This window comes from Cyrtonyx montezumae, unplaced genomic scaffold, assembly GCF_038088225.1.
Source record: "Cyrtonyx montezumae isolate F1298 unplaced genomic scaffold, pur_monq_1.0 scaffold_10, whole genome shotgun sequence".
Classification (NCBI taxonomy): Eukaryota; Metazoa; Chordata; class Aves; order Galliformes; family Odontophoridae; genus Cyrtonyx; species Cyrtonyx montezumae.
Window position 1 is genome coordinate 1,960,761 of NW_027071826.1, and position 61,458 is coordinate 2,022,218.

General features: G+C 45.3%; 1 protein-coding gene across 1 annotated transcript; it reads right to left on the bottom strand.

Moving 5' to 3' along the window:
• Positions 1–31,054: 31,054 nt before the first annotated feature.
• TMEM260 (transmembrane protein 260) lies at positions 31,055–58,497 on the bottom strand. The gene is made up of 16 exons (XM_065747887.1): positions 58,377–58,497; positions 55,337–55,368; positions 54,434–54,585; positions 44,136–44,313; positions 41,964–42,077; positions 39,275–39,454; positions 37,691–37,731; positions 37,426–37,509; positions 36,981–37,098; positions 36,437–36,609; positions 35,464–35,635; positions 34,751–34,899; positions 33,559–33,735; positions 32,939–32,992; positions 32,501–32,591; positions 31,055–31,458 (listed from the first exon to the last, which is right to left on the bottom strand). The coding sequence occupies exons 1-16, from the start codon at positions 58,495–58,497 to the stop codon at positions 31,186–31,188; spliced, it is 2,109 nt and encodes a 702-aa protein (XP_065603959.1). The 3' UTR covers positions 31,055–31,185.
• Between the last annotated feature and the right edge of the window lie 2,961 nt (positions 58,498–61,458).

The following is a 61,458-nucleotide window of genomic DNA, read 5'->3' on the forward strand; positions in this document are numbered from 1 at the left end:
AGTTTTCTCAAAATCTGCTCTGAAGCATTGCACAGTATTGAGGTACGGCCAGGAGATTCTTAAATCACTTTTCAACAGCTGCCCCGTCCATTAGTACAGGTGCTGTGCTTACTACTTCCCAGACAAATGCTCAGGGCAGAGCACACAGGTTTGAATGGTTTATTGAGAATTTTTGCAATGAGAATGGTGATTTCCTGCATCACGTCTCTCATCTGGGTCTTCTCTGACCCTGACAGACTTGAACACATAAAGTATCTGAGTCTGCGTTGCATGGGACTCTGTTCAGTTCTATTCACCCAGTCCCACTAGCAATCTTCAGCATTAAGGAAAGCTGAGACTGCCCCTTCAATGTCTGGATGACACATACTGCTTACTGTAATGTAGACCCGTTCATTCCTTCTCTTTCCTTTTTCATGACTAGTGAGCCTTTTATTGTCTCTTTTCTTTACAAGATCCTCTCAGTTTCACACCCAACTTTAGACTTCCATATTCTATCCTTCAAGACAGAGCTTCTTTACCAGAGCTATCTTTTCTCTCATTCTCTGTATACTCCATGGTATTTCAGGTATACACTTTTCAAGGCTGTTATTTATCTGAGGTCTAAACTCTTCCTGACAGTAATTTTTTCTCAGTGGTGTGCACACAGATTCTAGAAGGATTCTATGCCTTGTTTTAAAGAAATCCTCATCGTTTTATGTCTTCAAATCCTTGTGTTGTCCTGCCCTATTAATTTACCTCCTTCGAACACCAACAGGAGTTACTGCTGGCCATGATGTTATACAGTCTGGGGACTCCACTGTTCTTACAGAAGGGCTGAAATCAGGATTGCTGCCTAATAATAGCACTGCCAACACTAATAAATAGTGTCACCACCTCCATCCTTCATAGCTACTCAGTTGCAGGCAAGATGAACCTTGGGTGGTGGCACATGCAAGCTGTCTTCTCAACTCTGGATAGCTTTGTATTAAGAGGGAACATGCAATGCTTTGCCTGTCTGGGTCTGCTATAGATTTGCTTTTTTACATTCCCTTCTTGGTGCCTAGGCAACACCTCAGCATCAGCTCAAACCTGGGTTAGCAGGTAACAACATTTCTGCACTGTGATAATCCCACAGATCAAATTCTGTGCCGGCGTGGTTGAAGCTACGCATCTCCCTTCAAGTTTGCACTAGCATGACTGAACCGTTATCGGTGTTACACAGAAATAAGTTGCCTTCTGATGGGATTCTCGAGCAGAGCATTGCGTAAACCCTGCAGTTTTAATTTGCTGGAAGGAAGAATACCACTTTGATATTCATCCCCACTTCTGTCAAACAAGATACGTGCTCTGATTTGCCATGACCGCAATTTCATAACTCCAGAAATACACAGTCACACAGCAGTGAGGATGTTTTTGCTAAAGTCAACAAACCTAACACGAGGGTGTTTAAGGCTTCCTGTTACATTTTTCACCTTGTAGTTATAAGGCGGTTTGGTCCTATCCTAATAAACGCATTTACTCACGTTACTCAGATTTGAGATTCGATAATCTCGTAAAGAAGCATGTAAGGCTCAAGTGTGGTGGGATCCACAACAAAAATAATAAAGAAACGATGAAATTTCATCAAGGTAAGAATGGGCAGAGCTGGAATTGCCTCCTGTTCTCTCTGAAATACCTGGGGGGTAAAAAATACCAACAACGTGTGAGGTGGAAAGAGAGAGAAACCTCCAGAATTCAGCTTCTCCTCACCATTAATTATGGCAATTAGGAGAATCAAGCACTTTGGACAGATTTTGCCCGGATTCAGGAAAGCGCTTTAACATGGGTTTAAGTTTACCCTCTGTTTGGAAAGTACTTAAGTATAGGCTTAACTTTGAGCAGACGTTTAAGTCCCCTTGACTTTAACATGTGTTCAAGTGCTACCTACAAAGGAGGCATTTTCTCAAAGCAGGAGACCATCTTGGCTTAGGCACTGGATTAGTGGCCAAGAGACAGGGATTTGTGCCTGGTTCTACCCCTGGCCATCGAACCTGGGCAACGAACACTCCTCTGTTCTTCATTTTTCCACCTGTAAAATGGAGCTAACTGCACTGCTGTTTGCCAAATGCTCTTGACTCACAAAAAGCATTGTAGATCACTCTGAAAGTAATGCCTCCTATTCATTTCCATGGAAGCTACGAACAGATACAAAGAGCACAACACCGCTATTTGATGGAGCAAAATCTCAGCTACAGAACACTATTTTTCGACGTAGTCACCACCATTAGCCACGCAAGCCTCATCTTTAAAAAGTACATATTCATATCATATCATTGTGTCCAATTCCTTCCTTTGAAGCAACAGTGATGCCTACTACGGGACAATGGGGGATCTCAGCTGTAGGTCCTTCCCTGTTAATTCAGTAAGAATTGACTGTACTGGCTGATCTCTGTTTTTCATGTATCTCTTAGGTGCCTACCTCTTTTTCTTTCATTTTCTTTTTTTTTTCTATTTTAACATTAAAAAAATCAATTTAAATTAATGGGTTATTAAGTTGTTGGATGCATCTTACACCTTCTACGTGAAGTGAGTTTGGATTTTCATTAGGTAGAGCTAACACCAATTTTCAATAAAATATTAACCAAACACACGAAGAAACAGTTCATGTGGATCTATCCACTACTTCAATAAAATTAATAGACTTAGATATTTACTCTTGCCCCAGCAGTAATATTTTCCCACATTACATTTCAAACAATGAAATGACACTAAATTCATTTAAAACAAATTTATACTATTGTTATTTTAAACAATACTTAATTCAATTTCATTGTTTGGAATGCAACATTTGAAAATATCAGTGTTATAGTTTAATGCAAAAATAATAATAATAATGCAGCTGCAAATTGTTAGCATACATAAGCTTCCCAAACGGTTTCCAGGGCTGATATTTACATTAAACCAAAAATGAGCAAAACCAGCCAGATGTAACTGTGCCATCCAGGGAATGCAGCTGTAGAGAAACACGTATACACGTACACTTACATATGCACGCATATGTTCTACATTTAAATGTTTATACATGTGCATGTATGCAAGTACATCTATGTTTATATGTCTGTGTTTATGCATGTGTATGAGGGGGGAGGTGCCTGGAGGGAAGAATTGTTATTACGTAATAATAGTGTTATGAACAGTATGTGCTATATCCTATTACGTAATAACCTACACTGTTACACATCCAATATATTATTATAAAACTTAATTAGCATCACGAGGAAATTATACGCCAGTATAAAGCAGGGCAGAGCCCAGTGGATGAACACTTCAGGGAAGCAGCTTTCCTCAGCTGTTTCCTTAAAAAATGTTGGATATCATGTGCTACCTTGGCTTTTCCAAAATCTTGGATGAGATCATTCGGTTGTGGAGGGTCCTGTAATCATGTTACAGCATGTACAAAGGCCCACGAGAGATAAGGAGGAGATCCAAGACAGCCAGCACTGCTTTATCATGGTTAGATTGCCCCTGGTCTATCTGCCCTTCTATGATGAAGTGACGACATCGGAGAGAAAATGCAATAGATGTAACCCACCTGGACTTGTGCAAGGCCTTTGATATGGTTCCACACCATATCCTTATCTCAAAATTGGAAAGATGTGGATTTGAAGGGTGGACTATTTGATGGATAAGGAATTGGTTGGGAGGTCACAGTCAGAGGGTTGTGGTCCATGGCTCTGTGTTCAGGTACGGGCTGATAATGAGCAGTGTCCCTCAGCAGTCCTGGGGAAGAAATTCTTTACTCAGAGGGCACTGCTGCCTACAGCTGTGGGTACCCCATCCCTTGAAGTGCCCAAAGCCATGGATGGGGCCATGGGCAGCCTGAGCTGGGGTGGGGGGTACCAGGGTAAGACCTAGATGATCTTTTAGGTCTCTTTCAACTCAAGCCATTTTATAATTTTATGATTCTATAAGTAAGAAGACGATTGTTAGTGGAGAGAAAACTTGAGAAAACCTCTGGGGAAACCATGAAGTATTAAACATGTGACCAGTACAGTTTTTTATTCTCCTCCTAAGGCATATTTGGAACAACCATGAGGCCACATCTACTCTGACCTCAGTTCCCAGCTTTGTGCTATAGTCTGCAGCCTCAGTATTTAGATTTGATCTCCACCTGCTGACATGGTCTTTTGAAGCCCTTCTAACAAAGAAGAGCTTGCCATTTAAGGATACTTCCTCAATGTTCAGCACCCAGGGGAGCTCTGATTCAGAATAAAACAAGCAGCTAGTAGAGTGTGTGGGTATTTAGCTAATTACACGTTTGGTAAATTTGTGTTTTAAAACAATGCTGCTTGTCTCCTCCCTTTGAAGAGTGCCAGCTTACTGGAGTGTTTCCCATGGACTGGCAATTAGATGTAATTAGGCCTTGTGATTTCTGCATTTGTCTTCATGTAACAAAGTTTACTACTAAAAATGCTCATTTTGTTGGTGGGCGTTCTCTAATTGCTTACAGCCTGCAGCAGTAATAGAAACTGTTGGCAGCCACAGTACCTGAGTTTTCTCTTGGGTCAAGACATCACTCCTAGCTCAACTTTACAGGAGGATTTTGTAGATGTCTGTTTCCACAGAGGACAGAACGAGGTGCAATAGGTTTAAGATGCAAAGGAAAATCTGAGTTGGGCATTAGGAAGATCTTTGCAGAGCAAAAATCCAAAGCAGGAAATTAGGAAATTAGGCTAGTTCTGGCATGGATTCTTCCAAAGTGGATATCTTTACGAATAGGTTAGGGAAATAGCCAGCAGGAGTTATTTAGTTGTTGTTCCAACAAAAGCTGGGACAGGGAGATGGACTGAAGAGCTTCCTAAGAGTCCTATGAGTCTTATTCGTTGACTTTATGAGAAGAACGAGTCTTTCTCTGCCCACCACTGTATTGTCTCACTGTGTGTGCATTTGTCACGTAAGTCATATGGGCACCGATCCCCTCTCCTGGCTAGATCTTCTAAGCTCTTAAATGCATCCCCCTGAAGAGTGCATAGCAGAAGGGCGCATTTGACAAGCACAATTGGAGATAAGCAGCCCTGAGGAGTTTTAGGACACTGAAGAAAGAAAATAATCTTCTGGTTTCTTCCTTGCACAAAAAAGATTTAAAATAACTCCATCCCCTCTGGACTGCAGAAAGAGACACTCTAAACCAGATAATCTCCAGCTCGTAGACAGAACAATTTCTCTGCTGATCTCAGAGATCTTTGCTAAAGAGGTCAGCAGTGGGATCTTGTTTTGCTGAGGACCACAGGTGTGCAGAGCTGCTCTGTGGCCACACCACCAGGTCAGCAGAGGTGGGGGATGCTCATGCTGCACCCACCCCTTCTTGCAGATGGAGAACGCAGTGCATCTGTGTGGGCAGACCAGCTGGAGCCCAGCAGAGCTAAGCTAGCCACGTCTAAGTCCATCGACAGACACCATAAGACCAGCTCTTTCTTAGCACCCTGCAGACGCTTTGTGCCTCACCGACTGCTTGGCACCACGGACAGAGGCGTGCGTGGGTCACAAAATATAGTGATTACACTCATTCCTCATCCTCACCACGCTGCGCAGACATACTACTGGCAACTGGCTTATGTTCGCCCCACAGGTCATAGGATGGAGGAGAAGCAGAGCAAAAATCCCCTTCCAGTTGTCCTGATGCTTTCAAGGCGTGTGCCTTTGCCTGGAGCAAGCACACTTAGGGATGACGCATGTGGTTATGCACATTCCACCCGCAGAGACTGCTGCTCTTTGTCTAGCAAATGCTGCTGTGACAAAGCTGTTCCCCATCACTCCCTTTGACTAAATATTTGCTACAGAGCAAGCTCAGTGCTTTTCTCAAACTCCACAGTCTTGGATTTAGGATTGATAATAGCGACGAAGCACAGACATATACAGGGATAACACCTAAAAATTCAAGGCTGGTGGCCCTGACATCACGTAAGACATTTATTTGTTTCTTCAGTCAAGCTTTTGGGAAAAAATACCCTCAAACTATCTGGTTTATTTTTGTCTGGAGCTGCAGGGCAGATGAGTTTTCCAGAAAGGATAGAAGACTGCCATCGATTTTATTATTGAGTCAGTTTTAATGAGTCACAGTATTTTTGGAAGGCTTTTAAGATTACTGTAAAGTGCTTAGTTACAGTGGCTACAGGTGCCAAGGCAGGAAAGGAAATAACAAAGAAATGCACAGCAGCTGTATCGCTACGCTTCCCCTCAGAACTGGGATCAGCAGAACAACACACACAGAAAATGCAAAAGAAAATAGGAAGAGATGTAAGAGATGACAGAAGTCAGCATGGTCAGCTGCTATGCTACAGCAAAGTGCATTCTGTTTAAGGGACTGCCTAATGCTCCTTGGAAGGGGCTGCTGAAAGACTCTGGATTTCCAGACTTCCAGTGAATTGCATGTTTGCCTTTCAAACTGTCCTTTGGTTGTAAGTCATTTGCTCCCATGGCTGCCAAGCTCTACCACTGTCAGCCTGTGTTGGATGAGCCTGGAAACATCTCATTTAGCAGATGAGAGAAGGGAAGGCAGTACGGGGTGAAAAGATGGTATCAAAGGAAAGAATCCTTTTTTCTTCAACTGTAATTTGCCCTTTTTTTTTTTTTTTTTTTTGCCTGTATCATTCTGAAAGACATAGGGTGTAACTTGCAGAGAGCTCACAGTGATGCTCTGTGCTGTATGGCAAATAACATATACTAATTTCTGTTTAAAAGTATGTTCTAATACTCAAAAATACAGGACAAGACCAAAAGCTCCCAGTTATAGCGTGGTGGCCTGATTTCAGGTCCTTCCCACGACAATTGGACACAGAGTTTGGTGCAGGCAGCATCCATGATTGCAGTGCACGAGCTCTGAGCAGGATCCATTAAATGTGCACATGCCCGTGTTTGCTTCAGCATAGTAAGTGCCTGAACGCACAGCTGGATGCTTGCATATGCAAATACTGGTTTGTACGTGCAGATAGCTGCACGCAGGCTGAGGAATCAGTTCTGGCTTGGGGGCCCATCTCCTCCTGCCATCCCCACCCCCTTCACCAAGCAGGGTCACTATTGGCTTCATAGCATCTTCCAGCATCTTCAGCGTGGCATTGCTGCCCCTGGAAATGCCATATAGCACCCCAGGCACACAAACACACACCAGCAAGGCAGGGAGAAACGGAGGAAACTACTCATTGTCTCCAGCTCCAGCCTTGTGTCTGCTCTTCATGCGTGACTGGCATGAGTCCCACCGCTAAGTCCTTGGCTGCCGGCCATGCACAGAGTGGCAGGCACCTGTCCCTGCTGGGAGACCTGGCGACCTCAGCGTGCCCTAACGGTTAGTTCTTTTCTAACATCACGTCTACTCGAATTTACCTCAGGATTTCCCCCCTCTGGGTGCCAGGGAGCGTGGCTGCTGCCAACTGCTTCACCATGGATAAGGCAAGGAGCGTTCCCAAGCTGCACCCAGGCACCCTCGAAGCATTCAGCTGTACTCTCCTTGCTGGAACAGATGGGGCCCATCAAGGTGTTAGCGTCCTCCAGCACATCAGCAAAACACCCCAGCAATGGGACAAAGTCAGGAGAGAAAAACAAACTGCTGCTGGGTTCCCTCTCAACCATCCTTGAATCGCAGAGATGTGTGCTAAGGAGCAGGACTGGCTGCGTGCTCCCACTCTGGGGTACCAGTGGGGCAAATGAGTGCTCCCACCACCCTTCCTGCAAGGACACTATCTCTTTGTCCAGGGAATCACTGCTCCCAGAGCTCTGCACTGTGTTTTTTTTTTTTGTTTCCTTTCCTTGGGAAGCCCATCCAAGCATTTCCCTTTCTGTTTGTGAACCAGGCACGCAGCAGCACCGTGCATGCACAGACTTTCACGAGCTGTCTCCAAGTGGCTCTGCTGGAGTGGGGACAAGGAATTTCATTTCACTGGAAAAAGACCAGCCTTTAAGGGTTCCTTTTTTTTTCAGGTAGTTTAGAGCAACGACAGGACTAAGATGGAGAAGTCCTTATTCTGCAACCTGTTTCTTACATAGCATTCTCCTTTCTTCAGCGTTACAAATGCGAGTATAAGTCTTTCCAAAGCGTGGAGAATTTTTGAGTGATCTTCCATTATTTCAGCTTCATTTATGGTCTCTTGCACATTTCACTTATCCGTCTGAAGAAAAGGAACAGAAGCTTTTGCTTTCTGACAACTGATCTGCAATGGAAATTGGCAGGTCCTGGGCATCTCGTCCTCATTTTAATGACATGAAGTTCATCAGGTAGAAAGAATGACAAATGGGGTTGGAGAGGCCTTAATTTGCACCTTGCAATAATTCTGTGCAAATAAAGCAGGAAAAAAAAAAGAAGAAGAAGATGAAAAAAAACAAAGCAAAAACTGCCTGCTCTGTGATGAGGAAGTAGAGATGGCTGAAGGCAGAACATCCCAGATCTCACGCCTGACACCCGGTGGCTCTGCAGCCACTTTTCCCCTTGAGCAACCAACCACAGTCCGATGAGTTTCTTCCATCCATCCTATCTGTCTCCCCTGAGCACCAATCTTCACGGCCCAACCTCTCCTATGCTAGGGCCGTACAGTACCCACAGGCTGGAAGCTCTATCTAGGCAGGCTCCACTGCAAAAGAGATAACACAAGAAAAGCTAAGCATCCAAATCCCCTCTCATTTTGTATTTAAGTTCAAAGAGGTACAAGAGCCAGTACAACCAGGGCCAAGCAACTGCAAGGACTATGCAAAAAGTGCTTTGTGCTGAAAAGGAGGGCCAAGATTGAAGTCAGTCTCAGGTCTGTTCATCTGCAAAAAGAGAGAAAATAAAGGGCTAAAAACAGCTGAGCAGCAGTGAGATGAAGAAAAAGCCATCATTTAGGGCACTGGCAACTCGTTAACCCAAATGACCTGCATCTCTGGTGAGCACTGACCCAAGGACTTGCGAATTTACCTCCGCTGCCCAATAAACTGTCGCTGTCCAGCTTCTCTAATTAAAATAGTCCTGGATTTGCAGGACCTACCCAGAGAATAAACTGGAATTGATCAGATTAGCTAAGCCAGATCATATGTAGAGCATACAGGCTGGCCAACAGCCTACTTTGGACCAGATTAACCAGCTAAAATAATTGGGGATTTTTGCAAAGTCTGCCCCTAAAGACTCGCATTAAAGAAATGTACCAAAGACTGAGCATGTACCGCAGCCCATTTCTTTTTACCTTATTTAGTTCCTAGTTTGATGTTCTTCAGCAAATGCTGGGAAATAGCTTTTTATCTTTTGCTAACCAGTGAAGAATGGGTTTCTCTGCAGCAACTTCAGGTGGGCTGCACTAGTGGCGACTGTTGGGTCCTCGAAAGGGTAGGAAGGCTGTATTTAATGTATTACCATGGAATCTTAGCATTTCCACGTACAATGAGGAACGATTTGCTGGGATTTTGTGGGCCGATGCTTAAGCGAGAGCAAAGTTGTGTTGAATCTTTGCTGGAAAAGGACTAGGAAGTAGAAAGTCCTGCAGCCCAAAGAGGAATGAACCCAGCTGAATGCAAAATGCCCTGGGGGCGACACAGAGAAAGGCCCATGGAGATGCGGTGCACTCCTCCACCTGCTCTCACCCTGCCCTGTGCCTGGCAGCCGGCAGCCACATCCTGGCTGATGTTCCTTCTGAGCAATACGGCCACTCGGGTAAAACAGGTTTTGCTACCAGAGCCAAGACTGCAGCCACGGGGAGGAGCAGAAGGAGGAGCAGAGCCAGGAGACACCTGAGAGCTGCAGTTCCTGCTCCTGTTCTCACCGCCCTCTGCCCAAGCCAAACAGACAGCAGGGCTGCCAACATCTTGTTCTCCTCTGCGGGGGCAGCCACCCACTTGGCTTGTGCCTGCAGCAAGCCTTGGGCTTTCCCTGCATTGCTACAAACCTAAAGCCATGTCATAGAGGAATCAACCTAACGTCTGTTGATTCATCCTTGGATGAACTCCTTTGACATTGAGTTTTTACTACACAAAAGCCATATATACTGAAACATTTACAACGCCCTACGAACAGCTGCACTGTGTAGCTGGCACTGTCACAGGTTGCTCAGAGAGGTGGTGGATGCCCTGGAGACAACCAAAGTCAGGCTGCACAGGGCTGTTCATTGCAGGGGGGTTGGACCAGGAGGCCTTTAGGGGCCCCTTCCAACTCAAACGATTATACAATTCAGTGATTTGGTTGACCTCCCCTGTGGGATGTAACACAATTCACTCAGCTCCAAACTCTTTATGAAGGATCTGTCCTAGCACAGCCAACAGTGGAGACAAAAATACAGCAGGTGATGAGCAAGGAAATAAGTAGCTGCTGTTCTTAGACACTGATGGCCTGGAGTCCATGCTCCTGAGCAGCGAGGGGATAGGGAGAAGCATATGTAATTAAAGTCTTCTCCCTTTTCTCTTCTCCCTAGTTTTGGTTTTGTCAAGAATACCAGGAGCTTTCTGTTAACAAAAATCATAGAATGGCTTAGGTTGGAAGGGGTCTTACAGCCCATCCAGCTCCACTCCCTGCCGTGGGTTGGTAGCCCCCCAGTAGAGCAGGTTGCTCAGGGCCCCATCTGGCGTGGCTTCGAGTGCCTCCAGGGATGGGGCATCCAGCTTCCCCAGGTAAGAATATGAACTGAAAAGAGGAAAAGCCCCAACAACTGTTTTCTTCATACAAGATAGCCACTGCAGAACTGTGACTGGTTCAATCAGCAGCTCGCATTGCCATATCTTTGCCATATCCACACGAGCCACCCACAACCATTCTGCACTTCCAGCCTCCAGTAAGGGAATCTGCTGCTTGCTGCTGGTCTGAGAGTAGGACTGCAGAGCTGCCACGAGGTGAGCACACTGAATGCTAACCAGCCTGCAAATGAATCCTTACATACCACAAGCCAGGGAGTGCATCTGCTTTTTGAGCAGAGGGACAGCTGCCACAGCGGGAGAGAACGGCTCAGTCCCAGCACTGCCTTGGCTGCCATGACCTGTCTCCTCAGTTGCCACGTGTGAAATTGCTCCTAAGACGAATGAAGCGGCCCCATGTACAGAACGATTCCATAATCAGAGCTGTAAGGTGTTCATCCTCACTCTATCTGGGCTCTTGATGAGGTGTCCTTGGGGGTTGCTGCAGGATCCATAGCTGAACTCCACATTTTCCATCCAGGTGGGGTTGGCAACCCTACCCAGGGCAGTGAGGTTGGCACTGGATGATCTTTAAGGTCCCCTCCACCCTCAGTTTTCATCATTCATTTGATCTATGGTGATGATTTCACCTTCTTTTCTAGAACGATGTCCAGAAGCTGACCTAAGACACCCGCACGGGGGGTATTATATAACAATGGAGATTGTATGCGTAGTTTATGTAAAAACACTTAATCTCACAGCTGCTTCCCTCCCCTACATCCTCGGCAAAATTCTCCTTTCATCTCCCATTTAAATACCTGGTATTTAATCATTTCACAGGGTTGGCAAAACAAGCACAATGGAGGCAATGTTTACCCAGGCCTATTTTTGTGTGGACGTGCGCGTGTGAATTTTTGGCAGAACCGGTGTTTGCAAGGAGCAGATAAAACTTTTCTGTTCAAGAACCACTGACAGCCAAGAATTGCTGCCTGCCAGCAAATCTCTTCTTACCGGAGGAGATCGTGTCATTGTTAGCCAGGTAGAGGGGCCGGGGATGGAAATCTAGAGAGCTTCCTTGTTAGGCTGTCAATGGAAGGGTTGTTTAGCAATTACTCTAAGACAGTAAATCTCTGTGTGTGGACCCACTTCAAGATAAAATCCAGACTCAGTTTGCCCTGCTTATGCAGCACGGATGCATATGCATCCTGAAAGCGACATAACCCGGTAATATTTTATTCACATCACACTCCAAGGAGCTCACTGACTGGAATTCAATAGAAACTGTTCTCTGTGTGAAAGTAATTTCAGAAAGTAATCTAGTTTATGGAAATGAAAGGCATCAAAACACAAAAAACACTGTTTCTGTACAAGTGCTTTGCTTCAAATATTTGACATGGAAATTTATATAATCCCTCTGGGGCACATGGGTTTCACGAGTGTTAACATCTTTTGAAATGAATTTCACAAATGTTTATTTGGAATAGCAGGCATACAAATAATTTAGAATATCAAGGCATCTTGTTGAATCAGTCTTAATGATACAGATCTCAGATGGCTGCGGAGGTTAAAAGGTATGAATTTTAATTGAGTGTATGGGAGATGTCATTTCCAATCATTGCACTGCACTGCCACAGCTATCACTTTCCAATTCTAAGCTCCCTGCTACCTCCTCCTCAACTCTCTGTTACTTAAAGACCAAAATGAAACATTTTTCACATTTTATTTGAGTGCTGGGCATGTATTAAATTCAGAGTTTTGCTGCCTATCTGGGTTCATACAGGACCACATCACTGTCATATTGCAACACTTCTCAAGCAAGAAGGTGGTTGTCTTTTACCAGACAGAGTAGCACACTGTTATTCCAGCCTTAGAAAAAAGTTCAGTGATAAAAAGCAAACAGTGTCGAGGCCATCTACAGCACAAACCATCGCTAAGACCCCGGTCCAAATCAGACTTTCTTCCCAGCTCCCATGGTGGCTCCTATTTGCAGTACAGCATAGAGCCCAAGTGAAATTCTTGTGCTGTTTAAAAGCTAGATTTTAATTAGTAGATCTGTATTTATTTGTGGCTTGGGGCAATGCGATGGATAAGCATGAAAAGGAAAACTAACTGGGTACCTGTTCGGAGATCTTCGTCCATCCTGTGTGGCAAAGGACCAGGATCCTCTGGGGAAAGATATCGTGTGATTGGGTAATTAAAAATTATCATAAGCCATAGGCAGTAGGAAGGCAAATTAAGCCTGCAAAGGCAGCATGCATTCTGAGAGCTCCTCAGATATTGAGTGCTCAATATTACAACTTCAACACTCGTTTAAAGTTCATTCGTAACCTAGATTTGTAACCAGCAGGAATTTATCCAAGTTCTTATTTGCCTGCGTGTGACACACACACACACACATAAATTGGGGAAGGAAAACCAAAGAACAGTTTGCTCACATGGAACAAAATGGTTAGGCCCTTTGGTAGCTTGCTCCCTGTCTAACCTTAGGTGTGCTTTGCCAATACAAGGGAGACAAGAAGGGCACGTACCAGGGGAAAACGTTCCTCTTCCATGTAGGAGCCTTAGGCCAGAGCAGGTGCCATGCAGACCATGCCTTCAGAGAAACGCAGCTGCCAAAATTCAGCAAACCTCTAAAGAGCATGCACGAGACTGATAACTTGGCCAAACATGCATGGATTTCAACAAGGGCGTGAAGAACATTTTGTTCGCAGGCAGCATACGGCCAATTTCCTTTCTTCTCCCAAGTGTGATGATAAAAGCTCAGCAAATGGTTGCGAGTTCCTTTCTTTCTTTTTGCAAGCAAAAATTTATTCCAAGAAATGCTCATTGTTTTCTTTAAAATGTCTATTGTCAGCAGTAAGAGTAAAATGGGTTTGAGGCAACCATCCAAGCCACATGTGTTTGAACCTCTAGCAGAAAAACCTTGGTGTTTTAGTAGGACACACTCAAGATGCCTTGCTATGAACTGAATCGTCATCTACAGTGACTCTGATTTCAGGTATATTTTTGTTTGCCAGGATTTATGATCTTAACCAGTCGATAATAATCATTCTGGATCAGAAAACAGTCATGTCACTGACTTTGGCAGCTACTCAGAACAAGGAGAGAGTAAGTACATAATTGTGCTTCCCTAGAGTAACCTTCAAGCCTGTGGCAATCTGTTGGGATTTATGAGGATAGTGACTCTAAGCAAGTAGGATTGAAGGGAACTGATCCCCTGCAAGGCACAAATGTTCCTAGAACATCTCTGGGAGCTGCTCACAGCACCTCTGAGGAGTGGGGAATCCAAGATTATAGAATCATGGAATCATTTGAGTTGGAAGGGAACTTATGGGTCATCTAGCCCAGTTCCATTGCAACAAACAGGGACATCTGATCCCTCGGGACCACTTCAGGGTTTCAGCAGCTTCACAGACAGAAGGTATTTCCTGGCATCCTCTCTTAAGACCCTTCCATCTTAGAGGAAACATGCCATAACATTTGCCCTTGCCCTCAGATCTGCAGCAATGCCGTGCTGCTGCAGCATCCCCTCTATGGTGTATGAGCACACCCTGCCCATTATCAGTCCTGAAACTCCCCTCTTGTTAGGTCAGGCTGGGAGGAACACAAAGCTCTCTGTTCTGCTTGAGTCTCTCCTGTGAATAGGCAGAACAAATGATAAGCACAGAAAGCAAGAGTTGTTCAAACAGGGGACTGACTTCCCTCAGGGAAGGGCTTTTCCCTCCCCTCCATCCCATTTGGATGGAGAGAGCATTCTGCTGAGCAGCGTGGGCACCAGTTGCATTCCTCCACTCCTGACAGCCTGCCTCCCCCCTCCTATCATACTTGTATTGCTGAGATATCTTTCCTGTCCTACAAACCACCCTTTCCAAACTGCAGCTACCTGGGAATCTGCTGGTTTTACAGGAACACTGAGTTCTGTTCAAACCAAATCCACGTCTACAGAGGAGTTCTTGAGTCCTCTTCTTCAGCAAACCTATTTACAACCAAGCCGGGTCTGGACAATGAATGCTTACACTGCACTGGCTGATCCAAAAGGTCTGCTCGGGTATTCTAGAATCATTAAGCCTGGAGAAGACCACTAAGATCAGCAAAACCAACTGTCAACCCATCCCCACCATGCCCACAAAACCATGTCTGCCATATTACAATAGTGCATGCTTCTAAGTGCCCAGCACTTTGATGCTTTATTTCTTCTATTGACACCTCTGAGTGAAACAGACTGATATCTAAAAAGCCAGGAGACTAGTTGAAAAACAACAAAAAAAGTCTGTCAAATCCAGACTCCTCTTTGCAGTCAGGTTGTGCTCTCCCTTACTCATACCAAGTGCCAAGGTGCCAGTTTGTCTTAGCTGAAGTGGAATGGGCAGCTACTGGACCTATTACTTCAAGTGCAAATATAAAATGATAAAAATTATCTTTTGCAATATATGTCAAGTTACATTAGAGGTCACCGTTCAAGGAAGAGGATTCAAATGGGTGGTTCCCAGTAGTGTCAAGGGCAGAAAGGCAATGCAGAACATTCAATTGCACAACAAACAGATCCCTTGCAAGGATGGCAAACTCCCCGTGTGTAAACCTCATCCAGGGCACAAAGGCTTCATCCTTATTTGCCTGAGTTTGCAGAAAGCCTAAAACTGCCAGCATCCTCAGTGCATGATGGCAGCTCCAGGATTTTCTAGGAAGCACCACCCACAATGAAGAGGAAACTAAAACATCCTAAAACACATCTGAGGACAAGAAGAGCCCCCTTTAATCACCAAGTCCTCCCGTCACTTTCCACAGCAACCAAGGCACACAAATCCCATTTCACAGGCTGAACAAGCATCAACTTCAAATGAACTGGAGCGTCTGCCCCAAGGCCATTCCCAAATCTCAGTTGTCTGAGAGTCTCAAACTCCCTTCTGATATCCAGCTTGAATATATTTCTCCTCACTTCATGTCTCTCCGTATTTGCAGCAGTGCAGTCCATCAAAGCTAAACAGTCTCACTCCTCTCACAACAGGCAGCTGTATCCTCTTCATCCAGCATCACACCAAGTTAAATCCTCCTGGCTCTGCCCATCTCTACATTCCTGCCTTAAATTCCAAGTAGTCTCTGCTCCTGAAGTCCCCAGCTCATGCAAAGATCCAGGTCAAAATGCAGAGAGAGGTGCAAAAAGGATACTGCGTCCTTCCATTGCAGAGATGAAGCCAGGGGCAGGACAGTTAGTCTCATTAGGTGGATGCTAATCCACTATCAGTCTTTCCTACCCCTGAAATGAAATCCTTCCTTAGGTGAGTTCTCATGGTGGGATAAGAATTTTCAATAGAATATAGAAATCTATATCCAACACCCAGATGGCCACCATTAACACCTTCCACAATGGTCACCATAACCACTTTTACATCATGGCTGATCGAACGGTGGCCAATTTGCCAAATCACCCAATGGGAAGGAGCTGGTCCTTGGGACAGTTCACTCAGGAGAACGACAGGATCCCAAGAAATCATAGAATTGTTTGAGTTGGAAGAGACCTGTAAAGGTCCTCTGGTCCAACCCTCCTGCAATGAGCAGGGACACCCACAGCTCCATCAGGTGCTCTGAGCCCCACCCAGCCTGAGCTTGGGTGTCTCCATGGATGGGTCGCCCACCACCTCTCAGGGCAACCTGCGCTGGTGCCTCACCACTCTTTTTGTAAAAAAACTTTTTTCTTACATCCAGTCTAAATCTCACCTCTTAGTGTGAAACCATTTCCCCTTGTCCTATCACAACAGGCCCTGCTGCAGAGTCTAAATGCTGGCCTTCCAATGAAGAAGGTGACCAAGCATCACTGAATTTACTCCAGGTCACTGCCTTTATTTCAGTGCTGCTTAAGTATTTCTTTGGAGGGACTTCAAATCCATTTCTCCATTCCTGTTGGTTTGATCCCACTCATTGCCATTGGTATTTATTCTGATTTGGACAAGTATTGCTGTGCAGATCGGTAAGGAAAGATCACATCTACAGCACATCATCTTGCTTGCAGAAAAATAAGTTTAAAAAACCCACAATCAGCATCAACATCAAGTGGATTGCTTGGAAAATAATTTCTTTTCCAAAATGTAATCATCTATATTGGATGCCACGTTTATTTCTTAAAAAGAGAATAAAAATGGAATTTGGGAGCTCTCATGTCTATAAAAAGACTACTTTTCCTGGCATTTATAAATATTAATATGGAACGCTAGTGAAGAACAATACATAACAATAATGAGAATCACCAAATCCCATCATTTTTGACATCGTCATATCAACAGCTTAAGGATTAGCAGGTGAACTTTAAACATATTGCTTCCAAATAATAATAATAACAGCGACGATAATAACATCAGAATGAAAAAAACCTCTCACCGCATTATATATTCTTGATGGCTTTCTTCTTCTAATAGCGTTTACGGGATCATTGCTTTGAACATTTGGATGACATGCTTAAAAAATTAACCTGAAGAAGGGGGAGGTCTTCTTATCTCCTTCCATTCTTGCGAAGCTTTGCTTAGCCCTGTCTTTGTTTCCCACTAACCCCTGACATTGACAGAGTCAAAGGCCTATCAACTAATACCCTAATTTCAGCAGGATTTTATATATACGTCTATCTATGCACGCCTGCAAATGTTGTGAGTGTATCTCTACGTAGATGGGTGAACTGAAAATGAGTTTCAAAAGATAAAGTTGCACCAGGTGTCAGTTCTCACACCTCTTGCTAAATGCATATGGTAAAAAACGACGCCACAATTTCATTGAAAATCCAAGCTATTGAGATCTAATCGCTGCTTAAGCTGTGGCTTTATTCAAATCTGGATCACCAATAGGGCTCAGGATGTAAATGAAGTGCAAAGAGAAATAAAGCAAAGGGAAAAAAAAAATCTGTGATAGCCCTTTTCCTTCAGCCATTTGATTCTCAAGTCCTTATCAGTCAATTAATGCATACTAAAACTTTGGTGGCAGCCTCAGTTTAACGGACCTAATAGCTGCAGCAAGTCCCAAGCATTAGCCAAACAAAACACACTTTCAGCAGCCTTAATATGAGACTGAAAAAAGGTCAAAATAGACAGGCTTTACAGAATAAATCCCGACGATCCATTCTAATTTCCACTCAAGGATCTTTTAAGCAGTTCTTGGATGCTCTTTATGGTACTTTGATCCAAGCATAGTTTCATTAAAACTTTGTGGCTTGGTATTTTTAAACCTGATAGCTTCACTAAACTAGTTCTCAAAATGTTAGCTAAGCCGCTATGCATAAAACTACTTTACTGTCATGGTGTCTTCTAATATCACCTAAGTACAGGCTGTTGCAATTTTGAAAATGAACCTTTTCTACATTCACTAGATCTCAGCTTGGGAATTTTTGCTTTCACATTTGAAGGCTGTCTCGCAGCATAAAGAGAAGGGGCTGCCTTACCCCCTTCCTCTCCCCCTCCTTGAAACCTAAAACTAAAATTAGCTGCTGTACCTTATTTGTTCTGGAAGCAAGTTACACAGTACTTTTATCCACGGTGGTTTCCAATTGCAGGATTAACACTGGATGGTAAAAGAAGAAAAAAAATAGAGAGAAAGAAAAAAAACCTAGAAAAATAACAAAACATTAAATGGTGGTTTAAAATCCCGTTTAATGATGGCAAGATAAATTCCCTAAGGACTCAGGAAAACAAATGTTACTTCCCACCTTCATAACTTGGCATGTTAATAAATCTGATTTAACTGCCCATGGATGAAAACCTCTGTGCCTCCAGAGAGTGTCCTTTGCTTCCCTGAAAATGAGGAGGGCTGAAAGGTTAGGTGACAATTTTCTTCCTTTCTGCCAGTGCTCACAAAAGCCTTGATTTCTTGAGGAGCTCTTGTGGGAAAGCTCAGTATTTCAGAGAACTATAGAAAGATGGTTTCAGAAGAGGCTGGGCTGAATTTTGAGGAGGAAATATAAACAAAGGATTGTTTTTATAGCTAATAATAATAAAACTGCTTTGCCAAGCACTAAAGCCCAGCTCTGTTATTGCTTGAGCCGTGTGTCAACCTGCTGCTATCACAGGTGGATAGAGATAGGACAAGGGGAAATGGTTTTAAACTAAGACAGGGGAGATTTAGCTTGATGTAAGGAGGAAGTTTTTCACTCAGAGGGTGGTGATGCACTGGAACAGGTTGCCCAGAGTGGTTGTGGATGCCCTATTCCTGGAGGCATTCAAGACAAGGCTGGATGTGGCTCTGGGCAGCCTGCTCTAGTGGTTTGGCAACCCTGCCCACGGCAGGGGGTTGAAACTCGATGATCTTTGAGGTCTTCTTCAACCCAGGCCATTCTATGATTCAAGGAAGCACATGGCTGGTGCTGGGAAGCATCTAGCAAAACATGTAAAGTCGCTTCCATATACGGTGGACAGTCAGGGAATCAGACAACCCCACGCTGAAATGGGCATCCAATCCAGGGTCTGAGCCCAGGGACCCAGATTCCCACTGCACCTCTGCCCATGACACCAACACCAAAGAAGGCAAAAGTGAGTATGATCATAGAATCGTTGAGTTGGAAGGGACCCTTTAAAGGCCATCTGATCCAACTCTCCTGCAGTGAGCAGCAGCACCCACAGCTCCATCAGGCGCACGGAGTCCCATGCAGACTGACCATGGGTGTCTCCAGGGACAGTGCACCCAGCACCTCTTTGTGCAACCTGTACTGGTGCCTCACACCCTTAGTGTAAAACGCTTTTTCCTTATATCCACTCTAAGTCTTCACTGTTGGAAAACATTTCCTCTTCTCCTATCAGAATAGATCCTGCTAAAGGGTCTGTTCCCTTCTTTCTTACAGTCCTCCCTTTAAATATTGAAGGTTTGCAGTGAGGTCTCCCCAGAACCCCCCAAAACACAGGATACCCCAAAAACTCATGAGAGAGTCGTGGTTTGGGAAAAAGCTGCCCCTCTGACCACCTCTCGGGCAGGGATCTATTGGGAAAGGCAACCAAACTCTCCCTCTTTAATTCCCTTGGATGCACACTCCAAAAGCCCACGAGTTACCCATTTTTCCAGCAGCCACAGCACGGTGTGCTGGGACAAGGCTGTCCTGCTCCATCCCCATTACCTGGCAGAAATATTTGGGTGTTTTCACGGCTTCACACACCTCGGACAGGTCGGAGGCAAATCCGGTCAACTCAATGTCTGACAAAAGCATCCTGATTTCAGGTATAAAGAATGCCACCTACAGCTTAACGTCTGCAAAAAAAAACCCTCCGAGTTCGGGCAAACAATGAACGTTTTTGTCTTCTTAATGCCCTGTATGCAATCGAGTGGAAATGCTACTTCCATCCTTAATCTACAAATGAAATTAAAGTTGTTGAAAGACACATGATAAACCAGGATCCTTTGTTTCTTACAGAAGAAGGGAAAAAATTGAAACCACTAAATATTTTAGCAGATTTACTAAATTTCCAATTAAATCTGGAATTATGGCAGAGCCTGTATCTGCCTCTCACTCCACCACACACATTTTCTATTTGAATAAAGTAGGTTAGATGCAGTGCTCCCTCCACCCGCTCGCCCCAGCAGGAATATTAATGAAGCAGATCCATCGTGCTGGGCCAGCGGGGATGCTCGGGCATCCCTGGGCCGGGGTGGGTGGGAAGGGCTGGTATGGAGGGGAACAGCCCCAGCTATCCAGAGGGAGTGGGATATGCTAGGCAAGAGCACCCTCTGCCCGCTGGCAGGAGGGTCTGGCTCTATAGAGCCATGCCCCCATCTCTCCCCCTCCTTCCCTCTGCTGAGGAAAGGTCACGGGAAGCAGCTTATACAAGCCAGATGAGGTGGAGACCAAATCGGGACCAAGCTTATGTGTCATGGAGTTAAAAGGAGGAGCAGAACAGCAAGTAGCGCCAGTGTGTGATTTCTGCCTGTTTACTGCCCTTCCTTTCATCCCACAGAGCCTTGGCCATGTCAAATTAAAGATAACTTCCGGCTTTCCAGCACATGTGTCCAAGCTGGTCCCTGCTTGGCCAAAAGGGTTTGGGAGAGCTGGGTTTGCTTATAGTTCTTCCAAGCTGGACCAGAGCCATTCAAAATGTGGAAGGTGGATGCTGAAAGGGAATGGAGATGCATGATTGGCCCTCCTGGCAGGCACAGCCTCGTGTGCTTGGGGGAAAGATGGGGATTTATCCCCTGCCAAAGAAACCTGTGACCACAGAGCCCAGGCCACCAAACTGTAACACTGACTACAAGAACCGGATATAAGGAAGACATTTTTTACAATAAGGACAGTAAAGTGCTGGCATGGGTTGCCCAGAGGGGTGGTGGATGACTTGTCCATGGAGACAGCCAAGCTCAGGCTGGAAGGGGCTCTGAGCACTTGATGGAGCTGTGGGTGTCCCTGTTCATTGTAGGGGAGTTGGACCAGATGGTCATTAAAGGTCCCTTGCAACCCAAACAATTCTATGAAGCTATGATTCAATAACTGGCTGAGCTGGGGCATGGGTTGAGCTGGCACATTTTCCTGCCTCCAACCCCAGGTGCTCTAGGCACGCCTGCTTTTGCATTTAAGCCCATCCCTCTGCATTCTGCCTCCACATACCTGGGATTATCTTCAAGATTCACAAAACCTGCTGACCACAGATCTCTAACTTCTCTGATGCATTACACTTCTCTTCCCTGGACACAGCACATCACTCCCAGCTGCACACAAAAGGGTTTTTGCCCTGTGCAGCAGCTAAGCCCATGCCAAATTACTCCAAGGTTTGTTGTGGCACAGAGCAGTTAAATATAAGGCCAAAGAATTCAGTAATTGCACTTTATTTTATTCTCTTATAGACAATTGGATTGCAACTCATTCCTACTGCCTCTATTTGTATCTTTGCTTCTAGGCAGCTGCCAGCTGAGGCTGCACATTGGTACTGGGGGGAATATACAGCCCTAAAATGCTCTTGCAATCATTTTTCAGTATTTATCTACAGAGATGTCTGTCTCGGGACCAGTATTTCTCTACCTTGTATGCCAAGAAAACAGAACAGCTTTATTTGCTAGTGGTCACAAAATACAAACTGCAGCCACAGAAGGGTTCGCCACCTTACATGGGAATTGCTACACTGCAGTGCTCACACATGGGCTCGTCCTGCACTGGGTTGGGAAGGGGGCCCCAAACCCACGATCTCTGTGGGATGGCTGTGTTCGGGTGGGATGGGGCTCACCTTCTGGAGGCACTGCTCAACTCAACCATAGAAGGGTTTTCCTCCTGGATTTCACCATCGGGGCAGGAGTCATCGGATCAGGAACATTAGGGGCATTTTGGGGAATGTGGTCCAGCAATAACAGCCCAAAGATGAGTCACATTAGCAAAACCCTCATCCACCTCACGGTGCTTGTGGTCCTGAAGAAGCCCATGAGGCAAAGAAACACCTTTTGTTTTTTTTTTCCCCCTGTACTTTTGTATTTCTTTGCTCTGCTAATAAATGACTGGGAAATGTATCTGCCTGCCCCAACAAAGACCTCAGAACACATTTTCAGTGGTGGATAAAGGTGCATAAGGCATTTATGGATTACCACTATCTGAATCAAAAGTAATCCGGAAACACCAAAACCACTGATGTATTCAGATAGATTTCAGGACACTTCATAGCATCATACCATAGAATAGTTTGGGTTGGAAGAGACCTCAAGTTACAAGAAACGAGGTAGAAATGTCTGTAAAAAGCAAGCAAACATTTAATTATTATTAATTCATATCTTCAAAATGTATGAATGAGTTCAGTTTCCATTTTCAAGTGGACCTAGAAAGATGAAAGCTGTGAATCCAAAAGGCTGAAATGTTTCTCCATACGATGCAAACCATTTCACTGTTGGCTGAATGGGGCACCACAAGGGTGTATTTCAACAACTGAAAAGATGACCTAGCCTAATCTACAATGACCTCCTTCCAATACCAACACAATTTCCAGAATTCCCAGTGGGAATCCCCCTTTGTCATTGCCATGTGGTGACAGAGGTTCCCATAACCATCAGCCTTGGTTGGAGGTGGACAGATCAAGACACAGGGACACCTGCTGCCTCAATGCAGTTGTGGGTTTCCACTTTTCACCACTCAGGATTGGTAGGTAACCTCTCCAGCATGACAGTAATTGAGCAACAGCTTAGGGTCACAAACCTGGGAGCCCTGTGCCTTGGGGACCACCTATGTTCCTACGAATGGAGGCAACAGAGGGTCGGGGAGACTTGCTCCAGCCGGACTTGTAGACACTACCATAGGTTATGTGATTAAACAGCAGCTCTGAGTTTTCAAAGCTGTCAATCCATACCTTTCATCAGCACTTAATTCACTGAAAAAAAAAAAAAAAAAAAAGCCACACCAACCCTTAAAAGCTTTGGAGTTGCATTTCTCATGGCTGCAATAATACTTACAATACGGACTGTGGCCGCTTTTTATATAACTGCTGCTATTAATCAGCTCAGTATTAGCAGCTCTAACCTGCACTTCCTTGATTTATTTTATTTTATTTCTAAAACAAACACAGATTTACAATCTCTCTGATTTCCCAGCTTTTATGCCACTCCACTGAGGCGCTTTAAACATCTCATTTATCTCCCATACGTTGGGAAATTACAACCCCCTCCTCTCCAAAACAAACAAGCAAGGAAAAAACCTCCAGCTAAAATCTACACAGTTGGGACAAGTTGATTTAAACAATAACCCCAAAACAAGATAGGGAGAGATGAGAACATGAAAACAGACTTTTTTTTCCCCACCCTTGCGCAGACTGAGCTGTGAGGTTGTTTGCATCAAATGCTGACTTGTTCCAAGGCAGCATCTATTTGTATGTTGTGGAGCTGCAAGGAAGCACTGTGAAATAATTATTTGCAATCTTTTGGGAAACACTGCACCGTTCCATTCGTTTTAGTGTACGTTTTCCAGCCCTTCCTGCACAACTCCACCTCTGTTCTTCTGCAAAGCTGGAAACCACGGCAGTAATTTTAAGTACTGAGCTGTCCAAGCGAGGTTTGGATAGGAAGTACGTGTTAACATTTTTTCTGATCAGTATCATTTATGAAGAAAATCCTTCCCTAATTAGACAGACGATTTAAGCTGTGATTGCTACCAATTGATGTTTGCTGAATACAAAGGGCTGTACTTAAAGAGAGTGCCCACACATTTTGCAAAGCAACTCCGTGCACCAAGGCTGGAATCTGTTTTGCTAATTGCAAAATAAACTGAATGCAAATAGTGGATTTTTACATTTTTGTTGGTTTCGATTCCCTTATGTCTTCCTCTCATTTCTCTCTTTAGTCTGCATTATACGAAACTAATACGAAGCTTTCTCTTCCTAATTAATGTTTTGTAACATATAAACAAGCAACTCAGGTTTTTCCGTGAATAATAAGGATAACATTCTCTTTCTTAGCATTATCTCCAACCTCTGTTTTTTTTTTCCATTTAAAAGATGTTTTTATTTACCCGTGAAAATCTGTGTAAAATTACCACTGGAAAACACACCCCTGCGAGATGCATCTCCTCCCCATTAGCAACCAAGGTTGGAATTCTGAATTCAAAATAACCTCCTAACACCAAAAGCCTTCCCTGTACTTTATCCAGCAAGCCCAACAATTCAACACTCCCCCCTTGAGAGGAGGGCAAACCCTAAAAGTCTCCTTCATACCGATGGGGCGTGGGGGGACAGTTACAAATCTAAGCCCTCCATTCCAGAGCACATCCCCAGATGTAAATAAGCACACAAGCATGTTGCTACATATTTTTACCGAAGCAATTACCATCGGCCTTATCAGCAGCTCATTACTTACCCGTTGTGCCCTCTGCTGGTCGCGGCACGCAAGGCAAGTGCTATTATTTCCAATTAATTTTTGGCATCATCACTTGGCACTCGCTTTAGGAATGCAAAGCGTGAAATTTGTAGTAGCAGGTTTAATATTTGATCCAGCCAAAAATATTTTTGCTACAAGGACTTACCTTTGGTGGTGTTTTCCTCCCCTGCCCCCTCCTCTCCGCACTGCTCCTCGCTGCTGAGCCTTGTTTGTGGTCCAAACTCAAAAATCTGCCACCGAACGCCGTACGTGGCAGGAATAATTTCATGCTGTGCAAAATTTGTTTCATTTCACATCCTGTAAGAATAATTACTTAGCATAATGCCACTTAAGCTGCATTTCTAGGTGCAAACATTAAGGAAATGGTAAAAAGCTAGATCCTGGTTGGGAGAAAAAAAAAAAAGGGTATTTAGGGGTTGCTGGGGATCCATAAAGCTAGATGCTTTTAATGCCAAGGGCAACAAGGAGAACTAAAACATCATAAATTCTATCACCAAACTTAAAAACATAATAAAATCGGGCACCTTGATAGCACACTGCCTTCATAAACACAGGGCAGCACTCCTGGTGTGCGTTGCCCATGTTTTTCAAGTTCCCTGTGTTCTCTGTAATTAGGTTTATTTGAAAGTGACAACTGCCCAAGCAGAACTGAATAAAAGAGCAAGGGAAGAAGCTCACGTCACATTACTGATTGATTTTTACATAACAGAAAATGGGACAGGGTAGGCTTGGTGGAGACTTGATGTGACGTACGAGAGGGGTGTGTTGAACAAATTTCAGTGTAGTACTTCAGGGCACTCTGATACACAGTACCACGGAGGCTCTGACCTCCCTCCTGGGCCTCCTAAGAGATGAAGAGTTTCTCTTAGTCATAATCAGAGTTGCTCATGGTTCACTCCATAAAGATGGACTTATCTCCAGCAAAATCAATCTGCAGCCAAATCCACGGACAGCTTTGGCCTGACCAAATAACCTCAATCTTAAGGATCAAACTAAAATTCTGATTCTTACTTCCCCTTTCCTAAATGGTGGTAAGAAATTATCTCCAACAAAGAACCTCTCTCGAGAAGTACCTTATCGCCTCGTGCTTTATCCAGCAACGAGAACACCAAGCACACCAAGTATCTTCACCTTCCTCAAGGCCATCATGTCTCTTCCTTATTTTTAGCGTGGCCAACAATGATTTACAAACACAAATTCACTGATGACTGGTAAGCTCGTGTCAAGTTGATTCAACCTGACAAAGGCACATTCTCAGATGTGTTAGGAATGGGCTGAGGAAGTTCTCTGGATTCAGACCACCAACAGAACGTGCTACCTCCAACTAGCCCACCACCAGCACAAACTGTGGCCATGGCTCCAACCCTGACAGATTTCAAGAAGCATTTGGACAACACTCTCAGAAATACAGTTTGTATTTTGGGTGGTGCTACATCAAGCCAGAAGTTGGGCTCAATGAACCTTGTGGGTCTCTTCCAACTTAGAGTATTCTATGATTGTATGAAATCCCTTCACTTCAACTCATCTGAAACAAGTTACTCCAACTTATACTCATTCTTGTTTTCGCTCCATTTTGAACAGGACTGTTTTGAAATGTCAGCTTGGAATATAGTAGAGGCATCAAAAGGAAAAACGGTAATGTTTTAGGCACACAAGTCCTTCTTGCGGTCTGAATTAGGCAGCAGACCCTGCCTGAGGAGGTTTCATGAGCACCAGTTCTTCAGATGAGCTTTTTATACAGTTCACTTATTTTTAAGTGGCTTTGCTGCTAACTCAAAGGCCAAGACAAAGAGAAGAAATAAACAAAAGGCCCCCAAGCAATCTAAAAGGAGGACCTCTTCTCCCCTTCTGTGTGTTCTTTCCCCTGAAAATTGGCAAGTTGCTGCCCTATGTGACCTGCAGTATGTCACAGCTGTCTAAAACCTGCTCAATTACTCATGCACAAGGGGCAATGCATAGATGACACCATGCCACTGACCCTCCTCATTCTCTGTGCAAGGCCCTTCACGGTCACGAAGCACAGTTGCACCAACCTGGCAAGAGCAGTGCTGTAAGTGCTCACTCCAGCTTTGCTAGGCAGATTTAAACCAAACAGCCTCTCAGAGGGTACTGACAAGGACATCTTCATCCCTGCCGTGAGCGGAGCAGTTTTAGTCTTTGTTTGCACTTGTAGCACTGTGCCAAGCTCCAACCCTGCAGGTCCCTGGGGTGGGCTGCAGCCAGGCCACGCTGAGGGCTTCCCATCCCCATAGGCATCACCCAGAGATCCCATCTCTCACATGGGTGCCATCTTTCCCAAGTCTCAGAAATGCAGAGGCTGAGGAATGAAGCAATAGGGTTTTGTGCTCTCTACCCCTTGCCTGTTGTCTTCAGGCTGAGGTGGCCCACAACACTTCCAATGGAATAAATGCTCCTATGACCTGGCGAGTTTTATTCGTCAGCACGTGCTATGGGGAAGAAGGACAGTAAGTACATACAAATTAACACAGCACATACCAAAAACGACATTAAAAACAACTCATACAAGAAGACAAAAGTGGTTCAATTTTGAAGCATTTCCTAGACATAACTCATTTCTCACCAAACCCAGGGACGAATCAAGGGCAGCCACCATTGACCCTGGGCGTGTTGTAACTTCAGCACCCCTCTGCTTGACAGTCAAGTGGCTGCAAGCCATCCCAAATACCTGTGCCACCCTACAGACCCTCTCCAGGCTGCCTTGCAGAAGCCTGATCCATGAGCAGGTTTTGGTAACACATGTAAGACACAGGGAGTTCAGCTGTGTTTCAGGATGGATCGCTCTGCTCAGAATCTCGCTCCACAACTCCCCTTTCAGCAGCAAATATAAGTTACCAACATCTTGACGAAGGCCAAGCCCGGCGATTTAGCAATTGCCTCCCTTTATTTCTTTTTAAAGACCACGCTGAATCACGATGGGATTTGGGGGTTTTGTTTTAATGGCAAGGCAAGAATTCGCCGATCCTCCCCACGGTGAAGTTACTTTCAAGTCAGTGAAAGTTCTTGGCCCACGATGAAAAGTCTTTGCCAATTAGCGCTCAACAACCTCAATTCATTCCTCCTGGTTCAAGATGAGTAAGAACCTAATAAGGCTGTGATAAAAGGGCAAAAGGCACCGAGTACCCAAAGGGGATTAATGGGCTCTTCCATTTATTTGTCTTCCCAACAGCTGAACTGTTACGAGTATTGACGGGCTTCAAACGGCCCCGCGCCCAACGCGGCCGGCACAGGCCCCAATGGCCACCTCCAGCCCCAGCCCCGCGGGGCAAGGGCTTCCCCCTGGGCGATGCCAAAACCAACAAAGCCCCGGGGATCAGGTAATGAAACTTCAGCTTTTCCCCCTTTGAGATTTATTTACTGGCAGCTGACAAGGGGCAAATTCAGCGCGGATTGTGTAGTCAAGGCCCTGTCAAGCCTTCAGAGGCACCCTTATGTCGAATCACCTTCCTGACTGGCATGTCGCTGAAAAGCCCTCTGCGCTGGTCCTTAACAGCTCCCGACAGCACAAAGGACACTCCAGACAGATGCCTACATGGCATCCTGCAGCATTTTAAAAGAGAATTAGTGGTTTTAATTATGGTCGTCGTATGAAAGGAAACCATGCAAGCTCCGCAGGAGACCTTTGATCAAACCCTTTTGCTAGCACAATGCCGCGGAACTGTGACTATTCCTAGCAAGGGGCCTTTTCTCACTGAATGACTCACCAGTGATCTTTGAATGCAGACAAGTTCCTCGCCCTCCCTCTTCATTAGCGAGCATTTCTATACAGGCCCTATATAGCGCACGGAGTCTAGGAGCTATACAATGGGGGGGAAAAAAGAATCCCTACAGATTCTGGCCTCTACTTAGGAAGTGCTGAAGGACTCTGAGTGACTTTATTCATTAAAACAGGTTGCTATTAATTAACTGTCATAATAAAATAAAGAACTATTATTTGCATTTCTTAGCGCGCTCCCTTTAGTAATATGTATAAAAGATGCTTGTAACAAAAAATGAATTTATAAGGGAGAAAAAGCCCTCTGAAGTCTCCCCCCCTTTATTTTTTTTTTTTAAGGACTAGGCAGCAGGAGTCTGACTAATTATTAGGACCGGTTCTGCAAGAGAACAAATAGAGGTAAAACACAAATATGAAAGTAATTAGGAAAATGCAAAATCCTGTTTACTTGGCAACCAATTCATGCAACTGAGACTAACGAAGAGCAAATCAGCTTTGCTTGTTTGATAAACTTAGGGGTGCCACCTAAGAGGAGCTGATAAAAATGAAACTTCTGCCAGCATCCCTCAGCACTGCCTTTCAGCAAATGGGCTTACCAACACGCACATGGCAGCTTCATCTGAAAGCACCAGCAAATCTAATTTGAACAGATTCACAGGAGGAAGTTTCACACTTCCTTTCTCTGTTAAACATTTTCACCTTTGCGATCTGCCATCGGTGATATCTCCCAGCTGAGCATCCAGCACAGCCACTCGTGTTGCACGTGCATGCAACTCATGCAAGCATTTCTGGTCTCGCTCCCTAAAACAAGCATCATTTCCACTGCTGTTCACACCTGGGGATGCACGTGCTGGTGGGAAAGTTCTGCTTGCACTCTGCATTGCTGCTTATCACAATATACAGTGATACATCACTTGAAGCACACTGCAGCTTACACACCCTTGCAGAGCCTCTCTTTTCTCCCAAGCAGATAGCAGAATCCACAAAAGCTTCCAATTATTTCAGGACTATGCAGCTAAGGAGAGGCATCTAATCAAGATAAAGAAAACTCTTGGCTCAATATATTTGCTTGAATGGATTTTCAATAACGCAGGTAACAAAAGCACTCAAAAATTGGATTCCTAATGCTTCTCTGCCAGCCTGAAGGACTGATTCTGAGAAGTGAGAAGAAAGCCAGCATTGAGAAAGCTGCATGGAGGAATGGATGATATTCTTTCACTCTGTAACAATTCTGCAGGAACTGACAAAAAGGAAGATGCTTAAGGGAGGCACAGTCGACCTGAAATGTAGTCAATTACAACACAAAGAGTTAAAATGACACCCCTGAACCACTCTTCTTCACTCTTCCCTCTGCTTTGTGGCTTTGCAACCCACAAGGCCTGAGTTGTCTTGTTTTGTTTTTCCATTGCTCATTTCTTATCTGCTGTTTGGACAGGAATTGTTCAAAGAAGAACGGGGGAGAATCACTATGGAAATCATACTGTGAAAATAAATCAGAATGAAAGGGAGAAAAATGAAGAAGAATAAAAGAATCCCAGAGAGTAGTTTGATTCATACATACAGCACTCGACAAGTGCTCAAGTTTCCTCACAATGAGACAGAGGGACCAACAAAAAAAATGTTGTCTTCTCTTAAAGGGATCTCTTCAGTTTAGCAACTACACAAGCCTAAACCTGCACCTACGCACGTGCACAGCATGCTTGGCACTCAAACTACACATCAAGTTCTGCAGGACAGCATCCCCACAAAGCTCTCCTCCCAGCAGAGCTGCTCAGTAACACGATCCTTACAGAAATACTTTTACCTTCTCCAGGAAGTTTACTAACCCAAACACAACCCAGGACCAGCAGTGATTTCTCTCCCAAAAAATCATCACTGAGATTTCAGAGGATGGTGGAGTAAAGTATAAAATCTTTGACAAACATGCATTCCCAGTAACACCACCAGAACTTGGTACCTGCTCTAAGCCTTTGTAAGGCAAATTAATTGACAGCATTTTGAAAGACAAGCTACTTCATGCCATTTTTTGGAAGATATGAAGCTGAACTCTTGGAAACTTAGTTGCTTGGCCTTTAGGGCAGAATGGAAAGCAGGATGGATGTCAGCACCACAGCCTCCCTACCCCAGACTCACACAGCACAGGAGATGCCATGCTGCTGCATACAGTCACTCTGGTCTGCGAAGAAAAATATAAATTACTTGCCATAGGAAAACCAGTGCAATGAATTCTATCACAGCAGAAAATCCAGTGCAATGAAACACCCCTCCCTGCAATGAGCTGGGTTTGTCTCCACCCAACACCACCACCCCACAACAGTTACTGCATTTGTTCCCAAGGGTCATCTGTAGAAGCAAAGAGACCAGAGCAAACAAGGGGACGTTACAAAAGAAGGGAAGTGAGTGCTCACCCATCTCTGAAGATCTAGGTTCATAGGGAAGGAGCTCCACAAAAGAGAGATCTGCAACAAGAGATCCTTCCCCAGTGGCAGTCAGCCCTTAAATGGGGTCTAAGAGTCACACAGGTGAATCACCTCCACCTGTGCTCCCAGGGCTGACCACTGACCAGATCTTTCCTTCAGGTGCTCAGGCCGTGACTCAGCAGCTCCCACAGAGGCTGAAACAGCACACAGCCATGCTTCTGCAAGGGCTCCATCCCACAAGCTTGTCCTGATGGAAACCCCCCTACCTACACTGCAGAAACACACAGACACCAAGTCTAAGGAAAAAAAAGGAGCAAACCTCTTTGCTCAACAACAGCAGCAATGTTTAAGGGCAAAAATATATGTTCTCGCATCTATATATGCATAAACAAATCCAAAGGGCTTTCACAGTGCTGCCTTTAGGAGGAAACTCTCTTCTTGAAGCACCGTATTTTATTTTGTGATGAGCTTTCCACACATACAAACTGTTCACTTGGCAACAGCAATCAAATAACTAAAACAACAGTACATTCCTGCAGAGCTCTCTGCCTTTTTCGTCACCTTTTACCAACGCTCTCACATTGTCCATGACCGACTCAAAGCTCAGGACCTCAAAAACCTCACAGCTTCAGAAGGAGCACAGCGGAGCAGGCGCTATCCAGCTCGCTGCTTCAGCTCAGCTTTCATTTCCCTCAGCCTCTGCAGCTCCTTCTGGAGGTGGCTCACAGCCTGCAGAATATCCTGCTGCTGGGGATCGTCCTCTGCTTTCTGGGTGTACAGGAGGAAATGTTTAACGATTTCGGAGAGCAACGCCTCGGGATCCTCATCCACCCGAGGGAGACGCAACATCCTCTCGCAGGCTATCGCATAGTTTTTGTGCCAGTTCACCGGGTGATTTGGATGAGAGTTGACAATTTCTTTGTACGACTGTTAAATGACAAAAAAAAAAAAGAAAAGGGGGGGGGGGGGGGAGACAATTAATCAAACAAAGGGCACCAACAGCTCTTAACAGTGCTTCAGAACCGTCCATAAAGGAACAGATGCAACTTAGATTTCTGCATCATCCAGTCTTTCCGAAACTCACTCTGGGTTTGCTGTGTGATGCGTGGTAGTGTGAATCCAAAATCCAGGGACTTTGTGCAGCAGCTGTTTGTTTAGAAACAGTACAGACGATTGAGATAACCTCAGAGCACATTATGCCCTTCCCCAAGAGGGAACTGGGCTGGGCAAAGAGGGATTTCCCCTGCTGCGCCTGGAAAAACATTGACTCAGTGTTTTAGGAGATCGAGACATCTTTTAACAGGACTTGAGCAGCGTGCTGAGTGGCAATATTGATAAGCTCAACGTCAGGCACATGCCTGGGAACTTCACAGAACAGCAAAAGTGACAGCAAAATGGGCAACGTTTTAAAAGGAAGCTATTTATAGACTGTTTGCTGGGATATAAAACATCTCCTCTCTGCTGACACACACTGATCGTTTCGTGCATCTGCTGGCATCTCTGGCAGTGCAATATTTATTGAGATACCTACACCAGCTTACGTATGTCATTCTCTGCTGTGAAATGCAGCAGAATTAATTTGCAGCGAGAAGACTGTCGGATTTTACACTTGCTGGCTCAGATGCACGACTGTGTAATGACAGAGAGGACGAGGGCATAGAGGGGACTCCAGGACAAGCAATCTCTTGGCATGGGTTTGGAGCCCAGCACAGACAACATAATTATAGCAAAAGGAGGGTGTCGACTGGTTAGCTTTTGGCATCCTCCGTGACCAAGAGGGCAAGCAGGAATGGATAAAATCCCTGAACAAATCTCTTTGAATCTGCTATGCTCCTGATTTGGATGAATGAGAGAATGCAGATTACAGGACAGCCTATCTAGATACACTGTGATATTTCCATGTGGTCAAAAAAAAAAAAAAAAAAAAGGATGGAGACTGCAGACAGAATCCAGAAAATATACTACTTACAGTGTATGCCAATGTGTACAGCTGTGATTTCATTTCTGCAGGCACACTGGCAGTTTCTGCAAGGCCAAATATAAAGAAAGCTGTTTTCATCCTAGGAGAACAAGAAAACACATTACAGTAACTGCTTAACATAACCAGCTCACATCTCCTGCTCACATCTTCAACTTGCCCATAAAGCTCTTTAAATGTATGGGACAGTATACAAGATTTTTTCAAGTCATCAGCATTACAGGTTTCTTCCCATGGTATGCCCAAACTACCCTCTGCTCTTCTTCAAGATGCTTTGAGCAGAACCTTGAGGGGAACAAAACCATTGCTTGCCAGAGGTGCATCTTTTCCTTCTGAAGTTCGGCACATTAAGGTCCAATAAGGCCATGCACCATCCAGCTGCCTGCCTTGGTGTTTATTTCCACACACTGGGGAGCCAAAGAGAATCACCTGGCTTGCCACATCTCCTCATTGGCGACAGCTTCCCAGGAAGAGGGCTTGAAACTAAACAGGAATTAAAATAAAATACAGCCATCAGATACACGTCACCATGTTTTGCTCAGCACACAATCATCCCTTCTGACCCGAGCAGCAACAGACCTCCCATGCAGCAGAAAACCTGTCATGAAGCCCACAGCTCTGACAGTAGGAAATTCAGCTGATCCTCAGTCATTCATAAAACTTTATTCCTCTCCCTGCACAGGGGGAGCCTCTGGTGTTTATATCAGGTGCTTCACAGCATCCCAGCTATCCCCAAAGTGACAGATGATTTTTACTATCTCATAATTGCTCAGTCTACAACACTTAAAGCTCTGGATGTCCCAAGTCCTCAATGGTTTCTGGCTCTCAATCAAGTTTTAAGATCAAAATTGGACCTGACAGTTGACCAGAAGTGTCTTCTCTATTTTTAACACGAGCAAAAAATAAGAATAAAAAAAAAGACATGCAGATCTATTGTGTGTTCCAGAACACAAAGCATTAAGATTAGAGCTCACATGTAATTTCTCTAACACCTCAATGGATGAAGAACAGCATGCAGGAAGGCACAGAGCTGTGCCTCTGCCTCATACCTCCCATACTCTTCAGTCCAGTTATAGAGATTTTTTGTCAGATGAATCCACTCCCTTGGGTCAAAGACAGCATCAGAAGGAACCAGCTTTTCACAGGTACCCCACGGCCAAAGCGAGTAACTCCTTCTCCAGGTAGAGTCCCCTTCATGAAGACCTATGCAGACAAACACTTCTTTACTGCCAAAAAAAAAATGAACAGAGAGAGGAATGTTGAAGCCATGTCAGAGGCCCTGGGCAATCCCACACGCTTGAGCTGCCCACCCAGCCCATGTTGGTGCAGCAGACAGCTCTCAAGCAGCACAGCTGTAGATGTCCCTGTTCAGTGGGGGGGAGTTGAACTGGAAGGAGTTTTTAAAGGTCATCTAAACTCAGAACAATTCTAGGATTCTAGTACTTTCTGCAGCATGGTTGCCCTCCCAGAGCATCTTGCATCAGAACGTGCACATCTCTGGGGAAGTTTGCAGAACAGCTTTGCAGGTGAATACCCCATGGTCCTGCACACCTCATGCACCAGAGCAGGAGGGACCTCCAGGAGAGTTGTCCTCTCTGTGTCACACCTTACATTCATGCCAGAAGCAGGAGAAGCCCACACTGTCCCAGTGGCACCTGGCCCTGCTTGTCTGCCTCCCCACACTCACCCCAGCTAGTCTAAATGCAGATGCTATTCTTATTCATGGGAGTATCTAATCCTTTCTCCACTCTTACTAAGCTATTTTTACATGATGATTATTCCTGGAATACATTCATTCTATGCTAATCACTTGGCCACAATGCTCATGAAGGAGAAGCTGCAGCAATTTACTTTCCAACCATCATCATTTTGAGTACACAGGAATTTTTTTTTGTGATGAATTGTGTCAGCAAAAGAAAAAAAATCCGTAAATATTCTCTGACAATCATCTTATTTTCCCTTCCTAAAATCCAAACTTACCTCAAAACGACAGGAATATTATATCTTGTTCAGCAAGATATAATATTGTTCAACAGCACCAAACATAATATCTGGATGGAGTCACTTCTGCACAGATATTTGCTTTAATTGCAAAAATTATCTCACCACTGGGGAGGAAGTCAGTAGAGAAAATTGGGTCTTTTGGATGCAGCACCAAGCTGTTCCATAAACAATTTCAGGAAAAGAAAAAAAGTGGTTGAAGATGTTAGGAAAGCTGTTCCATATGAAAGAAATGCTTACTGTTTGTTTGCTTTGAGGAAATGGTGGAGATTAAAAGTGAGCGTCCCATCGGGCAATATTCCTTCCACAGGGTTCCAGCGGTTCCCAGGAAAACGAACACCAGGTAAATGCTTTGCCAGCTTGGGTAAATACCATCCATAAGTCATCATCTATCACCAAAAACGTTATCATAATTAAACCAAGCACAGTTTTCATCCATTTTATACGAGCAGTTGTAGAAATGGCTTCTGCATGAGTAATGATTCCACTTATTCAGTAAGGGTTTCCTCTCATTTCAGCAATGGCCCAGGACCACACCATCAGATCAAAACACCAGTGGCTTCTACTCAGAGGTACACTGTCATTGCTTCTGAGGGGGCAAAACTATGGAAACAAAGAATAGCTACAGCTGTGAGGAGACACAACGGAGCTTTGATTAGACATGAGGCATTGGGTGAGGAGTTCCCAACAAACCACAGTCCCCTGTTGCAAGGCCAAGTGCAAGGATTACGTGCTGGTAGAACTACAGCTGACCCTTTCTGCAAAGAGGATTCTTCTCCTTCCATTACTCAGGGAAAAAAAAAAACACAACCACCACCCAAGGGGACACAGCATCTCCATTTGAATAAAAACAAAAGAAAGGACAAAGCCCTCTCAGCAAGGTAAACATCAGCCCTGTGCAACAACTGCACATCTGTCATGTTGCCTTTGTCAGTACCACCTTCTGAACCTACCTCTTGGTCCACTAATGTGACATCTGGCCTCACTCCTTCAACATAATGCAGGTAACAAAGGGTGTTCCCAGGTAAGTCTCCTCTTAGCAAAATCACAGCACCCATTGGCATGGAGGACAGCAGGTTTCTTGCAAACTTATCAACAATGTAATTGTTGCTCTGATCACAATCACTTAAGAAAACAGATGCAAAAGAACATCTTACAGGCAGGCGTTTGCATGGTTTTGCCCATCTTTAGAACTATTTTATGCTATAGGCATCCAGTGGTGAGGTCCATCACCTGGTCAGACCTGGCTGAAAAACACTTAGAAGATAGAGACATGAAGCTTTTTTTCCCCCAGAAGCTAGAATCAGAGGCATACCACTACAGTTTTGCAATAATACACACACAGGGCATGCATTCATCTTAATTCTGATTCTTTTTTCTGTTTTTTCTTCTCGGGCTAAACCTAAAGATGTACTAGTTGGGGCTGGAAATGCCAGTATGCAGTATTTGGAACCCTCCCTACCCTTTGAACACTTTATATTGAGCATTAAGCAGCCAAGTTTTCATAACATTAAGTAGATCTGCATTACGTGAGATGAGATCTTTTTGTTGTGTGTGTGTGTGTACCAATACCTGTGCTCCACAGCGTGCAAACACAGTGGGTATGGACCCAAGTGCAGAATGCTGCATGGCACGGTTAATGACAAGCCAAGAGTGGGTGTGCAAAGCAAGGACTCCTTGCCTGTGGAGCCTCTGAGCTCTACATTTTACCAATTTGTCAACCTCCACCTGAGTAGCCCTACTACTACACTGATTCTCACCTAAACCCACTGCAGAATTGTCAGCGTGGTTATTGGAATAAGGAAGCACTGCGTTACAGACGTCATTCATAAAACAAAAAAAGAAACAAAAACTAAGAAAAAAATCCTGAGCAACAGGAAATTTGAAGGAAAGCACGAGAAGGTGATGCTCCAGAGGATGTCTTACCTATAGTTGGCCCAAACTTGAGCAGTGACAAGAGCCCCAGCAGAAAGCCACTCCAGCCACGGCAGCACCCGGCTGCCCTGCAGCACAGCACCTCCACGGGACACAAGAGCAGCCAGCCCCAGTCCTGCCAGCACAGCCACGGCCACATTGCTCTGCATCCAGAACCGCTCCACCTAGAACACAAGGTGGCATATGACAGCTGATGTGGCAATGCCTCCTTGGTTTGCAAGCCTACATATTTAGAGCAGGATAGTGTCCGAGCTGAAAAGCTCACAATCAAAGAGCAGACAGAAATATGGAAAGGAGAAGTTTCTTTCCTTTTCTCTTCCTTTTAAACATACATCATCTATCTAAATACCCAGAGACTTTATTTCTGCTTCCCCAGCTATAAGGGAACAGAAAATGAAGCTGTACATTTGCACCCTGTGGATCTCCAAGACAACCACCTGCTTTTGATTCGCAAGGGGCACAACAGCCAATGAAGCATGAATGAGGCTTCTTCCAAAAACCAACGCCCCAGAGCAATTTTCAGAGTGAAACTTACCACTCCCAGAAACAGAGGCTTTGTAACATCCAGATTTGCTCTCCAGGCAAAGAAGAGCGAATAAACACAGAGCATTGCAGAGAAGAGACAAATCACGGGTGATTTCTGTTGCTTTATTCTATAAAAAAAATAAAAACACAGCACTTTAGTGGCATATATGCATATCTGAATGGAAGGTGGGCCTTTCTTTACTTTTGCTAAGTATGAAACTTCTGTTTTTCAAAGCATGCAGCCACCTGGATCTCAAGCTTTTTAAGCCATCTACAGAGTCGCAGGGTAATCAGGTGCAGGGCTATTACTGACAAAGAGCAAAACAAAGGATAACAGCTGAAATTTCTGCCCAAGGAAGCAGAAGAGCTCCACATAGCACAAGGCAGAGAAAGCACCTAAAAAGCTCAAGCTCAGTCAGTAAGGAAATGCAGGTGGGAGCAAACATTCAACTTACGGCAGTGCTGTGCTGAAACAGGCCACGAGTGCCAGGGCGAGGACAGGAAGGGACAGCTCCGACCTCATCTGTGCCAGCTGGAAGCTGTGGGGAAATGAGTGCATGTCTGCAGGACCCTCAACTCACTGCCTGCACTCAGTGCAGCAAGAAAACAGGGCACCTGTACAGCATAACACCCCTGTTCTGCTGGGATTGGGTCTACCAGAAACAGGAACAAGCCAGGATTTTGAATCCCCAGCAGTGGAATAGTCATGACTTTACTCACACCAGCATCTCTCTCATACTGGATCCAGTCTCAGACTTGGCCTGGATTAAAAAGAAAGAAAAGCCATGAGAAACCTACATACAGACTGGGGAAATGTCTTTCCACTTTATGTCTTCAGAGCCCTGAGCGTAAAGGACTGCTCCAGGACTCCTTCAGGCAGTACCACAGTCATCACAGGGAACAGGAATTGCTTAAACAAAACCAAACAAAGACAGCAAACCTTCCCTACGAGATTTCCTTCTGGATTTTTGTTTCACATTTTGCAAACGGTGCGTGGTTCACCACCCAGATGAACCCAACTCATTATTACCCTGTGACTCGAGCACATCATATGGCTTAGCTGTGAGCTGCATGATCTGGGACATCTTCCCAAGGCCTGAGAGCACCACGTGGGCCTCAATTTCTACTTCCAACCCTAATCTATCCCCACCATGCCCACTGTCCGTGTCCCTCAGTGCCACATCTCCACCATTCTTGAACAACTCAGGGACAGCACTTTCCTGGGTGCAATTCAGGAAGGGGTATTTAATCCCAATTAAAATAGAACAGTACATTGCAATTAAAAAGTAGTTAAAAATAAGTTTCAGAGAATAGCCCTGGCATTAGCCCAACCAGCACTGGGACCAGATACTTGGATTCTGTTGCATGTACTGCTCCAGCTTCAGACCAGTTCAACATAAATGCGATTCATGGTGCAGAATTACATGCAGCCCACCCTTAAGCCTCCTGAACCTCAATGTGAATTCAACAGATCTAACGAAGAAAGGAGTCAAGGGATTTGCATGCCTTGGTATCACTCTGCTCATCAGAGAATTCTCAGGAGAAGGTTGGGAACAGGACAATGGGGAAGACCCCTTATGAGGGTGGATGTTATCTTTGTAGGAGTGCCATGCTATGTAGAACACAACCCTTTCTTTTTTTCCCCCAGCCTTCTGCATCCAATCTCTTGAGACAGGATGGAAAGAAGGGGTGCTGGGCATTGCTCTCCTTGGGTGGCCAGAGCCCAACATTTAAAGTTTGGGCTGGAGATGCAAATCCTACACTCTGCAAACAATCACATCGTGTCTGCCTCTTTTTGGAAGAGCACAAAGCAGTCAGAATAATTCAGAGCAGAGAATTCTGAGGTCCCCCCAAAACCTATCGTTCATTCCAATACAACCTGACTGAGGTGTAAGTTAGCGTAAAGCAATGAAAATCTGCTTGCAGCCTCTTTAAATAGCTGAGTATAAAATATTAATTAAAAAAGATATTTGTCTTAAGATAAGAGAAACACAAAGCAGACGTTGCCATCTCTCTCTATAGAAATCTGATGACCAAGCCTTGCTAAATACGAGACACCTGGACAGCCCCTGGGAAATAATACAACTCATCCCATAAAGACAAAGAGAATCGGGTCTTGATTTCCCAGCCACGTAACCCATACCCAGAAAATCTGACAGATCAAAAGGTCAAAATCAGAAAAGAAAATTATTTTTAGAAGAAATTTCCAATTTTTCACCTCCAAGCCGTTCAACGTCGCAAACAGAAAAGTTCTGCTACCGCGTTACTCAAAAGAAAGCCACGTAGAAAATGATCTTTATTTACCAGATTGAATGTCCCATATTCCTCCCTGAGAAAGTGGGTCAAAAATCCTTGAAAAGTCGTCTGGTCTCCCCATGTCCAGCGGGCTCGATTGAGGTAGGACGAAGCCGGCAGATAGAGATAAGGCAGCAAACCAGCCAAGAAGCATAAACCCAACTTCAGCAAATGGCCTAGGGACAATTCCTGCACCAAAATATGTCATATTGCATAACAATGTTTATTTTAGTTTAATCACGCTGGAACTTCAAGAACAGATAAAGAAAAAACATCAAATATATTTACACAGAGCTGATCTCTCAATTTATAGTAAGTCCCTACAAAATGCTATGTTAAACCTCACGATTTTGTGGATTACCAGGAAACTGCATCAAACTGATCTCCTTTGCATGGCAGGGTGAAATTTAAGTGAAGCAAATAATATTAGCTAGGACTCATGAGTATCATACTCATTGCATCTTTCACATTTAAATCATGGCATGACATGCATAGATGGCTGGAGCACTGCAAGGCTGAGATAACCCACTTTGCAGCGATTAAGAGTTGGCTGGTATTCCATCTGGCAAAGAAAAAAAATGCTGCTCTAGTACAACTACACACATCATCACCATCATCAGGAGTCAGTTTTGCCATTTACTTTATCATGATTACACTGGCTAAATTGGATAGGCCAACTTTTGGGGTGGGATTTTCAAGACTGCCTAAGGGGTCAGGAAGACAAGACTTTCAAAGGGACTTCTGTGCCTAACTCCTTTAAGTGCTTTGGAAAATCCCACCCTAGAATACTGCACGCTTGCTTTATCATTAGCTACCACCCTGTCAATCAAACACTTGTTCAGAATTTGGGGTTATGTGAAAGAGGCACCACTCAGCATTCAGAGCAACGACCTACAGAGCAGAGAAAGTAGCTTGATAAAGTTGGTGGCCAAAATTTCTTAAGAAGACTTGCAATTTTTTTTTTTTAACCAGTATCTTTAACTGAAAGGCACTGGTTTTGATCAAATATATTTTTATTAGGTGTTTTTTTGGAGCATGCTTTCCTGGACTGCCTAAGGTATTTCCCAGGAACATTACATCGCAACAGCATTTGCCCTGCTGGAAATCACAGAGGTCCTGCATATATCTGGTTAAAAAAAACCCCAACTGCTTAAAGAAGAAAAACACACTCACAAATCATCATTTTGTTAAAGGAAATAGGAAGTCTGTAGGGCTTTTTCTGGAAGCACTGAACTTTCGCATCAAGCTTGTGTGAACTGCATCTTATCTCCTGCAGCTCACACACTTCACTCCAGGCTTAGCTATAAGCTGTGCCACTGTGCAGAATCACACCTGATCCACCAGGCTGAGGGTGAAGGAATACAGGCAGGAGCACCCCAGCACAAACCTGCCCAATTTTCATCTTCAGATGGAAGAAAGAAGGTACAGGTTTCTCTGGGCCACTTGCAAAGTGATATTAGTATCTACATCTTTTGAGATAGGCAACGCTTTTCAGGGCAGAGTTCCTAAAACATGTCTGCATCCGGCCCAACACAGCTCTGCAGAAGACCACCTACAGATGACAAGAACATTGCAAAGTCCACAAACATTATCCCAGAACCTCATGCAGATGGATGCACATCACCTTCCTGAACCAGGTGTGCAAAAAGGTCTTCCTACCTTATCCAATTAAGCTCAATGAAGAGGTGTGAAATGAGGGACATCCTGAGAAAGGGATCTCTAGTAGGTGACAGGCACACAGTTCTGCATGCTCCTGCCTGATCAGGGGCTGGATCATCTAATGACATCTAGTCCAACTCCTCTGCAATGAACAGAGAGGTGACCTCCAGAAGTCTCTTCCGATCTCCAACCACTCTGCAATTCCGTGACATCTGACCACTTCAGGGCTTGTTCACTGAAGGTCAATCTTGCCTTGGTCTTCTCCAGCTGGCACAAGCCAGGTGCTCCTCATCTGAGAGGTCATAATCATGGTTTGGGTTGGAAGGGACCTCAAAGATCATCAAGTTCCAATCCCCTTACCACTAGCTGCCAGATCAAGTACTAGATCAGACTGCCCAGGGCCCCATCCAACCTGGCCTTAAACACCTCCAGGGACAGGGCATCCACAACCTCCCTGGACAACCTGTTTTAGCAGCTCACCACTCCCTCAGTAAAGAACTTCCCCCTGACATCTAATCTAAAACTCCCCTACTTTAGTTCAAAACCATACCCCCTTTTCCTATCGCTACCAACCCATGCAAAAAGTTTATTTCCTTCACGTTCGTAAACTCCCTTTAAATACTGGAAGGCCTCACTGAGGTCTCCCTGCAGCCTTTTCCAAGCTGAACAAGTTCAGTTCCTTCAGCATATCTTCATAGGAGAGGTGATCCAGCCCTCAGATAATCCTCTGGGCATTCCTCTGGGCCCTCTCCAGAAGAGGCTCTTGTAGGACTCCAGTCCTAGCAGTGTCAGAGCTGGAGGCCACCAAACCTGGCAGGTCCCAGGGAGATGCTAAAGTGAACTGCATGAGATCAGCACCCTTATGCTGTGCTGCTAGTTCTTTGTGCCTTTGCTGACAGCAGTCACAAGATGTCAGACAACAAGTCACTGCAACTTTTGTTTGCTACCACCAGGGAATTAACGCAGAGAAACTCATCACCAGGCATAAGTCAGTGCCTTAAAGCAAGCTAAAACAACTGAGAGTCAGCAAAATACTCACCTTCTTTCTGAAGAGGAGGAAGAGAACCCAAGGTACAATACAAGCAATATAAAGCACTATGGTGTGCTGATTGCATAAACTGAGGCCGCAGCAAAAGGCACCGAGTTTGGCGACCTGAAAGAGGAAAAAAAACAACAAAAAACTCATTATTTACTCCTCACAGTTTGCAAAAACAGCCACACACCAAAGCAACATCAGTGCAGCCCACAGTAGGAGAATGAGGCAAAATACATCTGCGAGCACTGGTCAGTTGTAACACGAACAACACAGGTTACTTTAGATAATTTTTTATGCCATAAAAATAATTGAGCCATTTCTGTGTATGGAGACATAATTTGATGTAACCAGAGTTGATTCTCTCCTCTTCAGCAGGCACAGAGGGCTAAAAGTCAGGGCTATACAAACTTGCTAAGCAAAGGGAATTATACTACTGAGTGATACTGTGTTTAATTTCCATTTTAGAATTTGTTTTCTGATAACAGAGGTAATGTGTTCAGACTATGAAGCAATGTGCACTGTATTTCTGGTACTCACTGAGGATTATTTAGCTTTGTTACCAGCACTACGGCCACCCCAGGCTGATGCTACAGAAAGCCTCTCTCCACCCCAAGCAACCACAAGCTCTGCTCAGTCCTGCTTATTTCACTCACCAACGACAATGGCATGTGAGGTGTAAACAATTGCCTTGGTGTGGAGATGGGATCACCCAGCAGTTTTAATTAGAATTTAACATTAGATGTTGCTTTGTCACAGAAGCACCTGTTATAACTTCAGAAAAAAAAACCAAAAACCCCTCTGTGGGCTTCAGAGCTGCCCTGTAGGAGTCAGGATGCTTCTTTGAGTATGTTGGTGAACTCTAAGATCGCTCCTGAAGATGTTCCAGGTTGGATATTAAGGAAAACTTCTTCTCAGAAAGAGCAATCAGGCACTGGAACAGAGAGCTGCTGGAGTCACCATCGACGTGTTCAAGAACCATGGAGGTACAGCACTGAGCACATGGCCAGTGGGCATGGACTTGGTGATCAGAGGTCTTTTCCAACCTGAATGATTCTGTGATTCTAGACTTGCAAGAAAGTCATATTTCTGCAAAGTGGTGTCAACTTGCTGTTTGTAGCCTGACCCCTTTGAAATTGTGGGGTGCCAGACACCCCCCGCCCCCAAAAAAAGGATAACAGCTCATTGACTACTTCTGGAAAACTCATCTGAAAATACCATTGGAAACTGGGCACACCAGCCACAGGAGCAGCTTGGAAGATGCCCAACTCCATCTCCATGGAGTCCAGTCAATAGGGATCTTGGGACAGAATTGAGCAGAAAACAGAAAAAAAAATAAAACCAATGATGAAACAAGGCCTCTCTAGCCAGTGATAAAATGTGTTATTTGATAACGTGCAAAGCTGAGTAAACTACCACTGTGGGCTCCTGAAATTCTAGGTTAGCCCAACAAAAATCCTTTTATTCACACAATTTATGGGAGCCACAGCAGGCAAGTCAGTAAGAGGAGAGGAGACCAGATGCTCAGGCAGAGTGAAGTAGGAAGAACAAGACTGGTGAGTAAATACCAGCTGACCACCTGGTCTGCTCACAAAGTAGTGACTACGGCATGAAATGTCTCTGTATTTAATAACGGCATTATTTCAGGGGTACTTTTCATTTCAAAAGACTATACACTGAACTGCACAGGACTGACTGAAAAATTGGTCATTTCTGTTTTTCATTAGAAACATGGGTTTCTGACTAGATGAATTTTTCTGTAAGCCATATCTACTTACCCTTGGGAAAAATAACAGTTCTACCAATAAAACCTTGAGCACTCACAGCCTAGTTTGAGTCTCTGATGCAGAAAATTAAACTTTGTGCTAAAACATTTAGATGAAAGTGATTTTGCTTTTTCCATTTCTATCTTCTACGTGAAAAGCAACAACAACAAAAAATGCCCATCCAGCACGCCCCAATAAAACCCTCAAGCAAAGCACACAGATTTGTAAATGCTCAGCACTTGCAAAAATCCAGGTGGGTCAAGGATCAACGCTGAACCCAGTCCCAAAATCTGCCCTCCCCTGTTTAAAGAACACTAAATCAGGACTAAACGAAGAGGAAATTAAACAGACTAATCACAACTAATTGAAAAAAAAAAAAAAAGAACTATTCACTTTGGTTGAGATGTTTTACCTTTGATCTCTCTTTTGCAGTGGATGCCTCCTCAAAATGCACGGTAAGAGCCATAAGCAGCCCCACAAACAGATTGTTTAAGCTAAAAACCTCCGCTGTGATGGACCATTGCCATGTTAGACGAGAAAATGAAAACACCCCCGCAGCAAGGATTCCTCCAGCATATGAGCCAGAAAGCCTGCAAACACAGATAACATGAAATCTTCTTTTCCAACAAAAAAAAAAAAGCCTACTTTATTGTCCTTTTTTTTTTTTTAAACATCGTAGCAGCAGAAATTATGACTGCCACCCAGCATCCTTCCAAAACATTATATGGCTAATATCTCCCTAATAATTTCTTTGCAGAGAACTGCAATCAGGAAGAGCACACCTTAGCCATCCCATGTATACAGCTGGCGAGCCAAGCTGGCTTTTTCTCCACAAACACACCACAAAAACCTCTCAGTATTCAATTCAGCTCCAAAACCTTGATGAGCAATGACACAGCAGGTCATGGTACGCTGAGCCAGAGAGTCATGCCTCTAACGGGATGCTCTGTGCTGGAGGACACATGAGCAGCAGTGCAGCCTTAAATTCATTGAGGCCCCGCATAAAGAGCGGATTAGAGCTATTCATGACGGACAGCATTAGCAGAGCTTTCCTAGGGCAGGTTGGACTGACTCAGGGGTGGGTGAGGACTGCAACACCCATCCCAGGGCTATGGAGAGGCACCTACTGGAACAAGGGAGAGGGGAGAGTAGGTGCCATCTCCAGTTAGATGGACTTCAGCTCTCGTTTACAAATCAGTTGCAGGCAGCACGGGGAGCCCACAAGGTCAGATTTAGCATTATGGGCTCTGCCCTTGGAGCTCTTCATAAGCTTGGCTGTTCAGGAGGTCTGTCCCATAGGAAATCACCCTGGAGAATGGGATGAGGGGGCAGCACAACCAGCACAGCCATGTGTCATCCAAGGATTAATAGCTGTGGCTATGGTTAAAGTTGCTCTCTAGAAAATCACAGGCTCTATACAGACTGGTATTCTTTTTTAGTTCCACCCCAGGTATGCTTACTTCCATTTAGACCTAATATTCCTGGTGATTTTAAAACAAAAGCAGTATACTCTAGTGTAATGGTATGATGGTAACAGGACCAGTGCAATCAAGTAGATGTTATCAAAGAAGGGGAAAAAAAAAGAGTGCTCACACATCTCTGAGGCTCGAGGCTTGGAAAGGACAACTCCACAAAGGAGGAATCTTCAGCAAGAGAGCCCTCCTCTGTGATGGTCAGTTCTTAAATGGGGTCTAAGAGGGACAGAGCCTGGCTTCACCCCTTCTGGCTGCACAGATGAACTGCCTTCACCTGTGCTCCCAGGGCTGCCCAGGTCTTTCCTTCAGGTGCTCAATCAGAGGTTCAGGCTGTGACTCAGCAGCTGCCATACAGCTAGTCAACCACTTCATCAAACTGCCAATACCTGAACACTGACCATATCCCACTAGCACAACCACAGCAAAGTCCCCACATGGTTCGTTCTGCAAAATAAAACTCACTTTCTTCATACAGATCTGCAACTGCAGGACGCTGTTAGACTCCTCCAGTGTGTGAACTTCACACAGTTCTACACAAGTTGGGGCATTCAGCATCAAAACACCCCAGAAAAAAAGCTGTCACTCACTACCCACGGCACTCAGCAAAATAAAAGCCACTTTATGACTATACTGTGATAAAGAAGTTGCTATATAAGTGGTTTTTGGCCTGGAATTTCATCTTGAAATCTTCAACAAATTGAATGCAAGCTCACAAGTAACTAAAGGTGTTAATTATTATATTAATGCTGGTGCAAAACCTATAAAGTTTCAGAGTCACACAGCCACATGGAGAAGAGGTTTTTCACAGGCATCAGTGCTGCTCCATTGATTTCCCTTCCAAGCCAGCCTAACATGACAGACTTTGCTTCCCCTTAACTGGCAAAAACTTATAAAGAAACAGGGTTGTAAATCCACTCTAAATTCTTGCAGGGAAATACAGTAGAAAAGATAAAACAACTTTCTCAAACACCGTGGGAAGCGGAGCAGAATTTTAGGCAATCTTCTCAATCATTTTCCAGTTTTCCTCATCTTTCCTAGAGAAGAACTGAACATCTTAGTAGAGTTCAAATGAGATTAAAGAACTCTCATCCCCTGACAAAAAGCCTCAAACCTATGCTTCAAGTTTTACGAAACAAGGCTTAAGCAAAAGTTACTCAACTCAAAGGTTAAAGCCTTATCCCAGTTACGTGGGCAGGGGACATCCCTACTCACCGTCCAGCCCCCAAATAGTGCAGGTTCAGAATCCAGCACTGAGCACAATCCACAGGCTTTTAGGAAAAAAGAGCCAGCTTCATCTTTCATCTCCAGTGAAACTCTCAGGAAAAGCTTAATGCTAAGTTTTCTCTATGACAACACGTTGTGTGCATGGAGCACTAAGCTCCTACAAGTGCATCAGGTGCTTAAAAAAGAAAAAAAAGACAAAACCATATGGGTGTGCACTCAACTGGCTCAGAACATCACAGGAGCAGTTTTGGGAAATGCACACTGGAGACCAAGAGCTTTTTCCAGATTCTGTTATCAGCAATGGAAATGATGCATTTACAACTGATGATTCGGAAGGAAACACTCCAAGAAGTGGAAGTGATAAGATCAGGTATTTCCAGACAAGATCCAACTGGCAGAAAATAACACACCAAGCACTGTGTTTGCTCCAAGTGATGCAGCAAAGCAGCACCAACAGAAATGAATCCCACACAGCTATGCCACACAATGCTGGCCCCAAATGCAATGAAATGCCTTGTGGCTGAGCTAACGTGACCCACACTGAGGATTCCTATGCACCTGATAATGGGAGAGGCACAAAGATAAGAATAAAATAGAGAAAGGAAGAACTGGAAGAGCAGGACAGGGACTGGACTGGAGGTCATGAGACTAAGAAGCATGAAAGCATGAAACTAAGTTTCACGAAGCATGAAACTAAGAGGATGAAAGGATTTGCAAAGCAGGACTGCAATCTACAACCGAAGATGCTGTTGGTGACACGTTGCAGGCAACAACTCCTCTAAAGGCAGGTACAGATGGTATTTTAATGGGCAAGACAGAGTACGGTGTGGAACAAGGTGAACATAAGAGGTGAAGGAGATATCCTGTAACTACAGCAAAAGCTCAGTGACAATCAGCCTAATAACTGAAATCTTGTGAACACGGGCAGAAACTCCCATCACCTGATAAACTGCTCACAGAACATCGGCAAAGAAGAATCTGCAGTCCTTTCTGAGAAATATTTTCCCTCTACGTCTCTACACTTAAAAAAAAAAACCTGAAAAAAAAAACCCATTTAGCTTTTAAGAGCAAGGATAACAGAACTGGGCTTCAACTCCAAGGACACGGGCAACGTGGACTACCTTTAGTCAAGAGTATTGGGGCTGCAGGTTTTTATTAAGAGTTAAAACAGCAAGGAAAATTCAGACTAGGTGTTTAAATCTGGTTTTGGGAGGTTTTAGCTTTTCATCTGCAGGTAATTGCTACGACGTGTCAACAGGCAATTCAACATTTAGCCTCTGTCCTAAGTAAAACGTTCCACAAGCCAAGAGCACAGGTTATAGATATAACACAGTTAACAAACAATTCAGTATTTATGCTATTTATTTAGAAATGAATGCCTGAAACTTTATATTTAGTCACTTGCAAGAAGTTATTAAACGATTTGGATAAAGCTACGTGGGGACGGGAATTGAAACTTTCACTGGAATGTTTTAGTTAAATGCAATCTTCAGTGCGCTGGCTTCTTAAGAAAAGTCAGCTAATCAAAACACATTTTATATTTGAAGCTAATGTATTAAACACTGGAAACACCTATCTACTGAAATAAGCTGATTATTTCTGCCTTCTGTTTCCTTCAAAACTTTAGAGGGTTGCAGATCTGTTTCACTTTTTTTTTTTTTTTTAAGCACTCTTGGTATGAGGAACAACTCTCTTGCTTTTAAACCATCTCCATCACCTTTTTTTTTCCATTTTGTTTTCTCCCTGCTGAAGGGAAGCTAAAGAAGAACGGGACTGGGAAGACTCAACAACCAAGCATCCACCAGCTTTGATTCTAAGCGTCTATTCTCATCGGAAGGACTACTTTTAAAGGAGAAAACAAAAATCAAACATGAATTTAGGACCAAAGTGACGATCATCATCCTCCCCCCAAACGCCAGTCCCTCTGGGTCTGCCTGTCACAACCACTCAACAGACAAAAGCTGGTTTCTTCCTGCTCTCAGCCCTGAAGAGCCGGCACAGGTACTACAGGGAATAGCAACCCAGATTTTATTCTCCCTCAAGGACCTCACACTCAAGAGCCACTCGAGCTGTGCCTGCAGCCTCCAATCCCAGCACTGGAGGACTAGGCAGCACGGCACCCAGCTCGGTTCCCCCATCCTCATGGAGCCCTCATGGCCGTGAGGAGATGATGATCATAAAAAGCATGCAAAAGGGCAGCAACAACTCAAATGAAAAGAAGGTTCGGCCAGGAAGAGTGTAGATGCAGCTAAGAATTTTGGCTAAGGCAGGTGGTCCTGCCTGCATCCTCTTAACACAGGCCCTCTTGGATGGGAGGCTTGCAGTGAGGCCACCACCACTGTGGCTCTGTAGGGTCACACTGAGCTCCAGTAGAATGACACCAAGATCAACACGCAGCCTCGAACACTACCAGCACATGCAAGAGGACCCAAAGGCTGGGCACGGGAGCAGCAAACTCTTCCCAAGGTGTCTGGCAGCTTGGTGCTACCAAACCAAGCCATCTCAGGGCAGCTCATGGGGCTGAGCAGCTCCCGACAGGCCAATAAAACCCATTAGAGCTGTGCTGCTCCAGGAAATGCCCCGCTGTGCTTGTAACTTCCCAATAAGTTGAGTAAAAACTGTACTTCCAGCCACCCAAGCCAGAAGGGAACTTCTCTCCCTGAGTCTTTGTAAGGAGAAAGGGTGCATTAGTTAGGCTCGATTCACAAACTCAAAAATCCTTAGAAAATAGGTACGCTTGATCCCGGGTGCACATAATAAATGGTGTCTGCTTCCAGCAGCTGAAAAAAAAAAAAAAAGAAAAAAAAAAGAAAAAACTCTCGGCAGGAACCAGCTTTAGCAATTTAAATGTTTTATAAGTTTTTTTTTTTTTTTTTTGTAATTGCAGAAACTTTTCCTAATCTGACATTTGTTAAAACCCCTTATTAGAAATTATGCAGCCGCGGTAGCTGCGGCAAGAAGCAAAAAAAAAAAAAAAAAAAATTAAAAAAAAGGAAAAAAAAAATACTGGAGCTGGCTTCACAATTACCAAGTCAGCCCATGCAGCCCTCTGCTATTGTGCGGGGTGGCATAAACCCCCCGGCGGGCTATCAGCTCCCTGGCAGGCAGGGGGCTGTGCTATTCAAAGCGCGAGATACAAGCTGCGGGGCACAAACCTGGCAGCTCCCATCTGACCCCGCAATCCCCGGCTGGTGACAGCTCCAAGCTCCATGGCAAATTAGGCCTTCTCACATTACAATTGCAGGAGACAGATTCCATTAGCGGTATCTGAAATTGAGTGGAGAGCTGCTCTGTTATCAGACTTGACTCATAAGCGCCGCTATTAATCAGAGCTATGATAGCATTTATATATTTCAAGCTATCTGCTGCCGCTGTGATATTCTGCTACAAAGGGTTGATGGGACTTAGGGAAGTGAACAATAGAGCTTTCTGGGAAAAGCAGAGTAAATCAAGAAAGTCTGTGACTTCCGCACATTCTGAAGGGATTGCGGTTTACATAAATTTTCTCCCAATTGGAGATTGAGCTCTTCCTCATCTTACACATGGGATTTAGTTGTCACTCAATGGTAACAGCTGTGAAAAGGTGAAGCGGCCCACCGCTCAGAATATTGCCTCCGCTTTTAAAGCAATTAACCCATGAACAGGAGGATACCTGGTGATATCAAAGGGATTAAGCCAGGCAGTGCATTATTAACATTTCCTTGAACTAATTCTAACTCTGACTAGCTGTCAGAAAAGACTCTTCAGTCTTAAAAAAAAAAAAAAGAGAAAAAAAAAAAAGAGTTTTCGCCCTGCTTTTTCTTTCCCCCCTTCAAAACGAAGCAGTTATTTCAGCCTAATGTGCATACTTTGGAGCAAAATGCAAATGAACAGATTTGTTCACGTCTTCAGACCGAACTCAATGCTGCTTCATTATGGCTACGTGGGGGAAACGTATATATATATACGATCAATTAGTCAGAGGTCACAGTGGGGAGCCTCCTAAAAGCAAATTAACACAAGTATTTGCCATTCTTCTCCTCATCCTAAAACTTAGTGACTACTCGTTACGTGTGCAGGCTGCCTCTGAACCTGGATTTTGCTACAACAGCAATAATCTAAAATAATCTGTAATCTGGAAAATCCAAACGTGCCCTAATGGAAGATTTCTCACTCTGAGAAGCTCAATGTTTTCATTTTTTCATGCCTACAACCAATGGGGCAGCGATGACTGCCAGAGCACATTTTTCTCCCTCACTCTGCATCAAAAAACCCCTCCAGAATCTCCATCCTGAAGCTGCATCCCATACAGTGAGGATGCTCTCTTAAACCCTGCCCAAAATGAGGGCCAGGCTGCTGGGAACTCCATCACCTTGCACCCAGCAGATGAAGAGCATCTCCCCACTCAACACGTGCTGTAGGCATATTTTTTGAGCACCCGTCGATTTTGGGAGCTTGCACACTTTGCTTTTCCTCCCTTTAGTCACGAGCATCCTCTGGGAAGAGCCACATCCTCCCACACACCTCGTCCATCAGTGGGTCTCTCCCACAGGAGCATCACTGCAGCCAGGAATCTCAGAGTGGCCGGGACAGCAAGTCCAGAATACCTGCACCATAGCCTGAGCACATCATCCTCACTGTTAGCACGGGGAGAACAGGGTTCTCCAGCTTTCATGCACACCCACGGCTCGTTGCTTGGCACAGTGGTGAGGGGAACACACGTCTATTTGTATACATATATATATTTATAGATGTATAAATAAAAGTCCGTATACACTTCTTTCTCATGTGTATGAAAGCCCACATTATATATAATATATATATATCTGTGTAGATATATAAAGTACATATAATACTTTCCTCATGTGCACAAATACAAGTCTCAAACTTAACACAACACCCGGAGCAGCAGATGAAGAGAAGTAAGCTGTTCAGCTCAACGTGACATTTTTCTCCTTTTCAGATGCTCGTGTGCAACTTGGAATAAAGCTGGCCACAAACGGCGAGAAGTCCTGTGGAAATGAAGCCTCCTACTCCACTACTGCACCTGCAATAATTCGGCTTTGTGTGTTTGCAACAGAGCAAAACGGCCACGCCACGGAAGGTAGGAAAAATGCACTCAGAGCAGAGGAAAGCTCACTCTTTCTATTCATACCAGAGAATGCGGGGAACGCATCGTCTGTGCAGAAAATTACACTTTGGCAATCATATTATAAGAACATAATTGGTTTACTTTGTAAACTTGCTATGCTTTGCCTCCCACAGTAAAACAAATAAATATTTGTTTAAGGAAACAATCACCGAGCTGCGCTCGCCGCGTCCTAAAAACATAATGCTGCTCCCCCGTCTTTCAAAGCAGAGATGAATTATTTGCATCAGTTACAAGCAGTCTGAGAAAACTCTTTGTAAATGCCATTTTATGATAATTACAAGCGATTTCTTAAGACTGCACGGAGGGGAAAAACATATTTGATAACTAATTCAAAGGAGCGCAGCGCTCATTCGGCGATAGTCTGGATTACTGACAAAGGGTTTTTTGCATCGGCGCGGTCCGACGCAACTTTGTTGGGAGAAGCACAGCTCTTGTGTTCAGCAACAAAGCCATCGGAAGGCTGAGCTGCTTCCTATCACCCCGCAGAGCATCCCGCCAGCGAGCACCTGGGAGAGGAGAAATCTGGTTGCATTGTGAACGGACCGAGGGCGGTTTGGTCCTAATCCCATGCGCACCGCGGCGCCCTAAATAAAGCCAAATCCTAACTCCTGCAGTAAGCAGGAAAATAAATTACCCCGATCCGGCGGTGGATGAAGTTGGGAAATGCCTCTCTGACAAAAAGGAGAGAGCACTCTAAAAGGAGCTGATGTACTGTACACAGGGGCTGGGAAATGCAGAGAAATCCCCTCCCCGCCCCACGCGCTGCACCACACCCGGCTGCTGGGTTCGAGGGGAGAACAGAAAGGTTTTAGAGGTTAAGTTCAGGTCAGACGACAAATGAAATTGTAACAGCCCAAGTGACATCGTATAATGTCTTCTTCCACTCAATCAATAGGGCACTGTGAGCCCCATTACCATAGAGATGGCTTCCTCCTTTCTGAAGGGTGTCTATTGTTTGACGAGAGAGATTTGCCACTTGAACCGTGCTGCTCCCAAAGGATGTGTACTTCATCAATTATTTGTATTCCTAACATCTACATATTTTCATATGAACGTCCCCAGCGTTGGCGCGGCAGAAGGAGCGGCCGCTCGCTTTTCCTCTGCTACCGAAGGGCTTTCAGGGGTCACCCCGTCAGCTCAATTTTTAATTAAAACACAAAAATGCAGCAGGATTTGATAGCCTGGTTTTAAGCTTTTGTGAAGGCACACAATCCCGGTTCAAAACAAAACGCTCTGATATCGGAGGCTTCGGAGCAGACAGTGCCAGCAAACGCTTTCGGAAAAGACTTCTGTTTGGTTTGAGAGAGAAAAAAAAAACTTTTTGTTTTTTTCCAAATGGAAGTCTTAAAAGAAAAAAAGAATCGATTTTAAGGTGCTTACAGGGAAAACCACGACACTGTAATTTGTAAATAAAAGTGACCCTCAACGCCTTAGAAAAATCAATCACTGCAAGGCTGAATAATTGACTCGCTGCCTTACATCTATGAAATAATTTTCCTCAAGCCCCAATAGTTCCCACCATCTCCCACTTCCAGGGTTTCTGTTCCTCGATGCAGGTTTTACATCTGACAGAAGCAACACCTTCCACATCTGATTAAACAACAACAAGAAAATTAAAACCTCTAGAAGTGGAAATTCCCCAGCTTTGCTCAGCGCTCCCCCTCTGCATTCCCGCTTCTCCAAAGCGATGACAGCATCCCTTCGTACGCACAACAAGGGGCATGTGGGGAACAGTCATGTTTGAGTTAGAACTGTAAAGCAGGGCAGGTCCCCACAACAGGAAAAACTGTAATTAGAAAGCAGAATTCAGTGCTGAAGAAAATGGGACTCGATGATCCTTATGGGTCCCTTCTAACTCGGGATATTTTATGACTCCGTATCGTAAAATGTTGAGCAGTTCCATGCAGGAGTTTTTAATGTAATTGGAAAGTGGGCTCACACGGGAGAGCAACGCCTCACCAAACACAATTTACAATGCAGGATGCTACATCCAAAGGCACTGACTCGATCACACACCTGGCCCAATGCTAAAATCAATCCCACTCTTCGCAGCAGCTCCTTCAGCAAGGGAAGGGGCACCTGGACAGAACCACGGACAGTTCTTGCTACCACCCACATTTCAGAGCTGCGCAGGATCTCCTTCCAGTTACTCCTTCTTTTACTCTGAGGCTTCCTGGGGACAGCAGGCTGCTGTGAGCTGGGTTAGAAAACGGCTTTTCTCGAAAACCAAAGCACCCCGTTTTGTCCTTGAGGGCTGCATCCCCAGACCTGATACCAGCTCAGATTTCAGCCCCATCCGCAGCCTAGAAACGCGCCCTATTTTCCCCGTCAAAGAACATTAGAAATTGTTTGTCGGGGTTGCAGTAATCCTCTCCAATCTGGGTCAGACAGAGGTTAAGTGCAGGGAAAACTCGCACATCAAAGGCAGTCAGGGTGAGCGCAGCCTGGGACCGTGCACCCCCCCAAGGGCAGGTTGTGGGGCACAGGGATGCTGCTGTGGGCTGGGGACACGGGTACCTGCCTCCGCTGGGAGCTGTGATTAAACCCAGTTCTTGCTTTAGCCACAGGTGAAGCTCATCTCGTTAATTCAGATGGACCATCTGCATCTTCCGAGAACGACAAACTTCATTAGTTCTGCTTAGTTAGAGCGCTCGCTGGTTTGTGATAATGAGCCCCAGCAGCCTGTCACCCCTTTGTCAAGGGAAAGGGCATACTTTTTCTTATCGTTACTATTACTACCTCAAAAAAGAAAACATAGAGAGGAAGCTTTTGTGAAAAGAAAGAAGGTCAAATTCAGATTAAACCGCTTCTCCTTTCACCCGAGGAACTAATCCCAGCCAGGAGCTGGGGGGGGGGGGGGGGGAGGGCTCAGCCCCGTACCTGAGCACGGTGTAGAAGAGCAGTGCAGCTGCTGCAGCTCCCAGCACAGCACCCAGCAGGTTGACACGGCCCGCAGCGCTCACACCAGGCAGCAGCCTCATGGCCAGCCCGGCCAGCAGTGTGAACAGCGGGTAGCCAGGAGGGTGGGCAACCTGCAGACAGAGGGATGGGCTCAGCAAGAGGATGGCAGCATCCTGATCCCGGCATCCCAGTGCCCCGGCATCCTGGCTGTTTCCCCCCCCCCCCCCCCCTCCCATCCCGCAGAACCCTTTTGGGTTTCGTGCCAATTTTTCACTCCACAAATATTTTCCCCCTCAGTGGATTTGGCGGCAGGCGTCACCCGCGATAATGGGCGGCGGAGAAAAGAGGTGACACGTCGCATTATCGTGCCTTAAACTGCTTGTTGTTTGGGTTCACAGTATATTAGGGCCATTCAAAAGGCTGTGTTGTTTTTTTTCCCCCCCCCTAAAAAATAATAAAAAAAAAAATGCAGATTCTCAACTGTTTTATTGGGTAGCAAGTTGAAAGACCACACTGCTATCGGATTACCACCGCGCTGACAGTCCTAAGGTCTTGCCTAAAGGGATCATGCACCATAATAAAGTTTATTAAATAATAAAACTTATTAAAATTGTTAACCCGATTTATTTTATTCTCCCCAGCTTATACAAAATTTGGGTTGATAATAAGCCAGCTACTGTATATACAGTAAAGCCTTTGCTTTATAATTTAGTTTAATTGGATTTAAAACTTGAAGTAAATTGTCGCGTGCTGTACTTATAAGTTAGTAAAAACTGTGGTTTGAAAATAAATTAATCTACTTTACTCCATGCTTAATTAAACTTCCTTAATTCCTAAAACTGTTAATGAGAGCATTGATTAAACAATAAAACTAATACTTACTCCAAGCTCATATGCGGCTGTGATCAGCTCCCCTGTGAAAAAATAATGTAAAACCAATAATTACTATTAGGAAATGACACTCCTCCAAAGTTTTCAAAATCCAAATGCTTGCATTGGGGTTTTGCATTAATTTGACTGGATAAAACTGTAAATCTGTAGAGATTTAACAGCATGAAATTTTCTAAGAATATTTTCTCCCTCTGATGTCACTGCGCAAAATATCTTTTGTGCGTTTCCGCACGACTTCTACGAACAGATAAGAGAAAGCAGAGGTGTGCTCAGTCAGGGCACGGCCTGAGACATCCCGGCTGCAGGCACTGCTGTGTTCTGGATTTAAACCCCATCGATTCGATGGCTCTCAGCACCACGTCCGCAGCGTGCATGCCGTGATGCCCCTTCCCAAACTGGGTGTTTCTCACTAACCAAAACAACGGATCACACGGCTTCACAGCTTTCAGGGGGGTTACGTGGCTGCTCCTCACTGCTAGGAAGCAATCCCTGCAGCTTTGCAAGCAGCCCTTCACCTGCCAGGGTTATGATGTTACGCACCACCGCCGGGATTTTGCATTTCATTTGCACTCGATGCTGGGATGAATGTCACAGAACCGCCCGCGTCAGCACAACGGCGGAGAATCCTTGGCATTTTCAGAGCACTTGGAGCACGAGCGAGCGCTCTGCAGCGCTGCTGAACCACGTGTGCTCAATCCAGAGCACGTCCAACCTCGACAACGAGGCAACACCACCAAAAACTACAGTGCTCAAGGCACTGATTCTGTGATTTTCTATGCGATTCGATGATATTTCTATGGGATATTTCTATATCATTTCTGTGTGGTTCTATGAAACAGCACAGGACAGCTTGGGTTGGAAAAGGCCTTACAGATCATCCAGGTCCAACCCCCTAGCACAGGCAGGGTTGCCCCTATATCATTTCCATGCGATCCTAACACCATTTCTATGCTGTATCACTGAATCACCATGCAACGTTTGCTATGCCAAAGTGAAATCTTTTCTTCCTCCCCTCCTCCAATTGCAGGGTCCTGTTTTTTTGGAAACACAGAGCCTCATTTTTACTGCTGTTTTGGGAATGCCAAGTTTGAGGCGGCTTCATCCCATCACTGGATGGCAGGAATGCAAAATGAAGGGCGCTGCAGGAAGAACTTCTCCAAGAGTGGTGGTGCAGTGGCACAGCTGCCAGGGAGCGGTGGGGTCACCATCCCTGGAGGTGTTAAGAACCATGGAGATGTGGCACTGAGGGACATATGGGCAGTGGGCACGGTGGGGGTGGGTTGATGGTTGGGCCTCACCTTTTGAGAAGTTTACCTCGCATCCGAATCAAAATTGCACACACTGTGTTGCAGTGACATCAGTTCGCACCACACAGAGGAGCAACTCCAAAGCAACGCAGCCACAAATCCAGCAAAGGTCCCAAGCCCACTAAAGGTGTTGAGGCAATGGGCCTAAACGTGCCTGAAAACTGACTTAACTCCAGCAAGGTTGGGAAGTGGCGCCTGAAACATCAGAATGAAACTCCTTTTTTTGAATTTGAGATTATTTGATGCCTTTTTAAGCAGTTTTAACCTCTGTGGATGTACCCCAATGAGCCCTAAAACTCATTCGCTTATTTCTTTCCTGAAAGCAGACACAGAAAATCCTTAAGCACATCTTTACTCAAACAAATAGCTTCAGAGATTTTGATGGCACAGGTGTGAGCCCATCGAGTTCAATGCTTTGAGCAATGCCACACAGAGCTCCCAGAGACCACAGTCAGTCCTGCTCCAGGCTGTTCCCCATGAGAAATGAGGGGAATAACCCGAAAAAGCCATATTACCATGTGTTAGTGTGGCTGCAGGCAAAGAAAAGCCCAAAAAGGTAGCTGGGATGAGGCCATCTCTGGTGGTTGGACTTGATGATCCTAGCAGTCTTCCCCAGTCTAAATGATTCAGTGTTTAGCTCAGTAGAATACAGAGCAGCAGACTTGCAAGAAAATGGAAAAATAATAGGGGAAAGAAGGGGAGGAAGGAGATGGGACATACAAGGATGGGGACTCCCCTGTCCTGGAGTTTGTTTGCCCATTTTTTATTTATTTTTTTTCTACACAAAATGATACTAAACCCACACAGCTGCAGTAGAAGCCAACAGGGAAACTTGCTTCCTTCCTCTCAGGTCAGTAAAGCAAGACAAACTGTCAGACAGCTGCACTCCAAGAAGGGCAAACACAGAGATCTCTGAGCACTGCGAGGCAACCGGATCCCACAGAGCTGACGAAGCCCAAAAGATTGCCATCATGTGCTAAGCCCTAGGGACAGGCCCCTATAGGATGGGGCCCCTATAGGATGGCCGCAAGGCCCCAAGCCCTATGAGCTAGCAGCACTATACTTCACCAGGTGACTGTGAGGGTGAGCATCCCCATAGGGTGACAGCAGCATGGCAGCCTCCAGAGGATGAGCATCCCTACGGGGTGACAGCAGTGCAGCCTCTACAGGATGAGGATTCCTGTGGGATAAGCATCCCTACGGGATGGGAATAATGCACCAGCCCCTATAGGGTGAGCAATCCTAGATGACCGCAGTACACTACATCATAGAGGGGAAGTACTCCTATAGGATGAGCAGCCCCTACATATCATGAAACTAAATTAACTTTACGTTGTTTTTTTTCCAACCTAAGGCCTATGACTCTTATAGGATAACTGTGACACACAAGGCCCTAAAGCACACCTGTGATGCACGGCCTCTCTAAGGCGAGCAGCACTACAGGGGACGCACCCCTATAGGACGCACCAGCCCCTTCAGGGCAAACATCCCCCCAGGCAGGCAGCAATGCCACAGCCCTGTAGGCCGAGCGCTCCTACACAACAATCGCGACGCCCCAAGCCCAACAAGAGGAGCACCCCTACGGGGGCGACAGCAACCACATAGCCCACACCTCCCGGCGGTGCCCCCACCCCAAGGCCGCCCCGCAGCCCGGCCCCGAGCGCAGCCCTCCCCCCCACCCCCGGCCGCAGTCCCTGCCCCGCGGCGGGTGCTGGGTACGTTACCCGCGTCCCCGCCGGGCAGGGCGGGCGGCAGCGTGCCCGCATACACGGCCGCAACAGCAGCGCCCACAGCCCCCGCAGCAGCGGCGGAGCAACCCGCGCCGCTCCCGCTGCCCGCGCCCATGTGCGGCCGCTTCCGGCTTCGGGTGGAACGCACCACTGCACCTCCAACTGAGGGGGGGGAGCGGCTCGGCATGCCCTCGTTCCTTTCTCCCTCCACACAGCCTCCCGGGAGCTGTCGTTCATTGCACGGATATTAAGGATGAGAGGCGACCGTCGTGCCGGTGAAGCGACGCAGAGAGGCCTCCGGTAGTTGGTCGTCAGCTTCCTTCCCTCCCCACGCACACCCCCCCCCGATCAGAGGACTTGGTACAGCCGAGAGGGCGGGGCGGAGGAGCCGCGCAGGGCGTGCTGCAGGGCGGGGCCACCACGTGGGGCGGGGGGGGAGGGATGTGCAGGGGAAGATGTGCAGGGGAACATGTGCGCGCTGCGGGGTGTGTAGGGATGGTGCATCTCTGTCCTGTCCTCAGTGGGCGCTTCCTCTTCAGAGTGGTGTAAATCCAGAGTGAGAAGCCAGCTAGGCTCTGTGTGCAAGAGGCTGCGCGCAAAAATAGTGATTGGTGCGCTGAGTGGGACCAGGCGCGGCCGCAGCAGGGGGCGGGTTTGATGGTGATGGGGTGTAGACGGCCCTACGGAGGGACCTGGGCGGGATGGATGGCTGCGCTGAGGCCAATGGGATGAGGTTCAGCGTGTCCAAGTCATGCGATTTGACCACAACCAACTGCCCCACAGGCGTGGGGCAGAGTTGGTGGAAGGCAGTGAGGGGTGAGTGGGGGTTGAACACGACCCAGCAGTGTGATCAGGCGGCCAAGAAAGCCAACATCACCCTAGCTTGTGTCAGCAGCACTGCGGAGCTCTGTGCTCAGTGCTTCTCACTGCAAGGAAGACATTGTGGCCCTGGGGTGTGTCCATTGAGGGTCTGGAGCATGTGTCTTAATGGGGAACGGCTGAGGGAGCTGGGGTGGGTCAGTCTGGAGCAGAGGAGGCTCAGAGGATGCCTTATCACTCTCTACAACTGACTGACAGGAGGAGGTGGCGAGGTGGGGTTGGACTTTTCTCCTGGGTAACAGCAGTGGGATGAGAGGTGATGCCCATTGAGAGAGGTGATCCCATGAGAGGGATTTGATTTAGTAGTTGGGTAGGGATAGTGATAGGAGGATGGTTGGACTAGATGATCTTGTAGGTCCTTTCCAACCTTATGAACCTATGAGCCCCCCTCGATGTCAGGTTGGGTATTAGGAAACCTTTCTTCTCCGAAAGAGAAGTGATGCGTTGGCACACGTTGCCCAGGGAGTGGTGGGGTCACTGTCCCTGGGAGTCCCATAGCGATGTGACACTGAGGGACATAGTGAGGAATGGGTTGAGTTGGACTTGGGGATCTCAGAGGTCTTTTCCAACCTGAATGGTTCTGTGATGCTGTGAGATGGCTAAAAGACTGCAGCGTGACCCTCACAGAAGTTCATCTGGTAGCTCAGGGTACCGCTACCAGCAGAGCGGGGCCGGCTCGCGTGGCTGCTTTCCATCAGAGCACAACTGCCGGGCTCTGTGGTGACCAAGCAAGCTCCAATGTACTCCACTTGCTGGCAGGTTCCTCGCCTTATTGGCTGAGGTTCATCGGGGAGAAGAAAAAGATACGTTGCAATCTTCCACCAGCCGTTGTCACTATGGTAATGAGAGGGGTCATTGTTCTGCACCCGTTGGGGCTGCTGAAATGTAATGGTAGCAGCAAAGTGCGCAGCCTGTGTGTGAAAGCAGGCTGGTGGCGAGGCTCTTTATCCCAAGCGTGGCTTTTTTCTTTTGCCGTATTTTTCTTTCTTTGTATTTAACTTGGAAAAGGCATCCAGAGACAATGCAGACTGTGACTGATTACAATTATATTGATGGGGGTGGTAGCAATTTAAACGCGAATATCGAAATGTGGAAGAATGGCTGGTAATAATATGGTGAGGACAAACTATTCTCTAATTGTCCTGCAAGTTGTTATATATCTTTGTCATGCAGAAACTGGAACTTTTAGGGGGGCAATGACAAAGTACTTTGCTCTAATATGGTAGGGCAGGCTCACAGCAGCTTTTATCTTATTGTATAACTACCCCTGTTTCAAAGGCCAGGATTACAAACCCACTTTATGTTGGCACAAACGCTTTGGAGAGTGCATTTACATTTTTTCTTCTCTAAGAGGAACTCTGTTAATTCAGGTTTGACTTCCCCTTCCTCACCAGGCATAACACAGAGGGGTGACCAAGACAAAGACGGATTGCATACCCTCATTATTTTATTTATTCCTTCTGCATCGTGTGAGCCAGGCAGGTGTTTTAACTGTTTTCATGTGTGCTCTGAAAGTTGAGAGCTGACCAAACCCAGGTCAGTCACCTCACCACTGGCAACGCTGTGCCCTTTCTCAAGCCTTGAGGATGGGCTCAAGAGCAATAACAAAATATAAATATGTATACAGATTGCTTAGGGAAAAAAAATTAAGAAAGGACTAGGGGAAGTGGGAAGCTTTGGAAAGATGGCTTGTGCTACGCACATTGATTTATTAAAAAAAAAAAACTAACTGAAACTTGCAGCACGAGAGCATACTCTAGTGGTAAGTAAGCACAGAAAGTGCTGGTGTTTTGTGCGGTGTGTGCTGGGTGCTGCTGTAAGACGCCTGCTGCCTTTCCATGGGAGGCTTAGTGCTCCTATCTCCGGCTTCGTGCTCTGCTCAGCCTGACAGGAAATACCCAAGGCAGGCTGAGAAAATAAACAGGAACTTCTGAAGTAATTTAAAAACACAGCTTGAGAACATATCTCTAAAAATGGCTGTGTACTTAGAGAGTTGCCTTTGTACCAGGCTCTGTTGCACATTTACTCCTGAGAGACGCAGGTTAGAGGAGGTAGGAGATAGGAAAAGGGAGAATAATACTTAAAGCAAATTCTCTTCACCCATGGCAGTGTCATTACAAACTTGAATGAGCACAGTTATTGCAAATAAATAAAAACAATAGACCAGAACCAGTTTTACATAAGAAAATACTGGAAT

What these genes read in the sequence shown, in the direction of transcription:
- TMEM260 (XM_065747887.1), bottom strand. Translation starts at nt 58,497, where the DNA reads ATGGGCGCGGGCAGCGGGAGCGGCGCGGGTTGCTCCGCCGCTGCTGCG. An exon ending in CTGCAAAAGAGAGATCAAAG is followed by an intron (nt 42,078 to 44,135) that starts GTAAAACATCTC and finishes TTCCTCTTTCAG; the next exon opens with GTCGCCAAACTCGGTGCCTT. An exon ending in CAAGTTTGGGCCAACTATAG is followed by an intron (nt 35,636 to 36,436) that starts GTAAGACATCCT and finishes TGTTTTCTTAAG; the next exon opens with TGATTGTGATCAGAGCAACA.